General features: G+C 39.6%; 1 protein-coding gene across 1 annotated transcript; it reads right to left on the reverse strand.

Annotated features, from left to right (window-relative positions):
- Window positions 1-5,170: 5,170 nt before the first annotated feature.
- Window positions 5,171-29,902, reverse strand: LOC116507111 (probable G-protein coupled receptor 63). The gene is made up of 3 exons (XM_032215053.1): window positions 28,884-29,902; window positions 9,832-9,993; window positions 5,171-7,975 (listed from the first exon to the last, which is right to left on the reverse strand). The coding sequence occupies exon 3, from the start codon at window positions 7,833-7,835 to the stop codon at window positions 6,579-6,581; it is 1,257 nt and encodes a 418-aa protein (XP_032070944.1). The 5' UTR covers window positions 7,836-7,975; window positions 9,832-9,993; window positions 28,884-29,902; the 3' UTR covers window positions 5,171-6,578.
- Between the last annotated feature and the right edge of the window lie 25,147 nt (window positions 29,903-55,049).

A 55,049-nucleotide genomic window follows, 5' to 3' on the forward strand; every position in this document is an offset into this window, starting at 1 on the left:
CTCCAAATACTTACAAAATGTCTGCTCTTTCCTCAGTACAGGGAAGTAAGGTAACAATTAGGGTCTTTGCACGTCTCATACATCAAAGCATTTGATATATTGATGTCACATTTCAAATAATGTTACTGGAGACAATGTTTTCACACGCTGAGTGATATTTATTCCTTCCTGTAATCATGAATCTTTTATCCCTTATAAAGTGATTTTCCTGTATCCTTCGTGTTTGAGATCTCTATAGAATGTGTGTATCCTTGAACTGTCTTTGATCAATGTTTTATAGAAGATCTATGTAACTCCGAGACTCTAGATCAGGGGTGTCAAACTCGTGTCAAGTTGTCATCACATGACATATTGGGCCTTTCCCCCCTCCCTTTGCTAAAATGGGGGTGGGCGTAGCCAGAACGTGACAGATCCGGCCATGGGCCAGGAGTTTGACAGCCCCGCTTTAGATCTTGGCTTCTAGCTGCAAGAGACCAGTGATTCACTGTAACTTATTAGCTCTAGTTAGAAGAAGAAAAAAATTGGGACGGATCTTCCCCAGTTAATGATTTTGAGATTTCCACCATGTTCTTTCACATTCTTTCATCATTTCTGTTTTGTTCCATTGCCTTTCATCTAGCATCCACACATATTTCATTTTGCTGTGAAATCTATTTCCAGTTTGGTCAGAGAATATGTGCACATTATTTCCCATGATTTGTTGCTGGTCTTTCCAACTGAAGAATTGTTTTAAAAAATCTACCTGTTGCACAGGGATTGTCCAATGGCAGATTTAAAAGAAAGTCTTGTTTTAAAATTGTCTCACTGTGGGTATTGGTGGTTCTGCTTGTCACAGGAAAAAAAAAAGATTACAAAAATGGTTAACTGTTAAATTTAAAGCAGAGAACATTCTCGAATGTTTAATTGCATTGGAGAGAGATAATATACGGTATTTCTTTTATCTTTAATTAAGATATAGGTAGTATAGCCTTTGCCCTCCAGAGATAACAGAATCTGTTGCTTAGCAATGGAAGCCTTTGTGGAAATTAGCATGAACTTCAAATGCACAAAACATCTCACATTAGGAATGGGTTTCAAAATAATGAATTCCTCCGAGAATGCTTATTAGGATCAGTGTAGAATCAACCTTCTAGGAGCAATACCAACAAGACATCTTTAGATTCTCTTTGCCAATACATTTACTATAATGTTTTCCATGCATGATGTGGTATGCCCCATTCATATAAAGGAAACATGAAATGATTCATATAAATTAACAAGATAATTTTAAAAAGGACTTATAAAAGTAGTCCTCAACTTACGGCCACAGTTGAGCCCATAATTTATATTATTAGGTGAGAAAGTTGTTAAGTGAGTCCTGCCCCATTTTACAACTTTTCTTGCCACATTTGTTAAGTGAATCACTGCGGTTGTTAAATTAGTCATCCAGATGTTAAGTGAATCTGTTTTTCTCATTGGCTTTGCTTGTCAGAAGGTTGCAGGTGGTGATCACATAACCCTGGGACACAGCAAGTCCTAAATATAAACCAGTTGCCAAGCATCTGAATTTTGATCACATGATCATGGGGATGCTGCAACAGTCATAAGTGTGAAAAATGGCCATAAGTAATTTTTTTTCAGTGCCGTTGTAGCTTTGAATAAGTGAACTGTTGTAAGTGGAGGAATACCTGTAGAAGTATGTGATGCCCTGGATGTTGATGAACATCTTTTGAGTCACCCTTTGCTAGTGTATTAAGAAACATGGTGGACTGGCAGTTCAGCATTATCTGGAAAACCCTAGGTCAGTGGCTCTCAATCTTTTTTTCACCAGGGGGCCCATTTAAATACCCTGTGGTATATAGAGCCGAGGTGGCGCAGCAGTTAGGGTGCAGTACTGCAGGCCACTTCAGCTGACTGTTATCTGCAGTTCAGCGGTTCTAATCTCACCGGCTCAAGGTTGACTCAGCCTTCCATCCTTCCGAGGTGGGTGAAATGAGGACCCAGACTGTGGGGGCGATATGCTGACTCTGTAAACAGCTTAGAGAGGGCTGAAAGCCCTATGAAGCGGTATATAAGTCTAACTGCTATTGCTATACTGCTATAAATGGGCCCCCTGGTGGCCATGAAACATTGTTACCAATCAATAATTTTAATGAGAAGTGAAAATGAGGAATAAGGACAGGAGAACAATCAGATTAATTATAATTAATTTTAATTCAACTTAAATGCAAATGATGACAAATTTGATTTTTGTTGTGGCCTCTCCCACCGCTTCTTGGAATGCAGCCTATTTGCATACCACGTCACCCAAAGACCACATAGGGCGTTCAATCAAGAAAAAGTTGTATGCCCCTCTTTTTAACAAAAGTGCCCAACTGAGCAACCTGGACAACTCCACATTGTCAGTCTAGTGTAAACATAGTGTAGACATTTCATTAGTTATTTGCACAGAAATTCACATTAGAAATGAAAACTGGACTGAGTCATTCACTGTTCTTTTAAATATCGTGCTGCCTTTATCAGAAATTCTGTATGCGCTCACATTCTTCCACCCATCTGACATAACATGATCTTATCTGAAGCTTTTAATTGCTATTTTTGAACGACTCCAAAAAGAATTCTCAAGTCTGAGGATTCGTTTTCATAATATGAAGAGACTTTAAAATGGTGCTTCAACCAATACACCAAAACTAATTTTTAGAACATTTTAATTGATAGTTTCAAGAATAAGCTTAGCTAGTTAATAATAGCCATTTTCCTATAAACTGTTACAGAAAAAGTTCATCTTAATAATTGTTTACTGTAATTATTCCCATGGAAATATATATATATATACATTACATACAGGTCAAGTTTAACTTTAAAATTTAAAAACTGAGGTCTGTTTTTAAGAAAAGAAACATTTCATCAATGGCTAATAATATCTCTAGAAAGAAATAAAGAGTTAAAGAAGTCATCACTTTTTCTTTTGCAACCACAGATTGCGGTGCTTTGTTTTTATATGGCAAAAATAAATGAATACATTTGTTTACAATGATAATGTTGCACAATGGCATGAGAGAAATAGAACTACACTGATAGCAACTTATATAAAGCTCATTAAAAACAATCTTATAAAAATACCACACCGAAGGGAGAGGGAGACACTACTCTGTTATTCAGTATACAAACATAAATGCTTCCATAAAATAAAAACATCCCTTCAAAGAGTATAAAACATCTCATGAAACTTTTAGCAAGATTTTTATAACAAATGTGACTGTTTGATAAATCTGCTTAAATAAGTATATGTATATATATATACATACATACATACATACATACATACATACATACATACATACATACATACTTCAGCACCCTGCCTTTCATTTCCGAGTCTGAGCCAAAATATATATATTTTAAAAGGAGGAACAAAAGAATGTTTTTACCTAGAATGTTTTAATAAATCATCCGAGATATATTTGAAGGTATCATTGCCTTCCGAAAGTTTTTTCTATATGTGTTTTCTTTAACCATGGGTGGAATCTCTGTAGAACATATGGGCACATGAAGAGGCTGATTACCAGCTGAACTGAAGGATTTTCAAGTTTAGGAGGATATAAAAATCAATATCAAACGAAAAGGCACTGTTCTAAAACAACAGTATATTAAAAGAGCCAATGGTGTTAATAGTGTAAGCTGAAATGATTTAAAATGTAAACATTATACATGATTACACTTCCTTCTCTGTTAAATGTTTCTTGACAACAGTACTTCTTAGATTCTTTATATTTGGCCATTGCGATGACAAAATGCGAAGAACAAAGACCAGAAGCAACAGAGAAAACAGATGATGAGGTATTGTGAGAAATTTGGAAATTTTGCCTCGGCTCTTCTGATTTTTGACATGTTAATAGGAGCAAACATTTCCTCGTTGTCAAGCTATTAAAAATGAAAGCTGAATTTTCTCAATAAGCATATTTGCATCAGTTATAAATCCAGAGGTGTGAGCAACACAACTGATTGATCATCCAAAGAATCCAGTACTGGCTTACTATTCACAAGAGCTGCACCGTGTGCACACTTACTTTACACACTTACACACTGCAGTGGGATTTATTTTCAAGTTAACATTGTCCTTTTAGGTCTACACAGCTGTTTAAAGTCCAAGGAGATATCATGTATTTTTAGGAATAGTGTCAATGTTTCTTTGTCATCCAAACTGCTTTGATTGATCAATTAGTAATGAATTGTAGTAAACAAAGTAACAATTTGGTTAACTATTATAATCAATATTTTTCATTTCACTATAAGGTCAGAGAAGTAACCATTTATAGTGGAACCATTTATACTGTGATTTGCCATTTAAGGTTAAGAATCTTTCCATAGCTTAAGGAATAAGCTGTTTCAAACTTCTCTGGGTATGAAAATTTTATTGATCTACTAAAAGTAGCACTTCTAAAATACACCTTATAATGGAAGGGATGGCCAATTGACATGATACAGTAGCCAAAGAGATTAAGTCCTGATTATTCCAGCTGTATAGAAAACAGATCCCAATTTCTATACACTTGAAATATTAATAGCAAAGTTATTTTTCTTTCTCTCTTCCAGTTTTAATTTCCAGTAAAGCAAGAATGGCCAGAGTTCTAAATATAATTTTATCTGAAGTTGTTCTTGATTGTGTCTATCAGTGCGTAATCTCATCTTGCAACTATTTCCCTTGCATGCTTTATTTACCTGAAGAGGGTCCACAGTTGTGAGGCCAACTGGACCATGCCATCTGACCTGTTTAGTCCTCTACCAATGTTAAATTGATGTCAAACTTGTATTGTCATGCTGTCGCCACATGTCGTATCGGGATTTTTTTCCCCATTGCTAAACTGGGCATGGGCGTGGACAGCACATGATGCATCTAGGCTGCAGGCCGCGAATTTGATCATGGGTTATATTATGGGTATGAGAGGAGAGGGAATATTACAAATGTGAAGAGTAAGGCCCAAGGTGTGTTGCCACCCCGATTCCTTCCACCCTGGGAATTTTGTCATGTGTTTCAGGTATTCAAGAAATCCTTTCCTTGGGAAGACAAATCAATGTTGCTGGTTACTGACAGCAATAGTATTTCCTCAAGCTGGATAAGAAACTAGGTTATCTTTTAGACATGAAATAAATCTAGTGTGCTATAAAGTTAAGTCACATGAACCAACAGTTCTGAATTAACAAATCTGCTTGTAAAAAAACCCCTTTTTTAAAAAAACACTTCATCAAAAGAATTGTATATTATGCATGGCAGTAATTGTTTTCTCTTCCCTTTGCTGCTGGTTTGGAAGTGGGAGTTTGCACATGGCACTTCTGCGCATGCAGAACCAACTGAATACCACCTCTGATGTACAGGTCCAATTTACAAATTAATATATATATATTTGAACATTAACCAAATTTCCAGTGTATCTTCTAATTGAATTTTGATTCGACAGAGTTCACAGTAAGAGTTTGATATTCAAAGGGAATTCATATTTCCATGATATGCTTACATATAATTAATGACTATATGCTTTTTTAATGCAGGATCAGTTATTTTTTCATGGGGCTAAAATCATGACATTGAATATGAATAACTATATACATCCCATTGAAATAATAATGAAAGACAAATCTCATGTGTTTTTAAGTAACTGGAATTCAGTTTAATTCCTTCTGACTTTAGAAGGATTTAAAGCACTTTAATTCCTCTGGATTGTAATAAGTGTTACTTAAGTGTCTTCATCTAAATGAATTTACACTACATACTTCTGACATTCAAGTAAACTCAAAAGGACTATAAAATAGTTCTGAGAACAAAGTATGTTATAGCATCATTTCAAAACACTGCAAAATGGGTGGAAGAATTAAAAACCTTGCAGAAAGAAACAAAAACGTAAAAGATCACTGAACCTTTCTTCACCCCCACTCACTCCCCTCCACTCAGTTCTGTTTAAAGTGCATGAATGTGTGTGTTTCTCCCCACTTAATGTCACTGCAACTCTTGCAAATAATTAATTAAATCCAAACATTTTGGCTCATCTATGCAGCAACATCGTTTGAAAAATAAAAAAATCCTATTAAGTATTCATCTAAATGTACCATAAAATAGCAGCATTAACAACATCTATAATGAAATGAAATGGTTAGCAGTGCTTAAGATCACCTGACATACATCCAAAATGAGTTTTCATTCCTACCGCAGAACCGGGGAGGCAGTAGCATACAATCCATAAAGAGCTGCATATACATGGAAGGAATAACTGTGCAAACGGTACAGGGATTCTTTGAAGCTTAAGTTTTGCAGCTGTCTGTGGAAGAGAAAAATGGCCTTTCGACTGGTCTCTTTCAGCAGCAAAAGCCATTGAAGTAGAAAGCTTTGCCCTGTATGCACAATTCCTCCCCCATGTATACACCTACTTTAGTAGGTGGTCAACAACATAATATAGGTATATCCTGGTAGGAAAGCTCAACAAATATCTCCTCCTTAAAGCTGAATGTGAATTCTAAAAATTATAAATCTGACAGCTAAAGAAAAAATCCCACTAAAACAGGCATGTATCAGAAAAAGAGCAAATTTCCATTTGCTACGAGGCTTACACTACTGACCGGTGCTCCCCACACACATAAACAGCACTAGGTCGGATACGTCTTCTAGCTTGACCAGGTAGCTGTGGCAAAAACTTGAAGTACTTGGGCACCAAGTCTAAACACGCATCATGAAATTTCTTGATTCTCCAGTAGTAGATGAGTGGGTTCAGAGCAGACTTGAGGTAGCAAAGCCAAAGGAGCCAGGTGCTTATCTCAAAAAAGTTGTGCTTGTGATAAAAGTGGCTGTTAAATGTGGCAATAAGGCTGTAGGTGGTGAAGGGGGCCCAGCAAATGATGAAGACAATGAACAAAATCAATATGGTGGTGAAGGCACGAGTTTTAAAGCTCATATCAATATTCATTTGAAAAGGTCTCTGGAGGCTCATGAGACCAAGTTTACTAGCTTGACTGAGGCATATGCCATCTGGGTGGCTGTGGATACGAACCGCATTGTGCCGTACGGTATTGAGAATGCCCATAAAAGAATATAACATTACAGTGAATGGAATGAAAAAGGAGACCAAAACCACCACTATTACATAGGCGCGGTAACCCGGGTTTGTTGTGTAGCCAAATACACACTGGGGTGCTTTGGAAGGTATCTGTAGGCTGGGGTTCCCCACAGAGAGTGGAAAAGCCACAACAAAGGCCACGAGCCACGAAGCAGCGATGAGGACTTTTGCACGGTAAGGGTTCAGCTTGTCCTGCCTTTGAACTATTATGAGGAACCTGTCAATGCTGATGATGAGTAGTATGGCAACTCCTTCGATGACAAACAGCCAGAAGAACATGGCAGAGACTCTGCAGAAGACATCCCCGAAAATCCACTGGGTAGTGATGATGGTTATCAGAGCAAAAGGCATGTTCAGCACAGCGAGCAGCATGTCTGCAAAAGCCAAACTAGCTAGAAGAATGTTAATGGCAGATCGCATCGCAGTCTTCTGGTAAACCATAAGGCAGACGACCAGATTACCCACAAAAGAAATAAGGAAAATAAATATCATGGCAGCAGAAAGAACAATCTGGAGTGGTAGACTCAAGCTTGTGAAGCCTTGTAACAGGAGGGCAGGTGTACTATTGATTGTCAAAGGAGCTATCTCAGTAGTAACCATGGCACCCAAATGGTATTTCAGTAGCTGAGCTGTGCCCTTATGGACCAAGATCAACGGAGTGGTAATATTGGCATGGGCATGTTCATAGACAATAAAAGTTGTGTTTAATGACACAGGATGAGCTGGTGTCAGCGTTGCAGGAAAAACCATCACTTCAGCAGAGGGAGAAAGCGACTTCAAGGCATTTTAATAAATATGACGGTGTCATGATGCAGGGCCCTTGGCAAAATTATAGTGACATAACCAGAAGAAGGAAGGTTGACGGGTACCCTTCATGGCAGTGCTTTGGTCTGAAAAATCAAATAGGAACCAAAATGTTAAAACAAAATATCATACTACTGAATGTACCAATACTTCTGTGGACAAAAACTGTGCTCCTCAACATTTCCTGCATTATCCAGCACTATCAAATATTTAAATTGGATGTACAGGTACGCCTTAACCTATGGCCATAATGGAGCCCAAAATTTTTCTTGCTAAGTGAGACATTTGTTAAGTGAGGTTTTTACCCATTTTGCTACCTTTCTTGCCACAGTTGTTAAAGGAATCCATGTGGTTGTTAAGTAAGTAACAAGGAAGTTACGTAAATCTGGCTTCCCCCCATTGACTTTGCTTGTCAGAAGGTCCCCAAAGGGAATCACATGATCCAAGGACACAGCAAATGTCACAAATCTGAGTCATTTGCCAAACATCTGGATTTTGATCACATGACCATAGGGATGCTGCAACTGTGTGAAAAACAGTCATAAGTCTCTTTCTCCAGCGCTGTTGTAACTTTGAACAGTCACCAAATAAACTGTGATAAGGTGAGGAGTACCTGTATATAATTTTAAAGAAAAACTGGATTACAGCAGCTTGCCACCATACTTTTCGCTAAATGTCTCTAGGCATGAGAAACTAATGACCGTCAATCATGGCCTTACCACTAAACTTTTAATTAAAAAGAAACCCTTTTCCTATCAGTCTCTGTCAGCCTGTGGGAAGCAACTATGGCCAAATCTGGGTGGGGCATTCAAAGGGCTGAGGAAGGTGGTGATGTAGAGAAGGGCATTTATGTGAAAGCATATGCATGTTTGTGTGTTGCATTTCTGTCAATGGATATGTATGTAAATATATGTTGTTATTGTTTGGGGGGAGATGAATTTAGGCTGTGATCCAGAAGGAGACAGGCTCATGTGATGAGGATATGTCTAAAAGGAATACTGTGCATACTGTGAACTCAAACTTATTCCTATTAATTTATTTTCTTTATTTCTGACCATTCCCAGTCCATTGTATTCATGTAGCTCTCATAACACATATTTTGTGTATCTTAACCTGCCTTAATCTGAATTCACAAAATTCACAAAATCAGTTTATTGATTTAAAACATATTGATAGCTGCCCATCTTACTCTATGCGGCTTCTAGTTGTACTGTTAGAGTCAAACCTCTTTTTCATGCACATGTCTAAGAGGACAATTGCAAGTCTGTCTGCCTGCTTCCCCGTCTGTCTTAGGGCAATAGAGCTTACGTTACGGACACAACTGTGTTTGTTATATTTGAATAGACGCATTTCAGAAAAAAGCATCATCACTCATTATTCAAAAAATAGAGAAGATCACATCTAAACTTCATTGGCTCGTTTATAGAGAAGGGGTGTCAAATTCGATTTCATTGAGAGCCACATCAGGGTTGTGTTCATCTCAAGGGGCTGGGAGGGGGGGCATGGCCAGGATGGGTGTGGCCAGGTCAAAGTCATTTATCAAGGCTCCGTTTTTCGCCTCCTGCAACCCTCTGCCAGCAAAATCGGAATTCGGGGAGGCCCCATGCAGCCCTCCCGGACTTCATTTTTGGCTGTGATGGCTTCCATCAACCCTCTGCCAGTGAAAGTGGAGCTCAGGGATGACGCGCACGGCGCTCTTCAGCTCCATTTTTGCTGGCAGAGGCACTGTGGGCCAGTCCTTCAATGTTTCCAGGGTGGGCCAGCGGACCAGATCTAAGCACCCCATGGACCAGATTCGGCATGCGGACCTTGAGTGTGACACCCCTGAACTAGAGGATGCAATGGAAGAAAGTAGTTCTGCTTTCATGAGAACAAGCATATGGATCATACACACAATATGTGAATACAGTCTTAGAGAATAAGGAATTATATGATACAGTACCCATAATTCTTAGAGCATCAGTGCAGGAAACCACATGACACAGCTGACTTTCCAAATGCATACAAAGAAATCAGCAGGGCAGGTTACAGATGGTGCTGGATATAGGAGCTGGATTGAAATTCACCTGGACGAAAGAGGAAGAATCTCTTGGAGTGCAGGAAGCTTGGGAGGGTAGAGTGAGAATATTGGAGAAATAAAGCAGTTGTTGAGGATCGAGATTATGAGAGAATTTTTATATAATATATTATACATTATTTCAGATAATCAAGTTGTGAGATGTTTGTCAGCATTGGTCCTCTTTTTAGCTTCATTTGTCTGCTATTCCCTGCTTTTTAGAAGTGGACCCACATGTTAAAAACTATTCAATATCCATCCAGAAAGGAAATCAACAACCAAATTTTGGTAGCATTCTTAAGGCTACCTAATATAGGTAAAGATAAAGGTTCCCTTCTGACATATGTGCTAGTTGTTCTCGACTCTAGGGGGTGGTGCTCCTCTCCGTTTCAAAGCCGAAGAGCCAGCAATGTCCAAAGATGTCTCCATGGTCATGTGACTGGCATGACTAAACACTGAAGGCGCATGGAATGCGGTTACCTTACCACCAAAGGTGATTCCTATTTTTCTACTTGCATTTTTACATGCTTTCGAACTGCTAGGTTGGCAAAAGCTGGACAAGTAATGGGAGCAAAGTCCATTATGCGGTGCTAGGGATTTGAATCACCGAACTCTTTCTGATCGACAACCTTAGTGTCTTAGTCACTGAGCCACCACGTCCCATTCTACCTAATATAAATACCAAAATAAAATTAGACATGTATACATTATATATATATATATATATGTATGTATGTATGTATGTATGTATGTATGTATGTATGTAGGTAGGTAGGTCTCTAGTTGTTCGGGTTTTCTCCCGCGTAGAATTGGAGATGTCTTGGCGACGTTTCGACGAAGTCTCATTCGTCATCTTCAGGCTGCTTCAGACTACTTCAGGTTTGGTGTTTCCAGGAGTAGAGACTAGACTTCGTCGAAACGTCGCCAAGACATCTCCTATATATTTAAAGTCACAACCCCTGGTATGCCCAAATATGGGAGGAAGGTCACACTTCCATTCTCTGTCCTTCGGCTCGTCACCAGAGACCATCCAGACAGAAACCCAATATTTTTTACTGTTGCCTTTTTGTTACATTTGTTATGTTTGTGCTGATAAATAAATAAAGGGAGACTAGTATAGATCTATTTCAAGCTATTTAGCTCTCATCAGCTAGCCATACCCTTGCTGGGAATCGAACCTGTGCTCTATTGCCTCTTAGGCAGATGTGTTAACCACCTTTCACCCTGGCCTGGCTGATAAGGAGTCGAGCTCTGTAGCTCAATGGTTAACACATCTGCCTAAGAGGCAATAGAGCACAGGTTCGATTCCCAGCAAGGGTATGGCTAGCTGATGAGAGCTAAATAGCTTGAAATAGATCTATACTAGTCTCCCTTTATTTATTTATCAGCACAAACATAACATACATACATACATGCATGCATACATATACACACACACACACACACACACACATACACACACACACACGTATGTATGTATGTATGTATGTATGTATATATATGTATCTTATACCACAGTAAGCCACACAGAAAGTACACAGAACTGTCAAATAAAAACTATATAAATTATTCTGAATATGTTTGGGGAAAAGATACTCATTACACATGTTTATTAAGATTAGCAATACTTGTTCTTCTTACAAATAAGTATACTTACATTTACAAATATAATGGAATATAAATGGTAGCAGAAGAGCACTCTATATATATATATATATAAATAATCAAATACTAAATAATTATCTTGAGAGTCAATATTATTTCATTCACAATCTGAATAATTTTATCTTTCACTTTCTTATGGAACTATTATGTTCAAGTACATATAGAAATATATAGAACTATTATTGATCACTCCGATCAAAGGCTATCCATTTCATTATATAAATAATATTTTCATGCCACATTCTTTTACAGTTGAAAATTCAGTTTTAGTAAAATCCAATGCAGTTAAAATCAATCTGCTGTACGTCTTGTTTCTCCTCATATACATTTTTCTCAGTTCTCTGTTTTACAGCTCACTTTATTTGAATATTAATGCTATTGGAACATGAGCTAAAGTTAATAATTAACACCATGTATGACCCCAGCAAAGAAAAATTATGAAATTTGACTGAGATGAAAGAAATTGTTTTAGATGCATTTCAGCCAAGGTTTGCTTTAGACCAAGTTCCAAAACCAGTGGTGAAAAAAAACATATTACCACTATTTTCATTACATTTTCATTTCATTCATGGTGGAATAAATCAGCATAGAAATTTCTAGCAAGAAGCCCACAAAAGGAATAGGATGAAATAATTCAGCAAGCAGTGAGTAAAGTACATAGTAACAGCAATTGCTCATAGGGGACTACTGTCAGAGTAACAAAGATTTCAGGTAAAGAATTGCAAGTACAAAAATAAATAAAGTCCATATGTTCATATCAGAGGTGGTATGCAGCTAGTTCTGACAGGTTCTGGAGAACCGGTAGCGGAAATTTTGAGTAGTTCAGAGAACTGGAAAATAGGCTGGCCCCGCCCCGCTGCCTCCCAGCTGATCTTCTTTTGTTGCCCTGAACAGGAGACCGGAGTTGGAAAGCAGGTTAGTGTGTTGGGGAGGGAATATGGATTTTGAAGTATCCTTCCCCTGCCATGCCCACAAAGCCACGCCCACAGAACAGTAGTAAAAAATGTTTGAATCCCAGGTTCATATGCTTTAATTCTAACATATAAGCTAGGACACTGATGACGAACATATGCATATCCAAGTGGACACACCAAAAGTGCCAACAACTGACAATTATTATCAAAAGCATGCCTTTCTTATGCTATTTGTGGAGGCATTGCAAGAATGGGGTATGCTCTTGTGTAGCCTCCAAAGCCTTTGAAAATCATGTGGAGAATAGGGCATGGCTTTAAGCAGTTTTTGGAGGCTGTAGGAATCGCAGAAGGGCATTCTCAGAAACTGCTTCAAGAAATAAGGCCTCTTGGTGCCTTATAAACCTGGTGAAGCCTTAGGTAGGCCTCTTTCAGAGAACATGGTTTGAAGGGACACAATGAACCAGAGGGCAATTGCACTGTTTGCCAAGGCTTATGGCCTTTTTGTCAAGCAGTGATAATGCCAGAATTGGAGTCGAGGCGTGGGCTTCTTCTACTTCAGGTTCAGCCTCAGCACTGACAAGAGAATAGGGGTAAATAGAGAATTATTTTTCTTTGTTCAGGGATGTATGACATGCCAACAGAGTTAAGTTAGGTACTCTCCCCATTTTTGACACACCAAGACTGAAAGGTTCATTGTCAATGATCTAGGATAACTCAGTCAAAAGTACATGAAGTAAACAGAGACATAGAATGCACTGCTAAGATTATTCTTCATTAGAGAATAATTTAAGATAAAGATCCATTTTAAAGAAGTGGTCTGTCAGTTCAACTAAACAAGATGGCATAGGAATTAATTAAATATTATCAGGAGGAAAATATCTAGAAATCTGAAGAACAGCATCTGTAATTAGATGGACAAACACATTAAGTTGCTTCATGGAGTTCATATATAGCAATATGTGTGACAACATATGACTATACCAGTGAGGTAAGTTGAAACACTCTCCTGATTGTCAAGAGAGAGGAGGGCAGAGTATTAATCAATTCCAGGAAAAAACCCACACAACTGTCTCCATCTGTATTAAATGGCTGCATTATTCACAGAGATACTTAGCCGCAGCAATTCCGTATGACCAATAAGCAAGATGGGTCACCAGAACAACTGCTTTTGGGAGGATTGTTTGTTATGTATGTTTTTTTTTACCTGAAACTAACAATGTATAAACATACCCTTAAGCACTGAAGACTCATTTCAGCAAAAATATGGTCTCCTTTGCTAACATGAATATTTGTATGTACCATAATGTGCTATGGATCTTGCTGGCTAAAAGCAAAAATATGCCAGCAAAATTGTCATACTAATATGTAACAGCAAAGGAATAGAAAGGTTGATGAAGAAGACATTATTTTTCTCTTATCTTTTCTATTTACAATATACCTGGTTTACAATGTATGTATGTATGTATGTGTGTGTGTGTGTGTGTGTGTGTGTGTGTGTGTGTATGTATGTATGTATGTATGTATGTATGTATGTATGTATGTATGTATGTATAGGTTCGAATCCCAGTAAGGGTATGGCTAGCTGATGAGAGCTAAATAGCTTGAAATAGATCTATACTAGTCTCCCTTTATTTATTTATCAGCACAAATATAACAAAGGCAACAGTAAAAATATTGGGTTTCTGTCGTGATGGACTCTTGTGATGAGCCAATTGACAGATAATGGAAGCAGTTAGCTTCCTCCCATAATTGGGGCATACCAGGGGTTGTGACACTAAATATATACCTTCCTCCCTGGCTTCAGCTGATAAGGAGGAGACCTGTGGCTTAATGGCTAAGACGTCTGCCTAAGATGTAATATAGCACAGGTTCGAATCCCAGTAAGGGTATGGCTAGCTGATGAGAGCTAAATAGCTTGAAATAGATCTATACTAGTCTCCCTTTATTTATTTATCAGCACAAATATTACATACATACATACATACATACATACATACACATATACATACATACATACACATACATATATACACACACACATATATATATACATATACACACACACACACATACATACATACATACACACACACACACAAACGAATACAAAATATGAGTGGAAACCTTTGAAGGAATGATTTGGTTGAAGGAATGATTTGATTCAAAAGATATTAGATTGAATCAATCTTATTAGTTTAATCATGCACTTTATACCATTGTGTTTTGCAGGGATTCAAGGGTGATTCAGATATTCAATCATCGTTTTGGCTTTGCAAATTTTAATCCTGTTGCAGCTTTCCCTCCATAGAGGGATGAGCAGCAACTGAAATTACATCCTGGCATGAGTAGTAGGATAAACGATTTGGTCAGCAAGCTCTTGAGTTTTACTGGTTCTATTTCAGAGAAAATATGATAAAATTGCATTTAAAACCAGCCAATTAAACTTCACTGACTTCAGAATTTTCAACACTTGCATTTTAAATGAATCTCAAAGGTTTCATATATTTCTAATAAATCCATAACTATGTTCAATACTTCTACATAGAAAAACAAGAGCCTAATCAATTGAAAAGGACTCTCTTAAAAATTTTAAAAGATACATTCATAAACTCTGTTCAAAATATGTGGGGGGAGGGAATTAATTGTAAGGTTTTTGAAATTCTTTATTGTTGTATTATTAAGCGAATGCTTTATCCCACATTTTTAAATGTTGTTGATGTTGATGTTTATTTTATTTATATGCTGCCCTTTTCCCCCGAAGGGGACTCAGGGCGGCTCACAACTCAACTAAGGGAGGGGGATACAGACAAAAATTAAAACAACGCGCAACAATACATAATTTAAAACACACAACAGTCATACCATTCGAGAAGGGGGTAGAAGCTTTTTAGCCCCAGGCCTGTTGGAATAGCCAGGTTTTGAGGGCTTTGCGGAAGGTCTGGAGGGTGGTGAGGGTTTGAATCTCCATGGGGAGTTCGTTCCAGAGGGTCGGAGCAGCCACAGAGAAGGCTCTCCTCCGAGTAGTCGCCAGTCGACACTGGCCGGCGGATGGAATTCGGAGGAGGCCTAATCTGTGGGATCTAATCGGTCTAGAGGAGGTAATTGGCAGCAGGCGGTCTCTCAAGTACCCAGGTCCAATACCATGAAGGGCTTTATAAGTGACGACTAGCGCCTTGAAGCGTATCCAGAGACCAATAGGCAGCCAGTGCAGCTCGCGGAGGATAGGTGTTACGTGGGTGAACCGAGGTGCACCCACGATCGCTCGCGCGGCTGCATTCTGGACAAGCTGGAGTCGCCGAATGCTCTTCAAGGGCTGCCCCATGTAGAGCACGTTGCAGTAGTCCAGTTGCAAACGCCACAGATCAATTGCATGATATATTTTAAATTTTTGGTGTTTTGTAATAATCTAACAGCTCATAGTAGGAACTGAATTAGTTTTTTGTACTGTTCCAGCCATTATCAAAAACCACACAAACAAGCAAAGGCCCATCCACGAGATGCAGGCAACATATGAAACCACATGCCTCCTGATCCATGGAAAAACCTCTCTCCATGGAACCAGTCCCTGGTGCCCAAAATGCTGGGGGCCACTGCTTTACAGCACTCTCTGAGAGGTTATCAATGTCAGCAATTGCCCCCCAATAATATGGGTCCTCATTTTACCGACCTTGGAAAGATGGAAGACTGAGTCAATCTTGAGCCCATCAGGATCGAAGTCCAGGCTTGGGCCGAATTAGCCAGCAACATTGCATTCTAACCACTATGCTATGAAATCTAATGAAAAGGCCAGACTATTTGGCCAGACTAAAAGGCCCTCCTTAACCTTTTTAAAAAACGTTTCAAAAACTATTGTAGAATTTTAAATTCAGAGGTATTCACTTAATTAGTCTATCTGTAGAGGATCAAATCACAAAAAGACAGTAATAAACACAGGATATAATATTGACCCTGTTTAATTCTCATTGTTAATCCATGAGTCATTAAGAGAAAAGAAACTAGAAACATATAAAACTAGAAACTTTTTTTCTAATTTATCGCCATTTATAAGGAATGCTAAAAATAGAGGCGATAGTTTTAAAGGAGAAAAAAATAGAAAAAAATTACTTTTTCTTGTTATTACTTTGTTTTCTTATTATTACCAGACTGTTCTTTGTTTGTTTCCAAAAACAAATGAAACGGAAAAATTGTAAAAATGCAAAAAGGAGAAAACTTCTAGAGAAACATTTATTTTAAAACAATGATTGCAAAATGTTCATGTGGTACTGTATTACCCTTTATACCTCAACTGTAGCAAGAAGATTAGAATCAATTGCTGAACTTCCTTGTGTAAAAATGATAAACATTATAATTACTATTGCTGACTTTTTATCTAGAGATCTTGCCTAAATTTAAAAAAAACGTAAATCTATTTTATTATATTGTTGGTAGTTTTTGTTTTTTTTTCTAAAACTTTAGTTATGCCAAGTTGCCAAACTGGCAAATCTATTAAGTCCTAAGTCTCTTACAAAAAATAAGAATTATTTCCATACTAAACATGAGGAGTGTGTAAGAATTCTGACATTAGATTTTGATAATACCCTGTTTCCGGGAAAATAAGACCTCCCCAGATAGTAAGCCTAATCGGTCTTTCAAGTGCATGCACTAAAATAAGCCCTCGTTCAAAATATTGCAACACAGCAGCAGCCATGAGGTCACCATGCTCACCACCTCCTGCATCTCAAAATAATAAGACCTCCCCGAAAATAAGGCCAAGTGCTTATTTTGGCATCAAAAGATCTTGACAAGCTGGTATAATTAACAGAAATAAGGAAGATTAATTTTAATAGCAGCAAATGTGAAGTTCTAAGAAAATCAGTGCTGGGGGGGGGAATTGACACCATACTGGTATATGTACAAAGGAATCTGGATGTCTTAAAGGATTACAAACTAAATATGTGCTTGTAATAAGAAGTTGCAAGAAAAAAAAGTAAATGCAATTCTAGGTTGTATCAATAGAAGTGCACTATTAAGATCAATAGAGGTCATTCTCTATTCTGCATTGGTAAGATAAGACCAAGAATATTGTATCCATATTTCAGCACTGCATACTAGAAAGGACATTGGTAAACTGGAACAGGTTTACTTGAACATTTGAAGGCACCAAGTATGTTGAATCCGAAGAAGAAAGCATAACATTTGGATTAGGTATCATTTATCAGGATTGTAATAGTGGATTTTGGCATTCCTTCATATCTCTTTCATGTTATAATTCTGAATTTAGCATAATTATTTTTATAAATTTTTATAAAATTTTTAAAAATGCTTACAAATTCAGCTATTTTCCAATTTTGATTTATCTGTCTACATGGATTTAAATTACCAGCTCCAAACAGCATATTCTGTGGACATTCTTCTGTTTCCTTAGCAACACTTTAATCCATCTGGCTGCGGGCTTTTAAATTTTACTACCACCTTCCTATCTATATTAGAAGTCAACTAAAAATAATATATACTAAAATAATTAATTGTGCTAATAAAATAAATAGGGAGATTAGTTCTCCAAAATCTGAGAGTTCATAGCCAGTCTGACTAATGCTTTAGGATGATTTGAAATGTTGCACATCTATCCCTGCCAAACACATAACACTATAAGCTACATACTGTAATCAACAAAAGTGAATTCCTTGCTCTTTATGAAATAAAAGCTTAGAGGAATATGACTTTACAGAGCAAAACTCATTCTGAATCCGCAAACCTGCATTAGCAGACTATGATGTGACAGCTTTCTAAGCATAAAAAAGATCATTTTCAAAGTCAGCTCCACATAAATTATTATAGCTAGAATAGTCTTTCAACAACTACCTCTTCATAGCTTTTTAAAAGAAAAACCTCTGTTTCAAAAGCACTCACTGAGCTGCTCTTTACAATAGTTTCTATTTTACAGTTCTCTGGTTCCTGGTTTATAGAGTTCTTCTATGAACTTCATCCTATTTTTATTGCCCATTTATTTGCTTCAGCTTCTTTGTCACATTCCTTCTTTATGTTGTCTGTAAATCTGTTCTGCATGTTCAAAGCAGATGCTATTTATTGCATACCAAAATATTGTCTAGCCAACCTTAAATCCAGATCCTGAATCAATTTCAATAACAACTTTTGGGGGTCTTATCATCTAATTTTTAACGTTTCCTTTCCCTAGTTCACTTATATTTTTTACTTAAATTTGCCCCAACCAACTAAGATTTTAAACTTTTTACCAGCAGAAATTTCAGCGCTTAAAATCACAGTCAGGGAGAAGAAGCAATCAAGTATTTTCATCTTTTCATTTTTTTGGTACAACAGCTATGCGCCAAAGCTATTATATTATTTTATAGTGTCCATAACTTGCACTTAAATCACTTGCTCTTCATATTTTCCCATCAGAAATCTACTTTCTGAATTTAGGGTTGAATTTCGTTTGATAAGTTGTCCTTTTGAAATATATAACATTCATATGAATGGAACTTAAGAGTAAGGCATCCATAATATTGTACATGTTAGAATACCAAATAATCACACATCAAAACAGCCTTCTCAGCTATTGTACCCTCTAACATTGAATATTAATTGATATTAATTAATATTAATAGAAACATCTATATTATCTTTGAATGGAAGTCAGAAAGTTAGAGAGAGGATCATACAGTCTGACTTTTTAAAGTGCTATACAAGGAAATACTTCATTTTGTGAAACTATTTTTACTTTTTACTGTACAGTGTGCTAGACTCTTGTCTTTACAATTTTTTTCTTTCTCCTCCATTATGTTAATGATATTGCACAAGGAATATATGCTCTGAAAAAGGCAATTTCTATTCTTATGTACTTTTGGTTCTGCAAACAAAAGATGCCAATATAAAAATATTTTCATTGGAAATGAGATTTCAAGCGCTTAACTGCAATTAATGCACTTGCAGCCTTGACTGAGTATCCTTCTCTCAATCATTTATATAGTTTGACTGATCTTAAAGTTACATGTTACAACAAATAATAATGTAAGCAAATTAAATATTTTGAATAGTATCCAAAGATTTTACTCTATGAAAAGGCTCCTTCTGTAAATATGTTTCCTTTTAGAATGGAATAAAAAGATGCTGTATAATCATTGCATGTCCCCCAAATACTGCAATGTTAAATAAGACAGGGAAACAAACAAACGAACAAACAAACAGTGAAAGCATGTGAGAATTTTATTTATGCCATAATTGCTTTGATTAGGAACAAAACATTAGGAAACAAAACTTTAAACCTTCAAGTTTAGGCTGCATTCACTTATAACATACAAATTGTAATGTAATGGTTTGAGGTGTTTTTGCATTCTATGAAATTTTAAAAGCAAGCTGCTTTACAGACTGAAAATAACTTCAACTCTTCTGCAGTTTAAAAAAGTTGCTATAAAGACTGTGATGGTGAACCTATGGCATGCGTCCCACAGGTGGCACACAGAGCCCTCCCTGCGGGCACACCAGGCATCACCACAGCCCACCTCAACTGGCTTGCACGCATGCCTCACGCCAACCAGCTGATCTTCGGGTGTCTGCCATACATGCATGAGGGCGGGGCGCATGCAGGAGATGCACGGGCACATGAACGGGGGACAGGGTGTATGCATGGCAGTGAAGCGCATGCACAGAGGGTGCTCGCATTGCATTTTGGGGGTTCACCTTTGTTGGTGCAGCTGGCCACAACTTCACCCCGAGACACTGGCTTGCCACTGCCGCCTCTTTGCCGGCACGAAAGACCTGATGCCACAGCCTCTTTGCCGGCACAAACGGCCTGCTGCCACAGCCTCTTTGCAGGTGCTCTCTGGTGGTGGCCATTTTTCCAGGCCCAATATGGGGCACATCAGCAAAGAAGCTGCAGGGACAGGCCATTCATGCCGGCAAAGAGGCTGCAGCTGCAAGCCGCTTGTACCGGCAAAGAGGCTGAGGCTGCAAGCCAGTTGCAACAGCGAAGAAGAGTGGCAGGCCAGTGTTTTGGGTGGAGTCATGCCCAGCTGCACCAACAAAGGCCGGAAGTATCTACCCATCGTGTTTTGCTTTCCAGATTGGTGCAGGAGGCTTTCCAGGCCCAAAATGGGGCGAAATGTCCCATTTTGGATCTGGAAAGCCTCCTGCACCAACCTAGAAGCCAAAACAGGATGCGATGGGAGGGCAGGGTGCATGCCCAGGAGACGCAAGTGTATATGTGGGGCAGGGCACCTGCGTGGGGGGCATGCATTGCATTTTGAGGATTTGTGCATGTGCTTTGGGTACTCGGCACTAAAAAGGTTAACCATCACTGGGTTAAATATCTCTTTTAAAAAAGAAGGCCTACTATCACAGAATGACTGACAGTATTATACTATATCAGGCTTTTCTGATTTGATGTCCTTCAGATGTATTGGTGCAGTGGTTACAATCAAGGATGGATTAGGGAATTTACAAGATTTTCTGATCTAGGGATGGTCAAAACCTGGACATATTGTGGCTGTGAATATTATCTGTAGTACTTATTTTGTGTCTCCAAATCATACCTCAAAATTTCCAAATGCATCTAATCTTGAGATTTAATACACATACTATACTTTGCACTCTACCTCTCAGAAAGCAAATTAAAAAAAAGGAAAGAACATGCATATCAAAACTTTCAATCTGAACCCAAAAGCAGGTTACATTTTAACATATGTTACAGAAATCTTTTTTTTTTTTTAAAGAAAAGCCAAAAAATGCTGGTAATCTCTCAGCAATGAAGAACAAGCCTCTTGGAGGCTGTGTTTTTTCTTTTATTACTCAATTTTTTATTCATTTTGTTATTTATTTTAGTGGGTGTTTAAAAACACTATCAAAAAGACACAGAAAAATATATTTACAAGCAATATAAAATAAAATTTCAAGGGGACAATACCATATATTAAGAGTTTGTAGCATTAATTTAAAATGTTAAAACTATTATTAAAATAAAGTCAATACTCAATAATTAACTCAAGGACCAATATAAAAATGAACTATTAAGAAAATGTTCTATCAAATCTAAAAATTCCATTCTTACACAATGATTCAATTAGAAACCAAGTTTTTTGACATTGATATATACTCCCACAGTATAATTTGTAACTCTTCTGAGAGAAAATGATGTGTGATTTCCAATAAAAAGGATAAAATGTCCTGACAGCTATTATTATATGCAGAGCTTATTCAATATATATTTGTAGGAAGGAAGGTTTACTAACGCTTAGCAAAAACTTAGCTGACAGGAAAGAGAAATCAACCTTTACCTTTTGTTTCATTCTATAATAAATCATCTTCCAGAATTTTCTTTAGAACACTACCATCAGATATGAATGATCAGACCTAATTATTGGATTTCTAAGACTTTTTAGAATTTTGACAATCATTACTTAGAAAATACATTCACATTAAACATATCAGTTTTCTCTAGATATAACAATCCTGGTGGATTTAACAGTTGTCTCCCACTGTTGTGTATTATTGTCGTGTTTAAATTCTGCATCTATTTAATCATACATATTTAATTTCTGAGTAGTGTTTCAATAACAATTTATAAATAAGATACATGTTCTGAATTTTGTGTTATATGTTTTTCAAATCCAGTCAGGTATCTAACTATTCCATTCTACGTTTATAATTTATTTTGGACTAGCTGTTCCTGGCCACACGTTGTTGTGGCCCAGTCCAGGCATAGTGGGGCGGCGGCTGTTGGTCAGGACTCAGGGCTGCTGGGCTGGGCGAGGCTGGTTGGGGGAGCCGGGGTTGTTGGCCTCGTGGAAGTTGTTGAGCATCTCCTTGGAGGAGCTGCGCTTGGGCTCCCCCAAGTCAGTGGCCCGGGAGAGTGAGACGTCCAGGATCTCGGAGGAGAAGTCCTTGATGTGCCGCCTCACAGGGCACCCAGGGGCCGCCCCAGGCCCGCTGCACCTCAGGCTAACACCGCTGCCGCCGCCCTGTTAGAGCCACCTTGGCAAAGCCGTAGCTGGCTCGCCGTGAGGGGAGGTGGAGAGCGTGCGCGGCCGGCCGGGCTGAGGAGACGCTCCACCTCTGCCTCCTCTGGAGGGTGGAAAGGGGAAAAGGTGCGGCTGCAGCCCAGCCACACATATAAAGGGACCGTCGGGACGAAGCTGGAGAGAGGTCGAACTGTTCCGAATATACTATACTCACTAAATGAACGCTATGGTAAACGACACAATGCAATGTCACACGAAATAATTAAATCAAAATGAAAAAAAATCGAGATCTAGAAAAATTCAATATAGCAATGCAATCGGAAACATTGAAATGGAATCATGAAATATTTAGTATAGCGCGTGTTGCTTTTACGTCCACCAGATGGTGCTGGAAACATTGAAATGGAATCATGAAATATTTAGTATAGCGTGTGTTGCTTTTACGTCCACCAGATGGCGCTCGTTTTCAAAAAGCATGTTTTTACAGAAAATCATGTTTTTATCTGTCATAAGTGTGACATCTATGTAATTATACGTACATAAAAATTCACATATTCGAATGCAACGTTGTGTCAAAATTTCAAAGCAATCAGTGAAGAACTTTAGGAGATTAGCAATTTTGAACAAACAACCATTACATTTTTATTTATACAGGTTATTATACTATTTATTTTAAGATGCTAAAAACATAAGGTAATTCTTATAATTCTGAAGTAAGAATCTCAAATGTTTCATCTTCATTTTATTAAGAATTAGGTCCAGTAGCCCATATGAATTATCTTAATATTTTTGAAAGGAATGGAATTCACTTTCATGAAAATAGCTATATAATACCAAGGCAAGTTGTGCTCATTTTGAGTTGATTTTTCTGTGTTTTTCCATACTTTTAATTTCTACTTATGGTTGAATTATTTCTATTTGGTTGTTCTATCAAGACAAATATATTTATGTAAACTGTCTGGGAATACTGCTATCTCACCAAAAATAACCCTCTGTAATGTGATTTAATTCAATCCTTGTTATAGGCTGATAGTACAGTTCAAATTTAATTCTGTCTACACTATTCTTTTAAGTCTTATAAAATATTAAGGTTAGTTCTTAAGTTCAAAAATGGCATTCCTGGGTGGGGGGGAAAGGTGCCCATTTTCGGAACAATGATGCAGGCAGTGTGTTTGGGAGGCCTGCAGAGTGCTCCTGAGGGATGTGGAGGGCAAAGATGCTCCCATTTTTGCAAAAATCAGACCCGTTTTTCACCTCCCAAACCCCCCATATTTTTGCCCTACTCAACCCCTAGGAGCACTTTGCAGGCCTCCCAAACATTCTGCACGCCCCATTTTTGCAAAAACCAAGTCTGTTTTTTGCAAAAACTGGATGCACAGGACAGGGTTTCTGGAGGCCAAAAATGGCTGTATTCAGTGTGTAAGACACACCAACAATTTCCATCCTCTTTTGGGCGGGAAAAAGTGTGTCTTATACTCCGAAAAGTACGGTAGTTATTTGTCTCTGTCACTTATTTAATACCATGCCTTCAATTCTTATCAGGATCATTTGAAACAGAACATTGAATCTACTAATACATTCATTTTACTGTTGCTTTTTTTTCCCTAACCAGGAATTTTCACCATTTTAAAATACCTTCCATGGTATTTTTCCAAGTCTATGAATAATTTTTCTGAATTGCTCTTTATTGGTTTGCATAAATTCACAGATACAGGTAGCCCTCAACTTACAACAGTTTGTTTAGTGACCATTCAAAGTTACAATGGCATTAAAAAAAGTGACTTATGACTATTTTTCACACTTATGTCCGTTGCAGTGTCCCAAGGTCATGTGATCACCTTTTCTGACCTGATGAGCAAAATCATCGAGGAAGCCATATTCACATTGCTGTGTGCGGTCAATTATTGATTCTAAAGAAACCTTTGGATGAATAAGAGTTATTTAAATCATTAGTTTCTATTTTTGATTTGCTGGTATGATTCCTGACACTTTATTTTCTTGTCATAACTTTCTTGTGAAAGGCTATAAATGCCAAGATAAATAAGGAAGGAGATATCTCCTTTGTTCAAATGCATTTTTGAAAAAAGTCAATTGACCATTGTTTTAGATTCTTATTCTTTATAAATACTCAGGTAAGAAATTCTAATTTCAGTTCATCTTCCTCAGAATTGTGAATATAAAAGGTCATCCAACATTTCAAAGTTTCAGCCTTTGAGATAGACAAGGGCAAGAAACAATCACATCAGGAATTCCAATACTGTTTACTGTTGTAGGGTAGAATTTCAGAATCTTGAAAGCCTGTCACAATTTCTCTCTACTCCATCCTGTCCCCAACAATCAAAGCATGGGAAGTTATTTGGGGTTTCTCTGTCATGCTCTTAGGTCTAAAGCACCGGTGTCAAACTCGATTGCGTCACATGACGTATTATGATGTATCACAACTTTGCTTTTGTGGAGCCAGGATGGATGTGGCCTTCGGGTGGTGCATCTAGCTAGCCCATGGGCCACCAATTTGACAGGCCTGGTTTAAATAATCTCTTCTCAAACTAATCCCATCATGATTCATTCCTTCCTTCCCAATTCCCAAGGCCAGATCTACTTTCCTTCACAAAAGACTTTCTCTGTGTCCAGAAAAATAATTGTACTTTTCTTATTTATATTATTAACAGCATTCAGAATACATTTGATATTATCCTTTGCATATTAGAAAGGTCAAGTGATGAATAAAATTCAGCAGTGCCTGATAAGTGCATGATTCTGCCTGATGAGCCGAGGTGGCGCAGTGGTTAGGGTGCAGTATTGCAGGCCACTTTAGCTGACTGTGATCTGCAGCTCAGCGGTTCAAGTCTCACTGGCTCAAGGTCGACTCAGCCTTCCATCCCTCCGAGGTGGGTGAAATGAGGACCCGGACTGTGGGGGCAAGTTGCTGACTCAATTTGCTAAAAAAAATTGTAAACCGCTTAGAGAGGGCTGAAAGCCCTATGAAGCGGTATATAAGTCTAATTAATAAATTAATTAATTAATTAATAAATCCTTCCTCATGGCAAGAAATTTTTATTTCTTTTATTTACAAAGAAGGAAACAATCTAATTTGCCCAGAGTATACAGAAGCATGCATCTGGCATTGTTTGATCTCATTCATTACTTGTGCTAAAGTGTAAACATAATTTCTTGGAAGGTAGATATTTTTAAAGATAAATAAATTTGAGATACAGTTCATATTTCAGCAGATTTTGTCCTCCTTCCAAGGAAGAAAAAAGTGAAGCAGATTTAAATGCTATAGCCTGGGCTCAAATAAAGTATTAAGCCATGATATGTTTTCTCCAACATAATGTAACAAATGGGCCAACCACTGTGGTTTGTAAGCCATGATTTTTTATAATGTTGTATTAACCAATATACTCTGGCTTATTCAATGAATCAGGTTAGAACAAACTTGTGTGGAACAGATATAACTTATCCCAACAAGAAAATCACAGCAATAAAATATAAACAATATGAAGTCCCTTCGGAAGATGTAAAATATTCGGCAGCCTTACCCAAACAGGTGCTCTTTCTGAAGGGCATAAGATGAAAACTGATCAAAATAATACTCTTCTAAATAAATCCTTTTCTAAATATATAGTATTACAATATATATATATATATAAATATTTCACTTTTTATTTCCATTTGAAAAAATTCCAGCTCCTTTTAAAACAGCTATTCTCTCTAATACCCAATGTTTCTAATAAGATCCATATTTCTTGCTATTTGTTTCATGATGGATTATTTTTAAAAGGATGGTAACCTAAGATAAATTGTCTGAACTATCTTATATTCCCTAATCCTTCGAAAAGTCATTCCTGTGCCTTATTCCTCCATCAACTTAATCCATTAGTTAGTTACTTTTAACTAATGTGTGATTCCACCATGAACAAAATCTACTATTTATTTAAACAAGTGTATATGCTTTTAAAAAGCTCATATTTAGGATCTAATTTGTCACAGGTGAGTTGAACTAGGTTTTGCCATCTGTTATCTAAGAAAAGCTAGGCAGGCTGGATTGGCTAGTATTTCTCTGAGGAAAAGGAAATCTCAAGGCTGCAGACCAGACTGAAGAATTTTAAAAAACTTAAAAAAGAAGAAAACCATTGCTAGCAAGAAAACTAAATGATTGCGTCTAGTATCTCACTCACTTCTTTAGAGGAGCAAATTTGACAATCCTCTGCCATCCTAAATAAACATATCCAAGCTGGTATTCTTTAAACTTTAAATATATTCTGATAAAGCTAGCAAAAAATGTTATATCCCAGAAACAGGTGTGGGATACACAGATATTTATATATTCGCATAGCAATCTAGAGATGTATTCTTAAACTATCTCCTTCATAAATGTCCTGTTGATCTGACTTCCAAACAAGTATATAGAGACACTGGCTAACACTATGAACGTCCAGTCCTGCATGATTCAGCTGAACTAGTTCAGAAAAAAGAGAAAACAAGAAAATTGTGATGAGGAATAATCAAGAGATGGTGAAAATTTGAATTTGGGTTATTACTTTATTCTTTCTTGCTGGCAAGACAACAGGCAGCTCTTTCTACTCTAGACTTTTGCCAATCTGACACTCTTCAAGTATAAAAAGGTAAAGGTCACACATATGTCCTAGTGGTTCCCGACTCTAGGGGGCAGTGCTCATCTCCATTTCAAAGCCGAAGAGCCAGCGCTGCCCGAAGATGTCTCCGTGGTCATGTGGCGGCATGATTAAACACTGAAGGCGCACAGAACGCTATTACCTTCCCACCAAAGGTGGTCTGTATTTTTCTACTTGCATTTTTACATGCTTTCAACTGAAGGTTGGCAGAAGCTGGGACAAGTAACGGGAGCTCACTCTGTTACATGGCGCTAGGGATACGAACCGCCGACCTTTCTGATTGACAAGCTCAGTGTCTTATTCCCTGCATCCTTAAGATACTATAAGGGATGGTGTAAGTCAGTATTTCTCAACCTCAGCCACTTGAAGATATGTGAACTTCAACTCCCAGAATTCCCCAGTCAGGAATGCTGGTTGAGAATTCTGGAATTGAAGTCTGCACATCTACAAGTGACTGAGGTTGAGACACACTGGTGTAAATAATAATCACACATCTTGAGAACATCAAGATAAGAAAGGCTGCTATATATGAACCCAAGATTCTGGATGATTTCTCTTTTTCTGTATGAACACCATTAGGAAAATAGTGTTTTGTTATTCAGATTGTGTAGTTATAATTCATATTAGTAAGGAATATGCCAACAAGGAAGAAAGGGTTAATGAAACAATTGTTGGCTCTGGTTGCATCCCTATACTTTTACCAAGACTTCTGGAACATAGGATTCTTGAAAGAAATTAAGATATAAATTTTAGAACTTTTAAAATGTGATCAAGCCTGCCATTTTTTTTTCAGAGATGGGAAATTTCTGTATAGCCAGCAAAACTCCTTGAAATTTGAAAGCTTTTAAAAAAAAAAACTAGTTGTAGAATTTTTTTACCAGAACACATTAATACCATTTCATTCCTCAATTTTCAGTTCATCTGCACAGAAATAATAAACACGTTTTTACAAGACATAGTGACATTCTATTTAAATGCCTTTTAACTTGTAACACTTTAGAAAAAGCACAGGTGCACCCGTGCGCGCGCGCACTTTATTCATTACCTATGATAACCAAACGATCACTGGAGTTTAATACAGCCTAATTAATTACAGGCAGGGTAGGTTCCCCAATAGCCATGGCTTAGTTGTGGAAGCCAGCCGCAAACTTGGGACACATCAAATCACACCGTTTAAACTTCAGGGAGGTTTATCCACAGGTACGTAGCCCTTGGCAGACCGAAGGACGCCAGGAACTTCGAGCCTCACCCAAACCTCGCCATTTAGAAATCAGGTTGGGAATTTAAGAATCCGGATCGCTACAACGGCGCTGCCCGCTTTTAAAGCAACTCAGCCTAGGCACCGCAATCGCACGATCGCCTACCTCGCATTCCATACCTGATCCAGTCCTCCTTCGCTCGTTACCTTTTCCGAAATCACCCGAGGGCTTTAAATTCTCAACTTTCTTTGAGTCTGGGTGCGCGCGCGTGGGTCTCCTTACAGTCTTCGGGAGTAACTCATCTACACTGTTGTCGTCCCCTCCGCAAAAGCCAGCAGGAGAGATCTGAACCTCAACTCCGGAGAAAAGTATACCGAAGTGCTCGCAGAGAAGTCAGTCTCCCCTACAATCCCCACTCCGATCCACTGCCCAGAGCCAGCTTTTGCGGGAGATCCCCCTTCCTCCCAAAACTCCTCTTGGCTCGCCTGCTCGTCCCGCCGCTTCTGCCTAGACCCATCGTGCCTTCTCCTTTTTTCCCCTTCAGCCCGGCCCCGCCCGAGGTTTAAACCTCACCAAATTGAAGGCGCCGCAGCCCAAAGGAGGTCGGACCCGAGGCAGTTTTCTCCTCGAACTTTCCTGGCGTCGGGTGGCAGGAGCGGCGGCGGCGGCAGGTAGGTCTCTTGTGCCCCGAACTGGAGAGAACAAAAGCTTCCAAGCCAGGGGGGGAAAGAGGGGACGAGCAAGGCAGCGAGGGTGGACCATTGCCTGCAAGCTGGAGGGTCTCCCCGGCTGCAGCACAAGCCCGCCTTTGCCACCCTTTCCTCAGTGCAGCCTCCCCGCTTCGGAGAAGGATGGAAACAATCGCCGCGCGGCAGGGGAAGGCGAAGGAGCCCGTCTGCCCGCCACAGCCTCCTCCTCCTCCTGCCCTCTTCAACCTCGTCGTTTCGCGAGCCCAACTCGCCGTCCCCAGCTTTCGGGGCGGAGTCCGAGGCCGAAAGAGGTGGAGACTCCGGGCTCCGGCCCCCAAACGTGCGCGCCAGCAAAGGCGAGCGCTCTCCCAGGGTGCATCTTCCGGAGGGCCGCGGGGTAGTGGCGCCGGCAACAGCTACGGAAGGAAGGGTCTTTGGGAAGGCAGGGGGCGGGTGGTTGGGTATGGGGTTCCCGCTAGTGGAGGTCCAGGCTTCGCTCCCGGCACTCCCCGCTTCCTCTCCTCTTTCCCTCCCTCCTTCGGCTCCGAACCCGGTGGCGAGGAATGTGGGTGAGAGCAACCCGGGCTCGTGCGTGCGCAACAGAATGGGAAGCGGGGGCGTTGCAGCTGTCGCCGCCGCCGCCGCCTTCAGCCCTCTGGAAAGAGAAAAAATTGCAGTTGGCTTGGCCCGGCGTCTATCCGAGCGGAGAGAGCAACCTTGCTCCTCTTTGGGGGCGAGTGACTTTAGCCCGCAAACGGATGGGAAAATTGGGAGAGCGGGGAAAAAAAGGCGGAGTGGAGGAGAGGGATCATACCGCCACCCCAGTCAAGCTTTGTGTGCGTGATCGGGAGGGGTGGGGGGGCTGAGAAGCCGCAAGAAAACACCACACACCGGTGTAACAGGTGTAACGTGTGAAGACTCTGACCCTTATTTTTCCCACGTGAATAGGTAGGGAGAGGGGGATTTATACTTATTTGAAGCACTGGGGAGACTTTTGGAATTCGGAAAAAGGCCTGTGGTGGTCTAAGTGCGCCGTTCCCCCAAGAAGCAGCTCTTCGGATCAAATAGGAGTAGAAACGAGGAGGGATGATTGCACTTTATCACTAGATCTGGTTTTAGGCTGACCCTTTCTGTCTGTCTTACTGAAGTATTAAAAAGCTGCAGTCGGACAGAGATACAGAATTGTGTTGAAATAAAAGATTGATAGCTATTCGAGGTGTGTTCTTTTTTTTTGAGGATTAAAACCCGGAAGGAAACAAGCAAGCATAATAGGAGCATTTAACCAGAAACAGTGGCATCATATCATTTTGTTGGGACGGCTTATTTTAGCGCATGCACTCAAAAGCCCAATTGGTCTTATTATCCAGGGAGGTCTTATTTTCAGGAAACGGGAGCAATATATTTTTCTGCCAAATGATGTAATGTGAAACTCTGATCAATCACCACTTACCCTAAAGCGTGCCAGGTCACTAGGTCATAAAAATCAATCATGTTATTTTGGGGGGAAATCTCTTGGCACACAATTACTAATATTTAAGAGGCTAATTTGGCACCCCAAACTTCCTTCCGTGAAGTTTATCCGGATAACAATGAGTGTTCAAAGCTCTATTTTTGCCTCACTTTCTTCCACAGAAGCTGTGGATTTATTAATATGTGGCCAATTCATAATGGTAAATTGGAAACTTGCCATCTCTCCAAATTATTTTGTTTTGGTCTCCCTTGAATTATGTGTTAAGCATCCTGAGACTGATTTCTGTCTCCTAAACAGAGGTGGTATTCATCAGGTTCTGACCAGTTCTGGAGAACCGGTAGCAGAAATTTTGAGTAGTTCAGACAACCAATAAATACCACCTCTGACTGGTCGGCCCCCATCTATTCTCTGCTTCCCGAGCCCCAGCTGATCGGGAGGGAATGGGGATTTTGCAGTAACCTTCCTCTGGAGTGGGGAGGGAATGGAGATGTTACAGTATCCTTTCCATGCCACACCCACCAAGCCACGCTCATCAAGCCATGCCCACAGAGCCAGTAGTAAAAAAAAGTGAATATCACTACTGCTCCTAAACTATTCAGTTGATCTTAACTGCTTATTTATTTTTATTTATTTATTTTAATCTTTATCCCACTTTTATCATTTTCATAAATAACTCAAGGTGGCAAACATCCCCAATGCAGGTAGTCCTCGACTTACAACAGTTCGTTCAAAGATACAAATGCACTGAAAATAGTGACATGACCACTTTTCACACTTACAATCATTGCAGCATCCCCATGATCACAGAATCAAAATTCAGATATTTGTCAACTGGTCCATATTTATGACCATTGCTGTGGCCCAAGGTCACATGATCACTTTTTATTACCTGCCAACAAGCAAAGTCAATGGGGAAGTCATATACACTTAACAATCGAGTTGCTAACTTATCAACTGCAGTGAGTCATTTCATTTATTGAATTTCTATGCCGCCCAATCCCGAAGGACTTCGGGCGGCTTACAGAAATGAAAAAAAGATTAAAAGAATTTTTTTTAAAAATGTGACACAACAAAGTTAAAAAAGGAACACAACAAACACCCAATCAGGAGGGGGCTGGACCTCAGTCAAGGGGTCAACAGCCCCAGGCCTGCTGGAAAAGCCAGGTTTTAATGGCTTTGCAAAAGGCCATGAGAGTGGGCAGGGCCCGGATCTCTGGGAGCAGCTCATTCCATAGGGCCGGAGCGGCAACAGAGAAGACCCTACTCCTAGGCGTCGCCAGCAGGCATAGTCCCATTGAAGGCACTCGGAAAAGGCCCATCCTGTGCGATCTTATTGGTCTAAGGGAGGTATGTGGCAGAAGACGGTCTCGCAGGTAGTCACTTAACACCTGTGGCAAGAAAGGTCATAAAATGGGACAAAACTCACTTAATAAAATGTCACACTTAGCAACATAAATTTTGGGCTCAATTGTGGTCATAAGTTGAGGACTACCTCTATTCCCCCCCCCCTTTTATTTTCCCCACAACAACAGCTCTTGTGAGTTGGGTTGGCCCATAACCAACCAGCTGGCCTTTATACCTAAAGTAAGTCTAGAACACACAATCTCTTGTATTCTAGCCTGGTGCTCTAATCGCTAGACTAAACTGACCCATGTCTTTGCATTTTCCCTAAGAATACGGCAATTTTGTTTGAGGTCAAGTATTAAAATCGAAATTTTACTCTCCCAAATGTTATAACAAAGCAAGAGGAAAATATCAAATTACAGTTGTCCCCTTTTATGACCATGCTAGAAACTAAATCAAGTTCTAACCTAGGAATACATTTATTACAGTATAAATTATGACTAGACATTCTGTAAATTGTAAGCCATAGTCTACTGTCTTTTGAAAAAGTATTGTTAAATATCTAGGAAATAGCGTGGAAAGGGTTTGAATTGGGGAAAGGGAAGTTTTGTTCTTTTAGTAAAATCTTTTCTAATGAAACAATGTGGTGTTACACTTCTTCCATTGAAAACCATGTGCCATCTGACTGCACTAGATGTTCAGTGATTGCTTTAGATAAACATTACACTTTGTAATTACTCATTGATTTGGATAAACACAACACTTTATTTTGTCAAGAGGCACTCAGCAAAGAAACACTAAATGTTTCCCAAAACTTCTTTCTAGTACTGACCTGGAGATATCAATATCATGCACTTAAATCTATAGCCCAAAAGGGGTGCAAATATGAGGAAATAATCCAGGAATAAAGAGAGTTCTTATAAAGTTTTAAAATGTCTGCTCAAGGTCCTTGTTTATTTCTACTGGGAGAAGTTTAAATACACACTTTGCTCTCCTCTTGAAATCAATTAACCACTTAAATGTATTTGTTTTACATCTGCCTGTCTTGCACAGACTTACAATGGATATTACTTAAATATCAATAGAGTTGGAGTTGGAGTTGGAGTTTATTCAATTTGTAGGCCGCCCTATTCCCCGAAGGGACTCAGGGCGGCTGAACAAAAGCCAAGGGAGGGGAAATTACAAAAAGTAAAACAAAAACAATCGGACAATACGAACAATTTAAAAGCACAACAGACACAGCAAATTCGAGTAGGGGGGGGGACTCAGGCCCAGGCTTGCTGGGACAGCCAGGTCTTCACGGCCGTCCGGAAGGCCCGAAGGGTGGAGAGGGTCCAAATCTCCACGGGGAGCTCATTCCAAAGGGCCGGGGCAGCCACAGAGAAGGCCCTCCTCCGAGTAGTAGTCAGCCGACATTGGCCGGCAGATGGAATACGGAGGAGGCCTAATCTGTGGGATCGAATGGGTCTGTGGGAGGTAATCAGCAGAAGGCGGTCTCTCAAGTACCCAGGTCCAATACCATGTAGGGCTTTATAAGTAATAACTAGCACCCTGAAGCGTATCCGGAGACCAATAGGTAGCCAATGCAGCTCTCTATTTCTATGAAGAATATGTCTATGAAGGACTACTGATTGTATTGCCAATTATTGCTGCTGGTACAATCTTACCAAAATATTAACTTTATTTCTAGATGAAGTAAAACCTGACACGTTAGCGAAGAAATCCAAAAGTTATAGTGTTCTCAACATCACTGCATGGTAAAGTCTTGCAGTATAGATGAAAATGTGCATTCCCACAGTTGACTTCTTGTCAATATTTTTACAATTGTATCTTGTACCACATGGCTCTGTCTAGATCAAATTTATTTGTATTTCAGCTTTCCTTTCCCCTGAATTGTATACATTTCATAAAATCGGCAAAGTAACCAGCTTTCCCAAGGGACCACAGAAACAGGCAACCAGTTTCCCTACAGATGTTTTGGATGAAAGGTTCCATCAGACCCACCCAATCAATATGGCTATGCGATATTGCGTACAGCGAAGTTGCAATCCAGAATATTTTTCTGGGAAATAGATCATCTATCCTTTTCTAAAGTAAAATATTGTTACACCGAGTGACAGACAATATAGGGAGAGCATTCCTTCCAATAGTAGATCTTTACTTCCAATACAGATCTTTACCACTAACTACCAATAGTGATTGATATCATACTGTTATATAAATAAAGCCAGAATGGCAGAGAGATTTTGACTGAAATCTATGAAAGGTGCCTCACCTACTTTTTAGTGTTATTATTGCTTTAAAGCAATGTACTCATAAACAAATAGTTTCATGGATGCAATGAACATGAATTTAGGCAAACTGGGAGAGAGTGGAGAATAGGGGAGCCTGTTGTACGATGGTCCATAGGGTCAGGAAGAGTTGGACACAGTGACTGAACATCTCAAAAACAGCAAGAAAATTTTGCCAAATATCATTATAACATTCTAGTGAAGAATATTTTTAAGAGGACATCTTTCCATTGTACTTTACAACGTTACATCATTGTAATGTTGTAAGCTATTTCCTAAGAGTTGAAGTGAGGAGGGCATTGTTTTATGATGGTTCTTTTCAGAGGTGGGTTGCAAAGTTGGCTTTTCCAGCAAGCCAGCCTGGCCTGAACAAAACAAAGTATTGATTATTGTTAATTTGAATTTGAATTCTTTTAAAAAATGTGTCATTGTTAATTTTAATTGGGTTGGGGATATCCTATTTAATTTCTTTTTAACTTTTGTAGTATGTGTTTTTTTTAATGTTGTACGCCACCCTGAGTCCTTGGGAGAAGGGCGGCATATAAATCGAATAAACCTCAAATCTCGGCGCTACTGGTTCGCTCGTGCACGTAATGCTTTTGTGCATGTGCAGAAGCGCCTGGGCAGGTGGGTGGAGTCTCCTGCCACCGCCACTACCAATTCATCCAATTTGGACCGAACCAGAAGCAATCCACCTCTGGCTCTCTTCCATCTTGAAGGGGCAGTTCCAGTCAGTGGAGAGAGAAAAGGGGCCAGTTTGAGACAGCTATTTTGTGGAATGTCTCAGACAAATCTTCTCTTTCCACTTCTTTTTAACTTCTACCTCTACATGAAGCTACTTAAAGTGTGGTCGGAGCTGCCGTCTTTCTATAAATCCTGGGGGGGGGGGGAGATGTAGAGTGCTGGCTTTGTTTCAGTAAGTGGAATAATTGGTTGTGTGGTCATATCATGATTGGTATTGTAACGGCCTAGGTGGTGGGTGGGGCTTGTTTGTTGATTAGGGCTGGTTTCCAGATGTCTGGTAGGCGGGAGGTATCATCACGTTTATTCATGTTGTGGGGGTGTTTCTCTATTTCGATAGCTTCCATAATTATTCTCTTGTTGAAGTGTTCTGTTTTGGAGATTAACCTGGTTCCTTCAAAATTAATTTCATGTCCTGTAGCTTTAAGGTGCTGGAAAAGGGAGGAAGTTTTTTTTTCTTTTTTTCTTACTGCGTTCTTGTGTTCTGTGATGCATGCATTTATCCTCCTGTTCATTTGTCCTATGTATGTTGCAGGGCTGATTTTGCATGGTATTTCATAGACTCCTTGGTTTTCTAGCTGGATTTTGTCTTTGGGGTTTCTTAAGATGTTGGCTATTTTTTGGGCATTGTTGAAGGCTGTCTTGATATTGTGTTTGTGAAGAATTTTGCTGATTTTATCTGTGGCGCCTTTGATGTAAGGGAGGAGGACAATGCCATTATCCTGTTCTGTGTCTTGGTTTTTTGGCGGAGTCTCCCTTTGGATTAGGTTGGTAATTGTTTTTCACACACAGACACACACACACACACACACAGACACACAGAGGGGGGAGGGAGAGGGAGAGCGCCATTTTTATATACCGGTATATAGATCAAAGCGTGAGAAACTTCTACAAATAAAAATATTTGCTCTATATCAGTACTGTACTTCTATAGTGTTTCTTTGACTGGGTTCATTGCCTATTGATAAAAGCAGACTACTTTACCCATGCTCAGAGTCACGTCTGCAACATTATAGTGGCTATAAAGAAATCATGCAATAAACAACCTATTTCCTGTAGGAAAGGAAATGACTCTGAAGCAATATTTGCCAGTCTGTTTCTTTTATCAGAAATACAGAAATAACAATAACATTGCAGGGTTGCTCTGATGAGGTATGAGGTAATATTCTACCATTCTTCCAAGTTAAGCAATTTTGTAAGGGTTTTTTTCCCCCTTATGGTTCAAAAATATATTGATAGTTGCCAAGGAACCAGTAGCAAACACAGTTGTCAAGGGTCCAATAGCAAGCCTGTATTTTCATTGGGAGAACATCTGTTTGTGACTGTTCAGTTCCAAGCAAGAAAAGCTTTGTCTCCATACACATTTCATGCCCCATTCAGAAGATGTAGAAAGATTTCATTTGGTGTTGTGAATCCTACCATTAAGTAAGAATTACCATATTTTTCAAACTATAAGCCGCACTGCCCTCCCACCCCCCAAAAATGGGTGGAAATGTGGGTGTGTCTTGTAGACCGAACATGGCCCTGTTTTGGGCCTCCTGAGCCCCCCCTCCAGCTTTTGGCAAAAACAGGACACATGAAGCAGTGGTGGAATTCAATTTTTTTTACTACTGCTTCTGTGAATGTGGCTTGCTGGGCATAGTATGGTATGGCTTGGAGGGCATAGCAGGAGAAGGATACTGCAAAATCTCCATTCCCACCAGTGGTGGGTTCCGGATCCCGTTGCAACCAGTACGCTGCAATGGGGCTGGGCGTCTACCACATGCATGCACGTAATGCATGCATGCGCACCCACCACCCACGACATTGCAGCTGCTCAGCGGAGTGTTGTGCCAGTGCCGTACACTCCATGTCCGTGTGCAAATGGCCTGGTTGGGTCAAGTACACGTAAGGAGAACAGGCAGGCAGGTGGGCCTTCCAGAGCACCGTACTGGGACGATACCTGGTGCTCCCAGCAGGCACCTGTACACCTGTATCGGGGCATACCGGCCATAACCCACCACTGATTCCCGCCCCACTCCAGCTGAAGGATACTGCAAAATCCTCATTCCCTCCCCACTCCTGGGGAGAGGATATTGCAAAATCTCCATTCCCATCCCACTCTGGGGCCAGCCAGAGGTGGTATTGCTGGTTCTCTGAACTACTCAAAATTTCCACTACGGGTTCTCCAGAACATGTCAGAACCTGCTGAATACCACCTCTGCCATGGAAAATTTGGGATGCCTACAGAGTGCTCCTGGGGGCTGAGGAGGGCAAAAATGGGATGGGGGGTTGGGAGGTCAAAAACAGACCCATTTTTTTTGCAAAAACAGGCCCATTTTTTTTTACAAAAATGAGACACGCAGAGGGTTTGGGAAACCTGCAGAATGTTCCTGGGGGGTGGGGAGGGCAAAAACCAGATGAGCAGAGGCAAAAACCTTTTTTTTCTTGTTTTCCTCTTTGGAATCTAGGTGCATCTTATACTCTGGTGCATCTTATAGTCTGAAAAATATGGTATAGGTCTTACAGGTTTTGCAGAATGCAGAGAACAGATCATCTCTGCTCTCAAAATAATATCCAGGCTGGGATAATATTTTTATATGTGTAGCCCTGACACATCCTGGAAGCTAGATGAGAAAGGCAGATGAACGGAATTTTAGAGAAGAGAGCAATATATCACATGTCAGCTTTTGAAAACTTTTTGAAAATAAACAAAAGCCTCAGAGGCATCTCCCAAATAATATAAGATCCTTTCATGAAACCTGTCATTCACATTTTTTCAGAGAGAATTTGGAGAGAAGTAAAAAAAAATGATCACAAAAACATGGTGAGATAAAAATACAAGGACACCCACATAACAATGACAGTACAATAAAGGAAGCCATAGGGCTAGTGATCCTTTTATTTTGATAACTTCAAAATCCTTGAATAATATTGTTTATGTTATAGGAGAAAAATGCCACACTGATGTGTACTGTATTTGAAATAAACTCCGGCAAGTTTGGATTTTACCGAGCCTAAGTTGTTCTAATTTTAAATATTAAGATATAGTCAGGCTCCAGCTTTGTTTCCCATGCCTATGCTCCATTTTTGGCACTATGATTAATGCCATAGATGTGTATGTTTCTCTGTCTGAGAATATAGGTATTCTATTTTTGGAGAAGCTGGCTATTTTTAAATGTAAATAATATCAATTCCAGGTAATCCATCTACTTTTGTTCTACTGCCAAAGCATAACTTTGCTTCTTGGCTTAAGAATTCAAAGACACTTCTAACCATACAAATCTGGAACTCTATGATTTTATACTGGTAGTAAAGGTAAAGGTTCCCCTTGCACATATGTGCTGGTCGGTCCCAACTAGGGGGAGATGCTCATCTCTGTTTCAAAGCCGAAGAGACAGCACTATCCGAAGTTGTCTCCGTGGTCATGTGGTCAGCATGACGCCAAAGGCACACAGAACGCTGTTAACCTTCTCACCAAGGTGGTCCCTATTTTTCTACTTGCATTTTTACATGCTTTCGAACTGCTAGGTTGGCAGAAACTGGGACAAGTAACGGGAGCTCACTCCATTATGCGGCACTAGGGATTCGAACTGCCGACCTTTCTGATTGACAAGCTCAGTGTCTTAGCCACTCAGCCACTGCATACCTTCTAGTATCCTTAGAACAAAAATGAAAGGGCAATATTCTGTTAGTCCTTTACAAATAAGCCTTCTTTCCCTTCTTTGTTTTCAGGGAAATGAGTCACTCAGTTACTATTAAGCTGCTAAAGATACCTCAGGCACACAGCATATTCGACCAAACAGCAGTGATATTTTGTCTTCCTGAAATATTGCTTTTGGATTAGATGTTAAGGGAACCATAAGAGTTTCTCACCTAAGTGTAAGCTTCAAGCCTCAATATGCCCAATATTCTTATTTATTACATTGGATAGACTTCACATGTCTTTGTTAATAGGTTTCTTTGTTTTGTTATATGTTCGTAAATTATAAAAAGAACTTTTGGGACTATTATCTGTGCCTGACTTTTCATTTTAAAGCCAGTTTATTACTAATGGGGGAAAGGGTGGTGGTGAAAAACTAATGGAGGCTGTTACTTTGAATGTTGGGTTTTGGGTGACTGAAGTGTTTGGGCCCTGTTTTTTAATCTTAAATTGATTGCTGTATTTTCCATTTACATTTTTGGACATGTAGGATAACTAAAACAAGCAGTGTGTTAAAATAAGGACTCTAACAATGTAGCAATTAATTTATTGTACTTTTGGTATCAAATATATATTGTACCTTTTAGGTGACCTTGTGATGGCTCAGTTATTATTGATGCTGAGCTTGTCAGCTGGAAAGCTGACAGCCTGTGTTCCAGACCTAAGGGTTGCATGATGGGGTGAGCTCCCATTACTTGGGAGCATGCAAATGCAAGTAGGTAAATAGGAACACTTGGGCCTCCACAGGCACCCCTGACACAAGTGAAGTCGAGCAGGCCATGCCCACCTGTCTCAGCAAGGTCAAACACAACCCTGATGCAGCCCTCAATGAAATCGAGTTTGACACCCCTGCTGTATAATATACAGAATATGCCTGTACAGAAATAATACCCTGTTTCCCTGAAAATAAGACCTCCCCAGATAATAAGCCCAATTGGGCTTTTGAATGCATGCGCTAAAATAAGCCCTCCCCAAAAATATTGCAACACAACAGCAGCCATGAGGAGACCACACTCACCGCTTCCTGCACCACAAAAATAATAAGACCTCCCTCAAAATAAGTGATTATTTTGGGGGGGGGGGTGAAAAGAAAATAAGACCCTGTCTTATTTTCAGGGAAACACAGTACAGTGCAACATTTTATTTCAAATGCATTTGTTCTTTTGCTATAATATGGCAAATGGGGTAACATTCATTTCTATGAATCAGAAAATTATTATGGAAAACCACAGTCAACCCTGGACAAAGGAAAGCACAGAATGGCAGTGCATGTTGGAACAAATCTTCAAATTAGATTAATTTAGCAAGACTGTGAATTAAATAGAATTGCCATGGTAGAATCAAACAAGGTGCCATGGGAATTAGGTTCTTGCTTTCCTTAGAATGGAAACCTCCAATACAAATCCTTTGAAGAGTCCTCACGGGAAAAGGTCTGTTAATCAACTACTGACAGCTCAACTTCTTTTCTTAAGAAATTTTTGGCAGTTTCTACTCTCATAAAGTTTAGCACCATAGCAACAGTAGAGAGAGGTGTAAAAAAAAAGAGGGTGTGTGTGTAAAAAAACAAAGCCAACCAGGGCATTGATGCATATTGATGCAAATGTAGGGCCCAGTCAAAAAAAGAGTGGCAGCATAAAAGCAGAATCTTTCCATTCTAGATCCCGTTAGTCATCCACAATCGAATTCCACATGAGACTTTGACATGCAAATATTAATGACTGAAATTTTACCTATTGGTAGTATGGGGCAATATTTTTGGCTCTATTTACTGTTCCCCCTCTCTTTATGTTCTTGGAAGAAGCAAGTGAATCAGTTTAAATTGTTGACAAGGGCATTCACATTAAGACTTTATTATCTCAATATTTATATATTATATTGATTTGATTAATTACCTGCCACCAAGTTGCTGTCTACTCTTAGAAACCACTTAGATCTTCTCCGAAACTCTCCCACCTGATCCTTCAGGTCTTCCAATAGGATATCTATCATCACTACGATATAACTGAGTTCACCCAATTTGCTGAGAGCCATTCTTTTCTTCTCTTTCTTTCCACCTTTCCCAGCATTAAATCCTTTTCCAGAAAGCTAGGCATTCACATGACGTGTCTGAAGTATAGAGGTGTTGATTTGTTTGATATAAAGGTGTGCGCTGCTCTGCTTTGGCAAGTGCTTTGACTTGATGAGACATAGACATGTCTTTTCCCCACTGTTTCAGCAAACTGCCTGCTAAGTTTAGTTTTCAAGGGGCAACATTTAATAATGTCTTCTCAGTACACATTTCATTTGGAATTTTGTCTATATATAATGGAAAGTTTATCCCAGAATCAACTATTCTTTGTTGTTTGATTTCTTCCAAGATTTTCATATATTCCTGAGACTAATACTCTCAGCTCTGAAAAGGGTCCCTTTAGTGCAGTGTTTCTCAACCTGGGTAACTTTAAGATGGTGGACTCCAACTCCCAGAATTCTGTGGCCAGCATGCTGGCTGAGGAATTCTGGGAGTTGAAGTCCACCTATCTTAAAATTGCCAAGGTTGAGAAACACTGCTTTAGTGTGTTGGGATGCTAGTATTTATGTGATTTGTGCAAACGTGCAAAATACCCAGGGACATATGAATGAGTGTGCACCACACATAACTTGTACGAGGATGTTGAGGAACAATTTGAAATAACAACATTTATGGATTTCATGGTGAATCCTAGTCCTTTTCAGGAAATAATTGTGCAGTTTTGAAATTAACAGTGTATTTATTTAAAACATTCATGGATTTATGTTTCCTTCCTTAACCTGGCAACCAATTACTGATCCCAGAAAGAGCATAACAGCCGCAATCATCTAATGGTAAATTTCTTATTTGTACAATATAGAGACTTTGACTTCCCATCAGGAAGCAGCAGAGATGGTGAACAACATTGCTTCACCATTATTTTCACAAAACAAACTGGTATATCCAGTTTGTCCATCCAGTCTTTCAGAGTAATCTTTCTCCTGGCTATCTAGTGAAGTTTGCCAAATCAGATGATGATAACGTTCATTTTGTTGTCCACCCATTGTACACTAAGAGAACACAGAAATGTCCCACCACCTGCCAATTCACAATTTCACTGCAGATGTACCTACTGTAATATCTACTCTAAAAAAGCCTTTTCTGAGTGTGGCAGTTTAAGAAACAGTTTAGAAATGTTTCCCTGAAAGCTGTCAGTCATTCTGATGTGTGAGGAACATTTCAAATCACTATCATTGCTGTTTGTTAAAGCATGCCCTGGATATTTGAAGGCCTTTTGAGTGGGAGTATAATGCTTTATCCTAGAACGTATTAGATTTCTTAGAGAAATATTTTAAGTAGCTGCAATAAACTCCAGGGACTACAGTTGAAAGCATCTATTACATTGCATGACAGCATTAATAATAATAGTCTGTGAACATATATCAGCAATGGTAAATGCTAGTTAGCCATGCCATCAGCTGAAGTGGGACCAGGGTTTCTGAATAATAAATTTGCAGAAATGTTGACCTTGAACTAATAGAAGTTTCAGGCAATTTTCAAATTGCCTATGGAGAAATTGCAGCTGATTAGGAGATATTGTTGAGTCCTCCCGACGAAATATGCATTCTGCCAGCTTTCAAGTCAAAAACCATAATTGTCAAAAGCTGTAGTCCCTACTACTATGCTCTGCTTAATAAAAGGATCTTTTAGCAACACTGATTTTTAAATTCTTTATGGATCCTTCAAGAGGGAGCAGAAGGGTGCTGGAAAAAAGAAGGTTCTTTTTTATAGAAAAAAAAAAACCTCTAGAAAATTCAGTCAAGCCAAGGCAGTATTTCAGGATGTGATAAGAAATAGCAGTTCTATAGAGGGATAGGGGAGAAGAGTGGGATGGTGAGCTTGTGAAATTTAAAGTATTTGAAGGAGTGAATATAAAATTAAGCTTAATTATTTCCTTTCTGAGCAGCACTGTGTCTGCTTGGAAACCATGGTAACTGGGATGGCAAATGCTGGTACCTATTTCCTGAGAGATAACATTGACTATACAGTAGGCGTTGCTCTTTACAACAGAATCATGCAAGTCAGAGTTCACGGGGAGCTTTCTATCCTCCCAAAGCCAAAGTAGCTGTCTTTCTCATCCTGTGCCAGAAAAGTACCCAATTCAGTTTACAGCCAGCGCATGTCTTCTGTGTCCCCTCACAAAGCCTTGGATTTGCTCACCTGAAATCCTCCAAAAGTTGTAGATGAAGTGGCATTTTTAATACTTAAACACACAACAAGTATTAACAATAGCAATAGCATTTATACTTATATACCACTTCACAGTGCTTTTGCAGTCCTCTCTAAGCAGTTTAAAGAGTCAGCATAGCATATTTCCCCCAACAATTTGAATCCTCATTTCACCCACCTCGGAAGGACAGAAAGCTGAGTCAACCTTGAGCCTTGTGAGATTTGAATTGCCAAATTGCAGGCAGCTGGCAGTCAGCAGAAGTAGCCTGCAGTACTGCACTCTAACCACTGCGCCACCACGGCTATTCCTACTAATTATAATCTATTAGTTTTGGCTTGTCACAAGTAATCAAGGCCTCAACATATCCAAGGGACAGCACATGTTTCATTTGATCTTTATTTCAGAACACAATAGATGAAATAGGCTCTGAAGTTAGGAGGATATTAACATTCATCCTTTGCAGGGAGGAAATATAGTTGGGATGGATTGCCACAGGTAGGGGAATAAGAAATGATACTAAATTATAACTTATTAAATGAAATAATAAATGTATAAGAATGATAAATGTTAAAACACCTGTAACCAAACGACATGCTGTATGTGATGATGGGGTTTTTTTCTCTCTTTTTTGTGTTTTTTTTTCTCTTTCTTTTTTGTTTTTGTTTCTCCATTGTTGTGTGTATATGTTGTCTATGTAACAAAAATAAAATAAAAATTTATTAAAAAAAACATTCATCCTTTGCTACAGCCAGTGCATGGAAATAAAACTTTAGTTCTTCTCCATGGTTAATATATCTTGCTGTGGTAGCGCAGTGGTTAGAGTGCAGTACTGCAAGCTACTTCTGCTGACTGCCAGCTACCTGCAACTTGGCAGATTGAATCTCACCAGGCTCAGGATTGGCTCAGCCTTCCATCCATCTGAGATCAATAAAATGGGGACCCAGATTGTTGGGGGCAATAGGCTGATTCTGTAAACTGCTTAGAGAGGACTATAAAGCACTGTGAAGCAGTAAGTCTAAGTGCTATTGCTATTGCCAAAGTATCTTAGATCCTTTTAAGAAAACGAACCGAAATTTGTGAAGGCATACCAGATTATTTTATGGGTTGCTTATTGCTTCAAATCACTTGTGTATACTCTGGGTTGAACACCTGTTTGGCACAATTGAGAATTCTGAGTGAGACAGAGTTTGGGGTTTTCCACTGGGATTTTTTGAGCTTCTAGAACCTAAGGAAGTGGATAGAGTTGTTTGAGTTTGAGCCACATCCCTCTTTATTTTGGGGGGGTAGATAAACGGGGAGTGAGTGGATTCTGGACATAATAAATTCTTCTTTGAGGGATGAATTAGATATGCAGCAATATCTTCTGTTTTGAAGAAAGTAGCACATTCCTTATTGAAGATGTCCTCCCTGAACATTTTTGTTATTTTTCATTTGGATCACCAAATTTCCTTTTCTCCAGGAACCCAGGCTGACTTACATAAGGATTCTCCCTTTATTTTTTTTCAAGGTAGTGTTTTATTTTCCATTTTATACAGTTACAAAAAAAACAACAATGAGAATATTTGGTTGGCAGGGAGGAAGTAGCCCTAACTTACCTTCTGAGTTTCTATGGATGAGGTTGGATTTGAGCTTCTGTCTCTCCAGTCCTAGTTGATCACAATGTCACACCAGATGAGGTGTGTATGAGGTAAATTCTTCCTCAGATTGAGCTTGGATGCAGGTTACTATATTAATGCAAGCAAGCTATATTGTTGGCAACATTATAGAAATGGTTGCCATTATCTTCTTCTTGATAGTTTTTCAACTTCTCATTGTAAGTTCTTGGTGGTCTTTCATCTAAGTCAGTGGTTCCCAACCTTTTTTTGGCCATGCCCCACCTAAGCATTTCTAAAATCTTGATTCCTCCCCCCTCCTGTGACATACACCATATTTTTCAGACTATAAGACACACTTTTTTGTCTCCCAAAAGGGGGTGAAAATGTATGTATGTCTTATAGACCGAATATTGCTGAAGCCCCACCCACCCACCGGTCATTTTTGGCCTTTGCATGCCCTTTTTTCAAGCCTTTTTTTGACCTGTTTTTGAGGCTTTTCTTGACCTGTTCTTTGGCTCCCCCCCAAATCCTCAAAAACAGGTTGAAAAAAGTCTGAAAAATGGGCCAAAAAAAGCTTCGAAAACGGGCCAAGAAAAGCTGAAAAAACAGGCCCAAAAAGCCTCCAAAATGGGCCAAGAAAAGCCAAAAAAAATGGGTTCAAATTGCTCCCATTAAAAATCAAATTGCCCCCCTGTGGGGTGTGGGCCCCATGTTGGGAACCACTGATCTAAGTCCTAGCAAGCTAGCCTAGAAAATGGGACTCCTTATTTATTTAAACTTTAAAAATTCAAAAGTGTTGACGTTGGTCCAGTCCAGTGGTGGGTTTCAAAAGATTTTAGAACCTCTTCTATAGGTGAAGCCTGCTTTGTGGGAGTGGCTTGCCGGCCATGTCACCGGGTGGGAGGGGCTTGGCAATCATGTGACTGGGTGGGCATGGCCAACTTGTAAAATGTGGTGAAACTCACTTAACGCTCTTGCTTAGCAACCAAAATGTTGGCTCAGAAAGTCTGGCATTTGAAGCACGCAAGTCTTAAAGCTGTCAAGTTACAAGACCCTTGCCCCCCTAACTCTTTAGAAAAAAACCCTGGGATGTTTAAACTTGACAGCTTTAAGACTTGTGGACTTCAACTCCCAGAATTCCTCCTCTCGCTCTTCATCTTGATGATGTGCGGACGGGTGGGGGGGAGGGAGCTGGAACCGGTTCTAAACGGCACTGTAGATGTGTGGAACCTCTTCTATAGAAGAGGTTAGAACTGGCAGGAACCCACCCCTGGTCCAGTCATTCTGTCTCTGTGCAGCTTAGAGTTGCTTTTGTGGGGAAAATAATATGAGGAAGGAGTATTAGACATGTTTGTTGCCTTGAGTTAATTACAAAGTTGGAAGAAAAATCCATTTGGATTCAGTTCCAAGGGAGGAAAAAGGCACTGGAAACACGGAGGCTGCTTGGAAAATGGTTTAATGCCTTGGAGCTCCTGGGTGAAAAGCGGGGATCACATGCTTCAAGATGTTGGGTGAAGAAGAAAAAAGGGTCGAGATGCTGAGAGTTCCTAAGTTTTATACCCTCTCCTGGACCCCACTTCCTATCCCTGTCCCTGTGTAAGAAATGTATTCTCATTGGATGCCAGATTCCCAGGGGTGGGGATCTTAGCTAACTTTGCAGGCTGTCCTTAGACCCAAGCTTGTTTGCCTTGCTGGCTGATGTAATCTTCCCAGGTGCCATGAGGTGAGATGGGTAGAGGGTTAATCCTACCTTTGTTATGTAGAATAGACTGGCTCGGGCCTCAATAGCCCATTGACAAAGGCGGGGCGCGGAGTTTCTGCGTCTCTGAGTTTCTACTTCTCTTTTTAGGAGAAATACTCTGCCTTTTTAATATTTCCTAAAATATTTCATTTTCTAGGAGAGGGGTGGGGTTTTAACTTCCTACAATAAAAAATAATGAAGGTGAGAAGTAAATAATTAATAAACAAAACAAAAATAATAAAACAATATGTGTTATTGCCTCCACGTGCCAAAAAGCATTTCATGAAAACGACAGGCATGACTATCACAAAGGCACATCCACGGAAATACATTATAGGGATCAAAACGCCCTTGGTCAATTCAAACTGAAGAAAAAAAGAAATGCCCATAGATTGCAAAAGAACAGAAAGGAAATTCATTAAGTGATCATAAGCATTCACACACACAGCAGCTCCGAGCCTTTAGAAGCTTTGGCAATAATTAACGAGCTTTTTCTATTGGAACTATTAAGATGGAAATGTATGCAAGTTCATAGCAGCTATTTTAAAAAAAATCTGCACAAACATTAGGCCTCAAAACAAGCATTCTGTCAGCACCATTTTGATGGGCAATTACTGAGCCCTTTAGGAAAAAACATGCCAAGAAAAGAACAAAAGGAGTGACTAAGAGTAAAATTGTGGCATTCTCCTTAGAGGGATTTAGACAATCAGAGTTTATATCAAAGGAAAAATAGCGATTCAGCTAAATACTTCTCCAAACTCCTGTTTTTCGGTTTGCTTAACATGCAGTACACTCTCTGTGTGATGTTTGAAATCCTTCCGTTGAAAGCACAGTTTCGCTCTAAACCACTAATTCCAGAAAAATATGGGACTGCCAGCAGGTGTCTGAATTCTGATTCAGAGACAGAAAATGTCTTTGTAGGAGGAGAGCCACGTTAGACTACGCCGGCAAAAAAAAATCAGGAGGCGTTTAATAGCCCCTTTTCTAACTTGCAATTTTTAAAATTTTTAACAATTTAACATAGAACGGCTAGGCCAGTGTTTCTCAACCTTGGCCCACCTGAAGATGCGTGGACTTCAACTCCCAGAATTCCCTGCTGGCTGGGGGATTCTGGGAGTTGAAGTCCACGCATCTTCAGGTGGGCCAAGGTTGAGAAACACTGGGCTAGACTAATGTAGACTGCTCTCTCATCCACCGAAAAGTTTCAGGCAATCTCAGAAGCTGCAATTAACACATTACAGTTAAATGGATAAGATACTGTTAATCTGTCTCTCAGGTAATTTGTTTTTGCATAACTAACCTTTCTTTCCCTCCCTCCCAGGTTACATCTGCCATGAGTTTCTATCTACTGTGAATCTGATGAAGAAAATGTCTTCAACCAGCACTCCTATGTCATAATTTTCACCAAGATGTCTTACCTCAAAAAATCCCTGTTTATTTCTTTTAGCATTACTTGTGTTTCCATTCCAGTAAACTGAACAGGAAAAATAATGCTTGCTTTCATTCTGTAATTAATCTTTGTTTTGCAAAAGGGTTGTGGGAGATAGGTGAAGATTAAACCAGGTATTGGAAGACAGCTTGATTTATAAAGATATCAAGGTCTCTATGGACTGATCCAGTGGTGGGTTCTGGATCCCATTCCAAACAGTACGGTTGTAACAAGCCCAGCGTTGCCCACATGGACGTGTACAGCACGCATGCACACATGTGCAGCATGTGCATGTGTTTTAGCTGCCAGCGACGCTTCCACAAGCCTCCGCAACACTCCAGCTGCTCATCGGAGCATCGCGCAGGTGCTGTACGCGCCATTCACGTGCACGGAAGTGCTGAAGGCTTTAAAGGACAGGTAAGGAGCTTGGGCAGGCAGATGGGCCTTCCGGAGCACCGTACCGGAACGATATCCAGTGCTCCGGGCAGGCTCCGGTATGCCTGTACCGGGGCATACCGCCTGCAACCAACCACTGGACTGTTTTGCCCTTGTGGTTTGTCAGGACAGAACCCCTATAATTTTAGGAGGGCAGGGATAATTGCATTGTCCTCACCCTGTCCTGCTGGGAAGGTGACTTCCACCTGAGTTTTCATTCTCTGAATCAAAAATAGCCTTTTCCCCTTTCTCCTGTCTGTCTGGCCCACCTGCTGTGCTTCGTTCTGGCTTCCTCGGTTCACTCCATGCCAACTGGCTGATGAGTGCTCTGGTGTGCACACCCAGAACATCAGTTTTTGCTCTCTTCTTTTAGTAGCTATTTTGATTTGGGAGGCTGGCCATGAAAGTTTTGTGGGGAGGGTTGTTTTTCTCTTCAGATTCAGAAGCTGACAGTTCTTTGTTGTTATTTGCCAAAAGGAGAGTAAAATGTTAGTCTCTTCTTTTCTTAAATTTTAATGGTGAAATTAGTAGGAACTCTGCCAAGTTTCCCATCTAGCCCAAGGATATAAACTATAAAACTGTTCTCTCGCTCTCTCTCTCTTTTCAAGCCAATGTTGACATCTGGCAACCGCATGGACTACTCCCTGCTTGGTCAGATTTTGGAAGTAGTTTGCCATTTGTTGTTTCCTAGGGGTGAGACAGTGACTACTGCGAGGTTAAGTGACCTGTGCCTTAATTGTTACATCAGACTTGCTCTCTGTAAAACCATTATCATTTGTTATGATATTTGGGTGATGAAGAAAGGGGATCCACCAACTGGTGGCATGTTATTCACATCCCAAACATACATGGGCAGTCCCATGATGAAAATAGAGATGGAAGTTGAAATCTAGAGAACCAGAAATCTCAAAATATTTTTACAAACCTTTCCATTATTATTTTTTTTGCAATTTTCAGTGTTCTCATCTATGCATGTCTTGCAAACCTTTCTTCTCTTTACTCTATCAAGGGCAATGACATCAAACTTTCATATAAACATTTTAAAGATTCATGTAATGTAAAATAATGAGATCCATTTTGATCTAGTGGTTAAGGCACCAGGCTAGAAAGCACCAGGGGACTGTGAGTTCAAATCCTTCCTTAGCTATGAAAGCCAAGTGGGTGATCTCGGGCCAGTCATTCTCTCTCAGGTCAACCAACCTCATAGGGTTGTTGTTGTGGGGGAAATGGAAGGAGGAAGGTATGTTGGATATGTACATCAGCTTTGTAAAAAAAATAAAATTAGAATACAAATGAGTTAAATAAAAGTGTAAATACTTTCAGATCCATATAATCTGTTGCATTACACAACCTACTGCATCTCACATTTGCTGCAATTCATTTGGGTTTTCAGCTAAGAACACAACACCCAAAAGTCTTCACATATTCTGCATTCAAAGGACAAAAACATTTATATGCTCCAAAGGCTTATCTTTAACGTCATCACAAACATTCCTCACATATTCCATACATACAATGTGCACAATTATTAGGCGAGTATTTTGACTATATCATCCTTTGTAAGCATAATTCCACCTCCAAGCCAGTGGTGGGTTTCTAAATTTTTTACTACTGGTTCGCTCGCACGACGCTTCTGCGCATGCACAGAAGCTTCTGGGCGGGTGGGCAGAGCCTCCTGCCACCACTACTACCAGTTTGGCCAATCCGTGAGCAACCCGCCTCTGCTCCAAGCTGTATAAATTTAAATGCTTAGTGGATATAAGCAGATCAAGTGATCTGTAGTTTTCCTACAGTTCCCTTATTTCAGTTCTCATAAGTTTTACTCCTTTCTTCTCTTTCATGTATACTTTTTTCTCAATGATCGCCTGTGGCACAGTGGTTAAAGTGCAGTATTGCAGGCAAACTCTGCCCACAGCCTGGAGTTCAATGAGGCTCGAGGTTGACTCAGCCTTCCATTCTTCCAAGGTTGGTAAAATGAAGATCCAAATTGTTGGGGGCAATATGCTAATAATGCTGACATTGTAAACGTCCCAGAGAGTGATGTAAAGTGATATGGAGTGGTATATTAGGCTAACTGCTATTGCTATTGCTACCCAATTTTAACTGGACCAAATGTCTTCTTTCACATTCAAAACCTCAAGGTGCCCCCTTTTTTTCTTCATTAATGTTTTCACGCTTTTATGATGAACATTAAAATTTATCATGGCTTTGGATTTATATTCATTTGTTTGCTATACATGTATATAATGTTTTCCACAGTGCTCCTTACTGGTGTGTGTATATGAATGGGGGTAACGAGCTAACATTTTAGCTTATAACAGGTACCCACCCATCTGCCAGATGAAGAGAAGATGAAGGAGGAAAGAGGTTGCTTTCCACTTTCTTAGTTCTTTGTAAAAAGAAAAATTGAGCTGTTCAAAGAAAATAAATTCACTTTTAAGTAAGCAGCATTACTTTCTCTGTTAGGGGCATTGTCCTGGGTCTGAGTTTTATTTATTTCTTTTCAATGGACTTGTAATTTTTGCTCATTACATTCATCCATGCTTCAACTGCAAATAAATCAATCTTTCCTTTTTGTCCACCACCCATAAAACATCAATAAAATAGTATTAAAAGGTCTAGCAGCTGGTGCACCCTTGTAGACAGACAGAAGATAAGGCCATTCTGTTTATTTTTGAGCAGGGTAGATTGTTGTGGACTTACTGTCTCCATGGAAATAATGGCTTACAGTAAAGGTAAGAAAAAAAAATAGTATTTTTCCAGGGCAGGAAAGGGGCATAATCTCTGCCCTTCAAAACAATGACTTCAAGTGTTGTATTCTGGGTATAACTGCTGTTATAAGAAAGTGCTTTCTTATTTGGTATATGTGTAGAAGATGAATTATATAACACTGTATAAAGCACCCCAAAGATCTAGTGTTTTGTATTTATTAGGAAGAATATATGCATTTAATTTTTCTTCTCCTTTTATAGCATAAACTGATATAATTCTGCCTGCTGCTGAGATGCACCCATAGTGCAAAATACAGTTAAATTAAACTCAGTTGTAAAACCACCTGCTGGTAAATTTGCATGGATCTTTACCCCAGCAATAGAAACTCATCTTGGTCAGTTTTTTTTAAAAAAAAATTTTTTCCCCCCTATCTAAATAAAGCCTACAATGATTAGTCACATTAATGTTAGATGAAAGCATGCAAAATTGGGCAGTAAATTATATTTTTTACAGCTTTCCATAATTTGTTAATCCTTAATAGCTTGATGCTAATGCTTAATAGCATTAGCATCAAAACAAAGACATCTCTTTTGGGATATTGTGCTGCTTAGTTGCTTTTGCATTATAATATTGCATCTTAAATTGGGTGTTTTTTTAGTGCTCCAAGAAGAAGTTTCCAGTCCTTAAAGATGTAGAAGAATATCAGAGGTGGGTTCCTACCAGTTCGCACCTATTCGGTAGAACCGGTTCACCAAATCTACCGAACCGGTTAGAAGAGGTTCCACCAGTGGACCCGGAAAGCAGGCCACACCTACAGAAGAGATTCCAAAATTTTTTGAAACCCACCACTGGTCCTTGGATATGATTATTCTACACTATCATGCTCATGTTTATAAAACTCAGTGCCTCTGTGAAAGGTAAGAATGACTACTGCGTTTGTGGTACAATCAGAACATTGCATGTGTTGAAGTTGTTTTAATGCAAACCAAAGATGCCTTTTAAAAAACAAGTTTACACCATATTCTTATGCATGCCAGTGCTGTGTGTGAGGTAATTTAAGGTGGCTCTGACAAGTGTCGTCGGCATCTTCATATCCGGTCACATGGGTGGCAAGCCACTCCCATCCAATCACATGGGTGGCAAGCCACTCCCACAAAGGAGGCCACACCCACAGAGTAGGTTCGAACAATTTTTGAAACCCACCACTGAAGAATATGGACAGCACTATCTCAGGAGCTTTGCCTTAATGATGAAAGCAGCACTGCAATGTCACAATGCAAGCAAGTGTGAAGTTATACCATGCAAATTCTATTAGTTATATAAATGTGTACATCATGCTTTTTGATTCCTTCTTAGGAAAAATGCAGACCTTTACTACAGTCAAGGGTTTGGAAAAAAGTTTGAAACAGATTGTTTCCTGAGCTCCAATTTCCTATAAAATTAATTGGCATCAAGGACATGTAACATTCTTGTTGCAGATGCAAAATAAACAAGTAAATAAACAAGAAACAAGTGAAACAAACCCTACCTTGGTCACTTCCCCTGCCTGCATAATTCTGAAAGCTGGCTTGTTAGAATATTTATTAAATAGGTGTTAAAGAAAAGATTGACACCTCTTTTTTTTATCTCCCATCTCATTTTTATTATCACCTGTTCCCCTTATCAATTGCATAATTATCATGCCCTTCAGTTTTTATATCCATTAGGCATATGCCCGTGCATAGCCTACCTTTTCTTACAGTCTTATTCTATTTAAGCATTTTGAAATCTTGTGGCTTTTTCCTCTAAATCAGGGGCCTTCAACCTCGGTAAATTTAAAAATTGTGGACTTCAACTTCCAATTCCTCAACCAGCTGTTTTGCTGGCTGAGGAATTCTGGGAATTGAAGTCCACAGTTGCCGACTGGTAAGAGACCCCTGCTTTAAATCCAAGAGACATCACTGTAACTTGCTAGCTTTGGAAATAATAAAGGATCATTGGATCCTTTTCCATTGATGGCTTTTCATGGATGAGTTCTCCATCATAATAGGCCTGGTGTCAGGACCCCAATCTCTTGCCTTCATCGTTCTGTCTCCCTACCCCATGGTGGTTGAGAAGCAATGTGTCTTATGGTAAATTGGGCTTTTCTAATTGGCTATTCTCACAATGGAGGCCATTTATGAAGGCAAGGCAGTAAGAGCTACTGGTTTATGGCTTCCAGCGCTGCTGCAAGATGTTGCAATTTTTCCATGCTGTGTGGAAAACTGCCTGTAGACAGCAAAGAGGTGCACAAATGAAATTGTAGTTACCAACTATGAATCCTCTAGTTCTGCTATAGATACCCTGCAGTAAGTAAATTGTTACATTAAATTGGCAGGATGTTCATTCCATTGATTCAGGACTCAAATAAACGACTAAACACTCAAATAGTTTACTAAACTACACACAAAAACAGGCCTTCTTTCAGGTCATACTTTCATTTATCTTGCCTATGGTTATAACTCTTTCTTAAAAGTTATAATAGATCTCATTACTGTCAAGGTGAAAGATGGATGTGTTTTTCAATCAGGTTGTTTTGTGTCTTGGCATTTTCATTTCAGATACTTTCCAAACAAGATACAGGCAGGATCCCCACTGAATTCCATTAAACCTACTTCTGGGGAAGGAACTTAATTTTCACTCGAAGCCTAAAAAAAAGTCACTGCCACTATTTTTATCATTTCTGGGGCAGCTGTTGTTTGGAACTGCATGTTGTTGCAGCACTTTCTTCCTCACATTTCCAATTATAGAAACAGTTCACAGGGAAGATGTCCAATTATTGCCAATCCAATTTTAGAGGGATTAGAGCTTTTGTATTTTCTCTTTCTCTCGCCTTATCTACTTCTGAGAATTTCAGCTTCATTTCTGGACTTTTAGAGAACTCTAGTTTAAAGCTCTGCCTATAGATTCTCAATGCTTTCCATTTCCAAGAACCCCAATGCAAATACACAATTTGCATGACGATTCTCGGAAACAAATATTACAATGGATAACCAGCCATAAAAACTTCACTGCAATTTTTGTTTCGTTTCTTCTGTTCAATCATGTCCGATTCTTAAATATGGCTGGACAAGTCCACACAGTTTTTTCTTGGCTAGGTTTTCCATCAGTGGTTTGCCATTGCCTCATTCCTTGGGTTGACAGAAAGTAACCATCCCAAGGTCATCCAGCTGGGAAGGTTGCAAATGGTGACCACATGCTCTCATTGCAACTGACGTAAATACATACTGGTTGCCAAGAATGTGACTATAGAGATGCTCCAATGGTCATAGGCATGAAGATTGGTCCTATGTCACTTTTTTTGAGTACTGTTGCCACTTTCAAATAGGTGCTAAAAGGAAGATTGTAACCTGAGGTTTACCTGTATAGGTTTTGGCTTCTTGCATTTTTATATGGCATTTGGGATCTGTTTAAGCTACCTAAGCAAACACTGAATCTTTGTAAGAAACCTGGTGTCAGGGTAAAAGATGGCTTCCAGGACTGACACTTGGCTCAAAATGACAGAAAACCACATCCCTGATTTTTAGTAAATGAGGCTGTAGGATCCACAAGAGGCACAAAGGCCTGGAACATGGGCATAGGGCCTCAAACTAGGGCTGAGATGCCACCAGTTCACACCGGTAGTAAAAACAATGCTACTGGTTCAGGCGAACCAGTATTTCCAACGATCAAATGTGACATGTGATTTATATTAGCTAGAATTGTCAGATTTCCTGCTTTCTAGCTAATTTGTGTGTCATAGCTGATCGTCAGAAATCGAAGGTCCTGTGCATGCACGGAGGTGGCGCATGTGCTCACATTTGCAAACCGGTAGTGAAGGTAAGTTAATTTCACCTCTGCCTCAAACTACACAATTCTGAAAGTGAAACAAGAGCTTAAATCAGCTGTGTCCCTTGTGTCCTTTGTGACTGTTTTGACAGTCCTTTGCCCGGAAGGCAGTCTCGGTGGACATATTCCCTGCAGTAAATGTGGAGACAACCGGGAACAGCTTTAAAAATTGGCCAGGTGAGTCTTGCAAGACACAGGATTTCATTTGTGCTAACTTACCTTGCAAAATGTTTCTTTCAATTGCTTTGCACTGCCTGGTTATCTATCAGTGGTGGGTTCCAGATCCCGTTGCAACTGTTACGCTGCAATGGGGCCGGGCATCCACCACGTGCACGCGCGCATGCATATCCACCGCCCGCGATGCTCCAGCTGCTTGGCATCTGTGCATGTGCGCGAATGCCCCGATCGGCTCAAATAGAGGTAAGGAGGACAGGTGGGCCCTCTGGAGCACCATACCAGAACCGTACCTGGTGCTCCCAGCAGGCACCGGTATGCCCGTACCAGGGCATAGCAGTCGTATCCCACCACTGTTATCTATCAACAATA

This window comes from Thamnophis elegans, chromosome 4, assembly GCF_009769535.1.
Source record: "Thamnophis elegans isolate rThaEle1 chromosome 4, rThaEle1.pri, whole genome shotgun sequence".
Taxonomy (NCBI): domain Eukaryota; kingdom Metazoa; phylum Chordata; class Lepidosauria; order Squamata; family Colubridae; genus Thamnophis; species Thamnophis elegans.

Bases quoted from the DNA above. Each gene is read 5' to 3' on its own strand.
- LOC116507111 (XM_032215053.1), bottom strand. From the start codon at position 7,835: ATGGTTTTTCCTGCAACGCTGACACCAGCTCATCCTGTGTCATTAAAC.